This window comes from Helianthus annuus, chromosome 4, assembly GCF_002127325.2.
Source record: "Helianthus annuus cultivar XRQ/B chromosome 4, HanXRQr2.0-SUNRISE, whole genome shotgun sequence".
In the NCBI taxonomy this organism is placed as follows: Eukaryota; Viridiplantae; Streptophyta; class Magnoliopsida; order Asterales; family Asteraceae; genus Helianthus; species Helianthus annuus.
Genome location: NC_035436.2, coordinates 110,326,508 through 110,398,596, shown reverse-complemented (window position 1 = coordinate 110,398,596; position 72,089 = coordinate 110,326,508). Strand labels below are relative to the sequence as shown.

The window sequence follows — 72,089 nt, the reverse complement described above, 5'->3', positions numbered from 1 at the left end:
TTAAGAGCGAGGTTAGTTTCCTCATATCGGGACAGCATTCGCTCAAGGTTATCGAGGCATTGGTCATATGAATCTCCAAAGACAGAAAAGTCGTCCATGAAGACTTCCATAGTCTTTTCTATCATATCATGGAAGATGGCCACCATGCAACATTGAAAAGTTGTGGGGGTATTACATAGATCAAAAGGCATGCGTCGATAGGAAAAAGTTTCGTAGGGATATGTGAAAGTTGTCTTTTCTTGGTCTTCGGGTGCTATCGGTATTTGAAAGTAACCTGAAAAACCATCTAAAAAACAATAAAATTTGTGACCGGATAATCTTTGTAACATTTGATCAATAAAAGGTAAAGGAAAGTGGTCTTTCCTTGTTGCCTCATTTAATCGACGATAATCTATACACACTCTCCATCCTGTGACGGTTCTCGTTGGTATTAATTCATTTTTTTCGTTAGTGAGCACCGTCATACCTCCATTCTTAGGAACTACTTGAACGGGACTTACCAAGGACTATCGGAAATCGGATAGATAAGTCCGGCGTCAAGTAATTTGATGACTTCATTTTTAACCACTTCTTGGACGTTTGAATTTACTCTACGTTGTGGTTGTATTACCGATTTATAGTCATCATTCATTAAAATTTTATGCGTGCACATGGAAGGGCTTATTCATTTGATATCTACAAGCTTCCAAGCGATCGCGTTTTTGTGTTTTTTTCAAAAGTGTAATTAATTTTTCTTTTTCTACACTAGTTAATTTTGACGAAATAATTACAGCTAACTAACCATCCTTGTCAAGAAAAGCATATTCCAAACCTTTTGGGAGTTCTTTGAGCTCGAGTGGTGGGTCTTTAGGAGACTCCTTATTTGGTTGCTCATTATGGTCAAGAACCAAAAAGGTTTGTTCAATGGCGACCACTTCTTCAACAAAGTGGTCGATTTCTTCTTTTGTATCGGGTGGCTCATCTTCATCTTCAATGAGGGGGTCATCATTGCCGATTGGATATTTCATTGATCGCTCAAGATCGACACATTTTTTGAATGCCTCTAATTGAATGGGTAGATTGTTTTGCTTCTGATTTTTCAAAGCTTCGTAGGTTTTCACAAAAGGTCGTCCCAACACTTGTGGAGCGTCATCAAGGATGACGAAGTCAGTTGGGATTACCATTTGATTTGTTTGGACTAACACATCTTCAACTACTCCCATTGATTTTATTGTTTTCCGATTAGATAGAAAAATGGGTATTTGAAGCGGAGAAAAATCACCAATACTTAATTTTTCGAAAATGTAGCTTGGCATTATATAAACACAAAGATCTTTATCAATTGTAATATTACTAATAAAGGAATTTTGAAAGAAACACGGAACCGGTTTAATGCTAATTTCAAATGGATCATCTTTTATTAGCGTAGTTTGATCATTTGTAAACTTAATACTTACTATTTCGTAAATTTTAGTGTTAGTGTTTAACTCTTTTAAAAACTTAGCATGAGTAGGTACTAAACAATGATTTTCGAAAGGTGTTAAAAGATTAGCTTCTTGAAAATTAGACTCTTTTTGAATTTTGTCGGACTCACCTTTTCCGTTGTTTAGTTCATGTGTCGGTTTTTTACTTGTTCTTCCATTTTTACCTCTTTAACTATCGCTTCTTTATTACATGTTATCTCTTCCCTAGCGCGAGATTCCTCTTCCCTTGCGCGGGCTTCTTTTATATAGCACTCGATAGTTTTAAGGTGTTCTATTATCTTTTCGGCTACAGGTGAGATAGTTGATGGTTCATCAAAGCGATCGGAATAAATATCCCCACTGCTTGAGTTCGGAAGTTCGATCCTTGGTTCCTCATAATACTCATATGAAGTAGATGGTTCATACCATTGTTCCTCATTGTAAGTATATGATGGATAAGGGTGGTAACTTGGTTCTTCATAATACTCATATGAGGTGGGTTGTTTACGCCATGGTTCCTCATAGTAAGTATATGAAGGTGATGGCTCATAACTTGGTTCCTCAAGATACGAGTATGAAGGCTCATACATTGGTTCATCAAGATATGAGTATGAGGGAGAAGTTTCATACCTTCGCTCTTCATAGTATGTGTATAAAGTGGTTGGCTCGTACCTGGGCTCCTCATAGTATGTGTACGAAGGGGATGGTTCGAAGAGGTCACAATATTGTACCGAATGAAGATTACCACAAATGGTATAATACTCTTCTTCATAATCATCCTCCTCATAGTGGTAATTGTAACCTCCAGAGTATTGATCCATAAGAATCACTCAGCAGACCACAACAGAGTCTCGGGACAAAAATAAAAATGGAAACAGAGGCTGAGCTGTAACACCTCGTAAAATCACGTCCAATGATGTATTGACACGTGTAATAAACTCTAATGAAGTCAAACATTGAAATTTAGGGACGAATTTTTTCGAAAAATCGAAAACTTTGATTATGAAAGGACTGGAAGTGTTAGCATACCTAAAATAAGTTTCTAAATAACCTCATACGATGTTTATATTCACAAATGAGCCACTTGATGATCGAGTGTAGCCGTTTGCGTGATTAATCGAAAGTTTGCGCAATAAAGGGTTAAAAGCATCAACATGTTAATTCTTAGCTCTAAGTGACCTTTTAAAAAACTGGGAGCTTCATGATATTTGATTATACTCTCGGGAATACCAAATAATGGTCGTCTGAGGTTTTTATGCCTATAAGTAAAGTTACGCGCAACTTTGCAAGTTAGAGGGACTAAAAGTGTCACACCCCGACCACGTAGGACAACAAACCTGGCGGAAACGTCGGGGAGTGTTGCAACAGAAGCTATTGTTTCACAACCATGGATACAAAATAGTTTTGTTTTATTGATAAAATTAAACATTACATTGTCTTACCACATCGAACAAACAAGTTTTATATCGTCTATCATAGTTATTATGTCACTAAGGCCTTGTCCAGAGCCTATGTGACGCATGCATCCTAGAAATCACATCAAGAAACAACACTTGAAACATATGTAAAAACAAAGTCAACAAAGAAATGCTGGCGAGTACATAGGTTTTATAAGAGTATCGGAATCATGGCTCGTTTATATGTTGCAGTACTTTATTAGACTACAAGAGTCAAAATACAAACCTTGTTTTGAAAAGTGTATTGCAACATAATTAACCAACTCAAATCAAGTGGGTTATAGTTTGTAAAATCCCATAGCCATGCTTCTTAACCCAAAAACATTTGTTTTAGAAAACCAACTTGTAAAACATCTTATAGAAAACTCGTTAAAAACTCGTATGGTTTATATCTTTTAGAAAACATCATTGTGTGACATCATTTCAAAATTGTTTACCCAAGTGAACTAAATAACGCTACGGTATGTAATATGTTGAAAACACTTATATATAGGAAGTATCAGCGGCGTATCCACCATGCTTTCATCACATTACACCCGTCCCGTTATCTAAACACTAACCAAAAACCAATCGTTTACCCAAATCGTTTAACTCGTTAAAATTGTTTCAAAATCGTTAACTCGTTTAAAATCGTTTAAATCTTCCTCGTTTTAATTTGTGAAAAACTATATATGGTCGTCTCGCTAACAACATTCAAACCTTTGTGACTCGACCACCTCGCGTCTCGCTTCTCGAGTTAACAAACCACCAAAGGGTAAGTTAACAAACATCAGATTCAGTCGTTACCCACAACCCCCACACATAACCATCGGTGCAGTAAAATAACAGGATTTGTCAGATCCTATGGTACCATAACCTAATACTGGTCGGCTTGATCAGTGCTAATGAATGTCATTCGTTATGTGACTACAAACATCAAGTTTGATCACATTTTTGAAATCGTTATTAGTTTTGTAAAAATCGTTTTAATCGTTTTTGAAATCATCGTTTAAACCTTGAAAACATTTTATACATATGAATCACCCCAAAACATTTGAAAACAGTAAAATAGGGGAACTATGTACTCACATGAAGTGCAAAGTATCCTCAATCAATAGAACTTCTAACAATCTCAAGCAAATCAAAGGAATCAAGTAGCACCTAGTAATCGAACCACTAGTCAAACAATAGATGCCTAAATTGGAAGATCAGATAGAATGAAGTCTTGTAAACCAAATGAGTGTTGGAACTCATATGATATGGTTTAACAAATCTTACATCCTAAATTGAAACCTAACCTAAGTGCTTTCGACCCATCGCGACCTATTAATGTAGCTTACGCTACTTTAACGCGTCGTGCGTGCGAAAACGTGTTCGAGACGTCTAACTAGTCCTATGACAAGTATTATATGCCAAAACATGTTTAAATATGTTACATAATCAGTTACGTGACAAAAGTTTGGGTTACATATGCTTAATTACCAATTACGCATGAAAAGGGTATTTTGGTAATTTACCTATGGCATATAAACTACTTATCATACAACTACCTAAACTCGGTGACCATAAGGTATAACCTTGGAAGGTTATTCCCTATGCTACTATGGTCACTAAACATGTTTGGTCGGATCCTAATGATCGACCAAACGGTCGTGTTCGAAAGTCTAAGCGGGTGTTTAGTCCGCTTGACTTACGACTCTACACAAGCACTAATCTAAAAAGTGACGAGCTAAACATGCTAGAACATGTTTAGTTAAGTTAGAAAACAGGTTTGGTATCAAAACAAACGGTTTTGATACCTAAAAGTAGCTTGGTTACAAAATACGCGAGAAAACGCATTCTGGCCGAAGCGACGACTCGTCACTGAGCCTAGATAACGTGGTAATCAGTAGGTATAGTCACTAGGGACTATAACCATTGTGATTACGCTCACGTTATGAAGTTCAAACGAACTTCCCGTTGACCATAAACTGGTCAAAGCAGAAAGTCAAACGCAGTTTGACTTTAACGATAAAAACGAATGAAAAGAACGAAAGAATACTTACAGATGGTCCCCGCAAGCTCTTGATCCGATTTACTCTCAGGTATGAAGCATAAACTTCAACTTAGAGAGCCAAAATCAGATCAAGTGTGCTTTGGGAGTGAAATGAGGGTGGGTATTTATAGGAAAACAAGAACCGTTAGGATCATTCCTCGTAAACCGTGCCTTGATCTAGACCTTACATGTGGGCACATGGTTTTCAAAACCATGGGAATACTTGAAACCATCAAATGGTATTGCAAAACAAGGGTCAAAACCATCCATGTGTGGCACATTGTTTTGAAATACCATGGGTGCCTCAAAAATGGACCAAGTTCAATGTATCTGCCAGAAATTTCAAAAATGGTCCCTACACTTGTAAAACTTGATTTTTTTGGCACTTTTAAACCCCTTTTACCTCATTTCAAGGCTCTAAAATGATTTTAAAGTATAGGGAACTTAAAATATGCTCAAAGACATCACGGATGTCGGTTCGTTTGGCCGTACCGTTGCGTTATTCGGTTAATTACGACGGAAGTCGTAACAAACGCAAAAACGATCCAAATTACTCGACGAATGGAATTTTTTTATGCCAATCACTAAAATAAAATATTTTAATGATTACATAAATTTTTGGAAGTCCGGATATATTCAGAACGTAAGATATGCGCGAAAATGCAAACTTATGCACTTTTTGACGCTTTTTGTCCCTATTGATCAAATAAGTTTATTTTTGCGCACTAAACACCTCAAAGCCTATTTCTAAGCTATGTAAAGGGTATTTAGGGCATGTTTAACTTATGATCAAGTTCCGGAATGTTCGTTACTATACAAATCGGTATAGTTTCGCAGTTTGACACAAATAGTCCCTACGATCGAACCAGCTTGATTTCAACACACCAAACCATCCAAAACTTATTTCTAAGTTATGTGGAGGTTATTTTAGGTATGTTAAGCCTATTTAACTATTCCGGAGTGTTCGTTGCATTAAACTGGTTATATTCACGCATCGGTGCGTGTATAACCTTCCAGAAAGCGATTTAAAGCTTGAAATCGGAATCGAATCGAATTGAAGAATCCTAAAACATAAATACACACATAATAACACAAAAACACATATAATAACACCAAATCACATTGTTTTGTTAATAATCCACATCGTTTTACATTAAACATCGATTATAGAACACAGTTGTCACAAAAAGTGTCAATATGTTTAATTATACCTCTGAATGACCTTTTAGCGAACCCAAAGCATCGTAATGTTTAATAATACTTCCATGAATGCCTAAATATGGGTTAGATGAGGTTTCAATGCTATTAAATGATGAGATGCGCAAGTTTGCGCAATAGAGGGACCTAAAGTGTCAATTTTTGAATATACGCCTTTCGGTGACCATTTAAGCGATCGGGAGCATAGTAATATTTAAGTATATGCTTGGGAATGATCCATATGGGCCATGGAAGGCTTGGATATCATTAAACGACATTTCGTGCTACATTGCGCAATTAAAGGACTAATTGCGTCAAACTGCTAAAGTATGCCGATTCATAGGGTATCGGACCTTCCGGAATATAACCATGAGATAAACATACCCTATTTATCCTTTATATAGCTTAGAAATAGGCTTAGAGGTGTTTCGCGCGCAAAAATAAACTTTTAAGTCATGCAGGGACTAAAAGTGTCAAAAAGTGCACAAGTTTGCATTTTCGCGCATATCTTACGTTCTGTATATATCCGGACATCCAAAAATTTATGTAACCAATAAAATATTTTATTTTAGTATTTGGCATGATAAAATTCCATTCGTCGCGTAGTTTGGATCGTTTTTAGTGTCCGTTCGTATTTCGTCGTAATTAGACGTACAACGTGATCGTACGGCCAAACGAACCGACATCCGACATGTTTTTGAACATGTTTCATGTCCCCTATGTTTAAAAATCATAGTAGAGCCTTAAAATGAGGATAACGGGCCTTAAACGTGCCTAAAATGACCTTAAAAGCTCACAGGGACCATTTCTGTCATTATTACAAAGTTGTTGTTGAGCTGAGAACCTCAGGCGGCCAATGTAAGTTCCCTTGGAATCTTTCGCGGCCCGTGAGACCCTGCCAGAACTGCAAAAACCAGTTTACAGCCTATTCCAGCTGTTTCCAGGTATTGCAAATGGTTTTTAAGTTTTCTAGGGGCTATTTTGGGTGCCCATGGTTTCCCAAAACAGTGGGTAAAGGTGTACGGTCCAGATTTGATCACGTTTATCGATGAACGATCTTAACGGTCCTCAAAAACCTATAAATACTCTTCCCCACTTCCTTCATAACCCACACTTGATTTCTAAATTCTCTAAGTTGAAGACCTTGCTCTTCATACCTGAGAATTTGGGATCAAACCTCTTTGCTTGGACCCTTTGTAAGTGTCCTTTCGTTTTTAGTTTATTTATTTAGCATTTTAAACCGAAAAGTCAAGCGTTTTCGATAAACGCTTTGACTTTTAAACGGTTGAACCATTGTTCGCAACAAACATGGCTACGTGATCGTAATTAGGTAGGTATTAAACCCTCAAAAGGGCACCTCCTAATTACCACGTTTAGTTAAATTGTCGGGTCAAATGAAAGTCAAACGGGTTAGTTTTAAATAAATTCATAACTATTAATATAAGAAACCATAAAATCAGTTTTCCCACTTTAATAACTTGGTAAATATTAGTTGAACATATCTAAGCATGTTCAACTCGGCAATTCTAAGTATAGGCTCGGTTCGGAACCGAAAGTCGCAAAAGTTGACTTTTGCTTTGACTTTCAGTTCTGACCCGATTTAGCTTAGTTTAGATATGCCTTAGGATTCCATTAGGACCATATTATAGGTTAGTATAACCCTCAGAGGTTATACAACTTGGTTCCATAGAAATCCTAGTTCATGCATGTTTCCGTTAAATGCCTAAATGTTGACCGTTATGCCCTTTTGACCCTAAATTGAGAATTTTGAAAATGTGAGAGGACAATAATCTATATTACTGATTTATAAACTTGTCCCTAAAATTTGACATCAGTTTGAGGTCTAGATTAGGAGTTATGCTCATTAGCGTAAGTGAAAAGCTTTTTATTAATTAAACCGCATAATTAGCGTATAGCCTATCTAAACCCAATTTTTGATACCAAACTTTTTACCTACTGATATAAAATAATATTTTGGGATTTTTGGAGATTTTTATTTATTTTTAGACTGAGCCTAACTTAGAGTTCTAAGCTTGATTCGGTAATTGCCGATTTTGCCCTTTTGGCTTATAAATTGAGTTTTACAAAACATTTTGACCCCAAACCTTTTTCTACTAATTCTATATGATAAATAAGATATTTTAAGCCTTCTGGAATAATAAAAGTATCAGCTTTTCTTATAAAACCAGGAAATCACTTAAACCCGTCTTTTTACGCGTTTTAACCGCATAGTATGAGTTAAAACTATTTTCAATATATAAGACTTGATACCTACTGATATTTTTAGTAAATTAATATATTTTAACAGTAAAGAAAAGTTTTAAACTCAGATTCTCTAATTTTGACCTTTAGGCTTATGTGAAATTACCAAAATACCCTTACGGCGCATAGTTTGGTTATAAATAGTAAATTTCATATATATGCTATACCCTACTGTTATAACTTATTAAATTACGTATTTCTTCTGATTATATCAGACTTTAAACTCAGATTAATATTTAAACTCTCTTATAACCTTTAAAATGACCAAAATACCTCTACGGGGCATAAATTGGTTTTAAATTCGTTTTGGGCATAATGGAAGGTATCCTACTGATATCGCAACATTTTTAAGGCATATTAACTTAGGAAACTTGTTCATGAATCTTTTGGTTACCCGTTATGCACTTTCCGCATTTGGATCGGCTTATGTAACTAGTTTGCATAAATTAACCGAAACGGGTCAAACCTTATCATTTTTATCTCAAAATCCAGAATGTGTTTAGTTTACCCTTATTACACAAGTATACAAGCTTGTCGGGTCTAAACCACATTCTAATCCGGTTCTCACTTAATCATGCGTTTTGAACCGTATCATCCTTTAAAACTAACCGATCTAAGCTTAGGCTTAATTAAGATCCGTTAGGAATGTAATAGGTTATTAAAAACCCTTCGTTCCAGATTTAGGAGCCCAGTAAAAGCTATCTGTACTTGCTTGGTGGTATACGGCTGGGATAATTGTATAAATTTGCTCAGGTAAACACGTTTAACTTATTTTCCCTATACGGGCTTGGGGTACGGTATATAAAAATACCGCTTGGTCGGGCATTGAATCATTAGTCATAATAAGGTTAATGCATTGAGATGTCACGTTTAAATTGTTTTGTTTGCTTAAAACCTTTGGGGGGTTAATGACCATGTCCCGGATATCCTTGGCATCATTCATGAAATGGCCACGATCTAAGCACGGGGTGTAGGCGTACACCTGACAGTGCCTATTTTAAAACTGGTAATCCACTTAGAGGAATCAACCTTGTGGGCATTATACTTGTGGTGTGTCTAGTAATCTTTAACCCGGTATACAGGCCGGGCTACTGAACGTATAAGAAACATGTAATTCTTTTACAAGTATTATATACAAATAATTATCCCAAGTTATAAAAAGTTTTGTGCCATGCGCACTCAAATCAATTTTCTTAAACATTTTCAAAATGAGTCAGTTAAATTGTATTTACCAGTGTAAACTGACGTATTTTCCAAAAAAGGCTAAGTGCAGGTACTAATCGGAATAGGCTGGCTACTCCTAGCATCAATAAAGAGTCTCGCAAGCTTAGATGCCTAAAGTTTGTTGAACAATGTTTTATTTTATTTTGGATCCGCCTGTGGATCCTTTACATTCCGTTTGTAGTACTTTGATATTACTTTATATCGGATTGTAATATATTTATCTTTTGCTTCCGCTGTGCATTCGAATTGTGTTGTTTAACTATGATGATATCAACTACGTCACGATACTCCCCACCGGGCCCACCGGTAACACGTGGAAATATCGGGGTGTGACATGAGCACGGCCCCGTGTTCACTGAGCACGGCCACGTGGTCAGGTTCTGTATCTGGGCGTTTTGAAAAAATGTGACTAGTTTTGTGCAGCACGGGGGCGTGTTCAGTGAGCACGACCCGTGTTTAGACTCTGTATCTAGGAGTTTGTAAATTTTTATGCAGCACGGGGGCGTGTTCAGTGAGCATGGCCCCGTGTTCAGACTACTGTAATGCAAAAACTACCTAAAAATGTAAAAATGTGCGCGCAGTTTTAAAAAGGTTTTGAAAAACGATTAGGCCGTCGATTTTAAGCTTTCTTAAAATCCTTGTGTCCCCGGCAACGGCGCCAAAAACTTGGTTTGTGTAAGGTGTAAATGTTTTTATTAATATTTTACGCCCATTTTACACATTAGTCAAGTTTTAAATTTTTAAAACACGATATTCTACTAACACTAAACACACACAAGGGCAAGTGCACCCATCGTGAGCGTAGTATAGCATTGGTAAGATACAAGGTCCTCCAAGGATACAAGAGCTTTTAGTACCGGTTTATCCTCAACGTCTAATCAAACTAAAATTTTTGGAAAAAGTTTTAAACATGAAAATAAAAACTAAAAATGCTGAAAATAAAAATAAAAATAAAACAGATAGACAAGATGAATCACTTGGATCCGACTCGCCTTTAATGTATCCTTTAATGATTTCCGCACTTTTGCACTATTTAAGAGATTATCTTAGTTATAGTAGTAGGCCCCTCTTTTGAAAGTGACGTTACCCTCAACCCAGTGATTTGAGTCAGCAAGGATACAATCCCAAAGGGTCAGAATATTGAAAGATAATTAATTAATTTATTAATGCGAAAAGTGGTAGGCCCCTCTTTTGAAGGTGACGTTACCCTCGGCTAAGTGGTTTGAGTCAGCAGGGATACAATCCCAAGGAGGTCCTAGTAAGCTTGACCCAGGTCCTTGCAGGATCTATACACTGAACAAGGCTAGAACCTTACTAAACCATTCCCTTAACCCCCGACCAGGTAGCCAACATATCTCTATATAGACCGTAGAGATATGAATGGTGAAAATCTTTTACTTTATATAGACAGTAAAGTAGTGCCAAAACACCACGGACAAATGATAAAGAAGTTTCACCTTCAACATAAGAAACTAGTTATTAAAGTCATTAATAAAAAACCAAATAAAAAGTGCGAAAAGATTAAAAATCAAAAGTAATACATTAAATGCTTGTCTTCACCAAGTGATGTAAGAGACTTAGCCAAACATGGGCCTTTGATTGACAAGAACTCTTACGATCAATCTTGGATTCCGAGACTACTACAAACACTCTACGGTGGATGATGGATGATGGTGGTGGATGTGGGTGTTGTACTGGGGGTGGAGTGGTGGCAAAGTGGGAGAGAGGTGGTTTGCCAAGGGATGCCTTTAAAGTGAGCCAAGCACCCCTATTAATAGCCTGAACAGAAGCCCGGCCACGGCCCCGTGTCCGCTGGACACGCCCCCGTGGCTATCTCCTTTCTCTTCCTTCATTAATTGCAATTGTCTGCATTAGGCTCCACATGGCCCCGTGTTCGCTGGGCACGACCCCGTGTGCAGAAGCGTATCTGTACTATCAAGATTTGCAAGATTCTGCAAATCTTAGCGTTGACCACGCCCCGTGCTGAGCTGGGCACGCCCCCGTGGTGGGTATAGAAGCTTCTACAGCTTTGTCCATTTCTGCAGACATCTGACCACGCCCCCGTGTCCAGTGGGCACAGGCCGTGGTCGGCCTTCTGTTTCTTGTTTTTGCTTGTGGAGATGCTGTCGAGGGATCGGGCATGCCACGTTTATTCTTTTTCTTTGTATTTATGTTAGTTTTTGCTGCATATTTGTTCCTTTTGTTCGTTTAAGCTCATTTGGTCCTGAAAATACAAAAGGATGACAAAAACACACTTTTTCCAACATTAGTAGTAAAAAAGGGTTAGTTTTACGCCTCATTTGATGTAATTTATATGTTGCATTTTACACACATCAAATGACCACTTGTAACGCCTCGCTTTTTGGAACTTTCCTTATTTAGAAAGATTACTAAATTTCTATTTTTGGAAACTTGTACTTATATCATATTCATATTCCAATTCTAGTTTCGTAATTTGAGACCTTGATCGTAACAAAATTCATATTGTATACAACTAGTTATTCGTTCAATCGATCGTCTAAATACCTGCTTACATGCAAACCGACACTTGTTATACATACTAATACTCATACATACATTCACGACACTCAAATTATACTTGCATACATTCATACTGTACTTTATTACACTTCGAATACCTAAAAACGAGTTAAAATGCAAGTTTATGACATAAAATAACCTAATTACAAAGTTCAGGGGCCAAAATTGGAAATTTGCTGACATGACTCCCAAGCGACACGCGGGAAGATCCTGGTCTTCTTCCACGTGTCTCCTGAGGTACCGATCCGCAGCCAGCCCCTTTCAGCTCGTGGGTTGGCTAGTTTTTCACCTACATTTCTCACCCAATTGCCTTTAAACCTCATTTAACACCCAATCTAACTCACCCACTATATATACCACATCCCTAACCCTCATTTTCACTTTTAAAACATCAAATCCACTCTCAAATCCTCTAAAAACTCGCAAGAAATTCTGATTTTGGGTAGAATGTGTTGGGTCAAAATGGAGAATGATGTTATCAATTACGCCGACGTTATTTAGCGTATTTATTGTTTATATTATGTGGCGTTTTTATTTGTAATAGTCGGATATTTTAGTGAGTTTAGTAGGTTTTCCAAGCAAGAGGCGGCTTGCTTGGAGGACAAGGCTCAGTGGCTATATATAGAGTACTAGACCTCATTTGTGATTTGTGCATTTGGGAGCCACCACCCTGGGGGAGCTCACTCGGGGTGGTTGTTTATCTTTTATGTTTTTTTTTATCCAAATCGATCAAAATATATTTGTTCAAATATTTGTTCTTATCTTTCTATTGTTTGTTTATGGTTCTCAAATCATCCATCTCATCATCATTTACCGAACCGAGACTGAAATTGTATCTTTACGGGACTATCATTTGGTATCAGAGCCACGGTGGCTTGTTTCATTTTCGGTTTGGTCGGATATACACCGGAAAACCTCCGGAGACATTAAACGCGTAGAGGTCTGAAGAAGAAAGACAGCTGATTAAGAAAAGAGAGAAGTTTGATGGAAATGTATCAGGGTTTCACAAAGGGGTGGCTACAACCGCAAACACACACAGAACCGAAACCTGTAACTCTCCGCACAAAACATCCCGCAACGGAGATAACCACCGACGTGTTATCGGCGTCCTGCCGTTCATCGGAGAAGATCAGCCTTCCAACTTTCCAATCCGAAATGAAATGCGATCCAAAAGGCTATGAAACCGAGCTCACTCTCGTTTACAACCAATTCAAGTCCCCCCGTACAGTTATTTCAACAACAAGCGGCATTGAATTTCACCTACGCCGTGAGTGGCAGCGTCGGAAGTGATCCTACCATTGCGAAAGACCTCGGTGATCGCGCTATGTTTCTCGCTCATGTTACTCCATTTTATCCTGTGCAGTTGTTGAATTATCCGAAGGAGCTTGTGGAGTTTTTGAGCTCATCTTCTTCTCGTGTGCTTCCGTCTTTGCTTCGTGTTACTGCTACATAAGCTTTGATTCTTCTTCTTAATCCGAAGATTGTTACTATTAGGAAACTCTTCCATTATTCATGGAACTTCAGGTTTTGAGGGACCAGCCCTTAAAGGAAGTGGAAGCAGCCGAAAACACAGAGGGTGGTTAACGTTTGAAGAGAGAGAGAACATGGCTGGCAGCTGACTTTATTGTTTCAGCTAGGGTTTGCAAAGTTTGGGTGTGCATAGGCTTAGGCCCCACTAAATAATTGGATCATAATTATTTTTTGGGTCTTGCACTTGCTTTGTCAGGTAATAATTAGTGGAGCAGTTAGAAGATTGGATTATTAATTTGCATCAACCTAGGTTATTTATTTCTATTGTCTTTGACCGATGATCGGGCTACGATTGCCTTGGAGTTCTAGGTATTTTTTTTTATCAGGCTTGAACCAGTCATGTTGGTTTGAGTTGAGCTTTGTTTCATTAATGGGCCTGATTGCATATGGAGTATAGTTGGTCCACTTTTAGAGTATATTATTTTGGAAGTTTGGTATAATTTTGAAGGGTTATTGAATGAGTAATGTACATATGGGCTAGGTTGATGTAATGGGTTCCATTGTTATATTGCATTTAATCATCCCTGACCTCCACAAGTTTGGAATGATTATTCTTGGGTCCATCATCGTGATTTCCAAGGGTTATGACTTCATTTGGATTATATGGTTTGAAATTGGACTCATGTATTTGGGCCGCAATCTGATTATACATGAAGTGTTTAATTGGACGTTGGCTATGGATAATTTTTGTGAGCCTAGTTTTAGTAGAGCTTAATGGTAAAATTTCCGGCCGGCGATTTTATGATATATTTTGGGCCGTTGTTTTTTATGGTATTGGGTGACTTTAGCGATAGATCAGGAGCTCAATGCAATCTGACAAAATTGAAGATCCTCACAAGGAAACTAATTATTTAATTTTTTTCATTGAAGTTTAAACCCTATCACATGCCTATTACAATTTTATCTTTAATAAGATACAGAGCTTTGATTGACAAGATATAGGAGGGTCTACATTTGCGGGGGAAAACGACAATGAAGATTTTGGGTATTTAGCCGATTTGTGAAGATTCGAAGACGACGTCAAATTTATTTTTGGAGATCATTTGAAGAATTGATAACATCATTCTCGAGGGAATATTGTTGGGTCAAAATGGAGAATGATGTTATTAATTACACCGATGTTATTTAGCGTATTTATTTTTTATATTATGTGGCGTTTTTATTTGTAATATTAGGATATTTTAGTGAGTTTAGTAGGTTTTCCAAGCAAGAGGCGGCTTGCTTGGAGGACAAGGCTCAGTGGCTATATATAGAGTACTAGACCTCATTTTTGATGTGTGCATTTGGGAGCCACCAGCCTGGGGGAGCTCACCCGGGGTGGATGTTTATCTTGTATGTTTTATCCAAATCAATCAGTATATCTTTGTTCAAATCTTTGTTCTTATCTTTCTATTGTTTGTTTATGGTTCTCGAATCACCCGTCTCATCATCATTTACCAAACCGAGACTGAAATCGGATCTTTACGGACTACCACTTCCTATTCTGTTATCTTTTTCATTTTGTTTTCGTGAAGATAAATCAAAACTTTTTGGGTCTCCCTCTTGAACTTGTTCAGCTGTTAGTACGTCTTCATTTTCAGTAACCAAATTATCTTTTTCATTCATATCACTTGGCTCCAACTCATCTTTCATGTATCCTTTAATGATTTCTGCACTTTGGGTTTTTTAAGAGATTATTTTAGTTATAGTGGCATGTCCCTCTTTTGAAGGCAACGCTACTCTCAGCCATATTGGTCTGAGTTCGCATGGATACAGTCCAGCAAGGCCAGAATATTGAAAGATAATTAAGTAAGTTATTAATGCAAAATGTGGCATGTCCCTCTTTTGGAGGTAACGCTACTCTCGACCATATTGGTCTGAGTCAGCAGGGATACAATCCCGTAAGGCCGGTTTAAAGTTTTAATAGTAATTTATTTATAAATGATTCAAACCGTTTTTAGTTCCCCGGATTTGATGCTATCTGCCTCAAAGGAAGTTCTAATTAGCTTGAATCAAGTCCTCGTAGGATCTATACACTGAACGAGGCAAGAACTTTACCAATACCACCCTTCTAACCCCCTTCCAGACAGTTAAGGCGCTTTATATAGACCGTAAAGACACGAATCAGTGAATCAACAAAACATGAAGAGATGATAGAATAAAGTTTACTTTCAATATAAAAAACTAGTTATTAAAGTCATTAAGACATACGCAATAAAAAGTTATCCAAAGATTGGAAATCATAAGTAATACATAAATGACTTGTCTTCACCAAGTGATGTAAGAGATTAGCCAAGTATGGCCTTTGTTTAACAAAAAATCTTACGATCATTGTGGTGATCATTCTTGGATTCCGAGACTACTACACACACTCTAGAGGTGGATGATGGATAAATGTGGTGGATGATGGTGGTCTTGTGGTGGTGAAGTTGTGGCAGGTGTGAGAGAAGTGGTTTGCCAAGGGATGAATTGCAATTGAACCAAGCACCCCTATTTATAAAAGAAAAGAGACAGTTTACACGGCCCGTGCCTGGTAGGCACGGCCCCGTGCCCTCCTTCTTCTCTGTCTTCGTTAAATGAGCTTGTCGGTCCATATGCTCATACGGCCCCGTGTGTCAACAGCACGGCCTCGTGGCCATTATACTTGTTGTACTATCCAAGATTTGCATATCTGGGGGTTGACCATGGCCCGTGTCTATGAGACACGGCCCCGTGTTCTTGTCTCCTTTTGTTTGTCTTCTTCTTCCTGTAATCCTTTTGTTCTTGTCTCCTTTTCTTTGTCTTCTTCTTCCTGTAGTTTGTCTTCTGATTCGTTATTTTTGGTCTTGGGGTGAAGTTCGTAGGGTTGGTATATTGTATCAACTTCTCTTCTTTTGTATTTATGTTGGTTTTTGCCGTTAATTTGTTACTTTTCTATATTTAAGATCTTTTAATCTTGAAAATCAAAAGTATACAAAGAAACACAATTTTTCAATATTAGTACTAAAAAAGTGTTGTTTTTATACCTTATTTGATATAATTTATATGTTTTATTTGGCGCATATCATATGTATACTTGTATCTTGTTGTAGAACACGATCATCGAAGACGAAGGTAGAGCGATTTGTGAGTACGACGAAAATGCACCTACCGGGAACTCTGTTATGGTAAGTCTAGAACAACAACATTTAAACGGGTTCTCCTTACGTAACAAGTACACACATCAAAACCTTTAAGTGGACTTGGTGGAATACATTTGGAACAACGCACAAAATGAACCCAATGACAACGTGGTCCATCCTTGGAGGGGCATCCTGCTTGGGTGGTGACATGGAGGACCATTCTCAAAGAATGGGACTCCTCCACACCCCATAGTCTAATGAAACCGCATATATTTATGAAGTAGTGACTAGTTATGGTAAGTATGATGGGTAAAGATGCTAGGGTTATTTTGCTAACTTATTAAACATTCTGGTGATTTTATTATGGTTGGGTAGCCACATTATATAGATATTAAAATTTGGACGTTTTGAATAGTAAAGGGGCATCTTTGTAAATTTACTTGCCTGTCATCTTAAAAAAACAGAACGTGGTCATAAGGTTAGAGAGAGAGAGAGTGTGTGTGTGACAGAAGGGGGTGGAGACGGTGGTTCCATTGCATCTGCTCCGCCACTGCGTCGTGTAAACCAGCTGTACTAGGGGCTTTTAAGGGATTTTACCTCTACCTCCCCCACTTCACTTTTTCTTTTGTATAGCCCGGAAGACACAGAAGAAACAAGAGCAACAGATTACAGAGATGGAGAGAGGAGCGGCGGTGGAGGAACCAGGCATGGTCTCTGGTCGGCCACCTTCTTGGACTTCGGGTCAGACCGGTGGTTATGGCGTTGTGTGGTGGCCTTCAGTCAGGCGAAAGTGACTGCTGGGGTTTTAGGGTTCCGGTGGCGACGAGTGTTGGTGACTCATCGGACGATTTAGATATTTTCCGGCGAGATTTCTTGTATGCTTTTCTGTCTGCATGTCTCCATTTTTTATAGATCGACTCATATACTAATGATCGGAAGTGTTTTGGTTGTATACCTTTCCAATGATGTTCCGGTAACTCGGTTGAGCTCCGGCAACTGAATCAAAATAAATAAATCTGGGACTCATGTTACCTGACAATGTTCTTGAAGCAGACTTCAATATGCTAATACGCTGTAAGAAATCAACAATTTTTCTCGATTATGATTATCATCGATGTTTTTTAGTTATCTTTCACGATATTAATGTTCTGTTCATGAATCATTCAATTTAGGTTATGGTCGTTTAATCGGATGAATCTATGGTTTTTTTTTGTATGGATTCACAAGTTAATTATCAACTCGAATTTAGTAGGATATATACATGTATATGGTTTCCGTATTGACTTTAAGGTATTGGCGTTCAGCTCTGCTCTGAATTTTGGATTTCAAAACTCTCAATTTTACACCCAATTTTGGATTTGAAAGGTTTTATGCTATTTTGTTTTATTTCATGTTGATCACTTATAACCTATATTGAATAACAATGATTCTAAACACGTGCGTAAATCCTATGTTGGCCAATTTAGGGGTATTAATTACTATTGAGTAGAGTGTATGTATGTATATGGATTATATTATTATTGGGAAATGTCCATCTTCATGCATCGTATACAGAATCAATGACAGAGTTTTAAAACATACCAGTAGGTATACATTTATAACATTATATAGTAGTTAAAATAGAATACTTGGTCTTGGCTCTTAACATGGGTTTTTGACTTGGCTCTTGGGTGTGGATCAGCGGGTACCAAAGCACCAGTTTTCTAATGATGATCTTGCAAAGATTGTTGATACCAGTGATGAATGGATGTCGATTCGTACAGGAATCCATCATCGGCACATTCTTACAGGTGAAATTTTATTTCCATTTTATTTCTCATAAAAAACAGTCAAGGATCATCGTCCTTAATTTTTTTCTAACTTATGATATAATAACTATGGCGAATCCATAGTCATTTTAAAAAGTATTATTTCTCATGTTAAAGAGTATGATAATGACTACGGCGAATCCATGGTCCGAATTTTGTGAAGTTCCATTTAGTAATAGTGCATTTTTGAGTTTGATTCAGTTGTGTTTCAACAACAAATGTGAATTTAGAATATGTGGTTTAGTTTTGTTAAAACTCGAATTTTAGGGAAAAACGTTATTAATTTGGAATGTTTTTTGTTTCTTCCATTTCTTATGGGCTCTAACCCCAATTTTAAATACGAAATGTGGAGGTTTTCTGAAGGCGGCGATTAGGTTCCAGCGAGTAAAGTATAACATGTGATGAATCAAATGGAGTAGACATCTGTTCAAGTTCAATTCATACAGGTAATCTGTTATCAGTCTATTAGTAAAATTGAACATGTGATATTTATCACGTAATGTGCATCCCCTACTGGAAGTGTTGTTGGTCAGTTGTTTTTACAAGTAGCTGTGGCAGGTTGGGTTCTAAGGTGTACTCCATATGAGTATGTATATCAGACATATCTGGCACTAACTACCATCAGCAACAAGCGAGTCAAACAAACCCATCCTCAAGACTCCAAATTCTTCCAGCAAGTTCAATTCATATATTCACAAGTTGGTGAAAAAAAAAACAACTACTTCACAGTCAATTATTAAAGGAACATGGAATTGTATTTGGTTTATTATATTATATCTTTCTTTAGAATTTTGATGCATACTGTTAATGTGAGTGTTATTACATATAAGCTTATGATTGGATCATCATATTTCAAGTCATTGTGTGACTATGGCACTTTATTATAATTTATAGTTGTGATTAATTTGATAGGCAATTTAAATAAATCAACTAGCTAAATGTGTGTGTTGACTTCATTTGGATTTCCAGTAGGCTCGATGCACGCTATCAATTTTGCGACGAGTTTTGGGGTTGACATGTTTTTAGAGAAGAGAGCGGTGGTCATCGGCTACTTCAGAGACGCCATGGAGATGAAAAGAAGATGAGTTAACCATGGCACAGGTGGATGGAAGTTGAGTATGGTATTGGTGATATTGAGAATGAGAATTGAGGGAAGACAATCTCAAAGTGTTATTGGATTGAAGGTGGCAGGTATTAAATTGGAACTGTTGTGTGTGCTTTTTTGCTCAACGGCGCAAGTTCATCCCTCACCGCAATAGTATCTCGGGGGATTTTTTCTATTTTTTTTGGAGTTACTATGAATCTAGAAGAAAGGGATCAGAGATCTAAAAGTGGCGAGTTGCATGTATGTTCATACTCCTAAACTTCTTATGTTCTTCTTACCATTTTTGGAGTTTTGCTAATTTGGGCAGTTCATTGCTAATAGTATAACTTTATCATGTAAAGATTTATGGGTTTTCGGTTGGTTCTATCTGTTAAGCTTTTGTTGCTCCAGGTGGGAATTTTAGGGGTTTTGGGATTTCTATGTACAGAATTAAAAAGGCGACCTGCCGCGCCGGGCTATAAGAGAAGATACAGTGTAGAACTTGACTTGTAAGAAAGAGCTTCCGTAAATGTAAACCTTTTTTTGCTGACTATTTTAGTGGTTATATCTTTGATTTCAAATTGAAGCATCGCAAATCTTGGTTGATTTCTTGGGTTTGGTTTTCATTAACTTCTTCACTCTAATATGTTAGATTATATTACTTTTCTTGAGATATGATTGTTTGTCTAATGTCAATCAATCCTGTAAGATGTTACGCCTGCACGAAGGTTGAATTCCAACCACGCCAACTCAAAAAAATCAGCTAATTCTTTTTGTTATGTAAGTTTATTTGCTAACTAAGCCTAAAAAAGCACATTTAACATGTTAGTGGTTGTTTTTGATTTGCGAGACTCAGATCGACCATCTAAGAGGCCTGGCAAAGGCACTCTCATAGACTAAAGCTGCTTAACAGAGGTCGTTTGTTTTGTCCACCCAAAACAACAAACACGGGTGGGATGGCAGTCAGGAGAAAGGAACAATCACCTAATTCTTTTTGTTCAAATGATGCTGACCGTCTACTAATTACAAGCAGCGCAACACATCAGCCATGTAAAACATGTAATTAATGGTTGAATGTTAATGACACTAATATGTATACCTAGACATACCATTTCTTAATGGTTGCGTATGTTAAAGCACCATGATAACTTAATGGTTCTCAGTTAGCATAACGAATTCTCGCCAAAGTGAGACCAACATCTAATGTCGCACAACGCGCGAACGGTGGAATACCCCTACTTTACATATAACAATGGTAGAATTAGGGTTTGGGGATGAAGAAATGAAGAAGACGAAGATGGATCACAGGTGGGTTATTTTGTTATAGAGTTTTTTTTTTTTTGTTAAAGAGCTTATAATTGTTAGGTGAATTGACATAAATGCCCCTCATGTGAGGGGCACATGACCAATTTATTACCAAATAAATGGATGGGGTTAGTGATGAGGTCAAAAGGGTTAGAAAACATGACGTTGGGGGCTCAGATGTCAAAAAATTTCTTTTTTAGCTGAAAGGGTTAAAGTGACTCAACCACAGAGGCGAAAATCGTAATTTACTCTAGATATTTAACAAACAAAACTTTAGAGAGAGAGAGAGAGAGAGAGAGTGAAAGAGCATTTTTAAAAACATGAAATATTAAGGGTTTTAAAGTTTAAGCTATTTTTAAATAAAACCAAACATCAGGGATTGAAAGAGTATTTTTTTAACTCTAAACTTTATCTTCTTCTTTAAAACAAAACCTATAACTTCTTTTCCATTAAGGTTTTTTATTTTAATTTGAAAACCCAACCTAAGTTCCCAGCCAACCTACTCCCCAACGCCTGTCTCTATGTGTTAATGTTGGCAATGTGTTAATGATGGGCACCATTAGCGTGACCCATTAACGTCGTGGCGCGGTGTTTTGGCCATTAACGAGGCGATGAGGAACATTAACAAGTCCTTCGTCAACCGAGAACGCATAGTCTCAATCTTCCAGGGTCAAAGGGATGGAAAAAGTCCTTGATGTTGTCTTGTGTAATATGATATGGAGGGTTTGGAAACCAATAAACGAGAAAAAAGAAAGATATAATACGAATTAGTGAAATAAAACAAGTGAGAAAAAAGAATTTTAATTGTTTATCTATCAAGTGTAGAATCAAAATTGTCTTCTTAGGGGGACGGGACGAGACATTATCGGGTAAAAGAATCTAGCGTACTTACCCATGCCAGCACACTGCCGCCACCCCCAAGGGTAAGGCAAACGGGTTGGTGAAGCTAGCACAGGTACCTAGGGGTGTTGAAGATCAAATTATCCGGTTTTCGGATATCTGAAAATTTCGGCTACCGATTCGAATGTCCAAACAGATATCCGAATTTACAAAAAAAATAAAAATAATTCCATTTTGTGCATAGATTAAAACTAAACTTATATTCGATTTTCCAAATTTCCAACATTGAAAACTAAAAACATTCATAAATCCACATCCGAATCCGATTATTTACTATTTTTTACTATATTTCAAACTAAATATAATGCTCATATGCTATATATATTTATAAAAAAAATTAGTTTTCGGATATCGGATAACCGGATTATCCGAAATTTTTGAAATTCATATCCAAATCCGAAATTTCGCATATTTCGGATACGGATTTTCGGGTATTTCAGATTCGGTTTCGGATACGGATTTTTTTGAACACCCCTACAGGTACCCGCATGAGACATGTTCAAGGTGGCTTGTGATCGGATAGAGTATTTGATTATATTAGTATTAAAATATATATATATAGTTTGTAGGATCGTTCGCACGACCAAATGAGTCGTTCAGAAGAGTTCTCGATCAATACGAAAGGCGGAAACAGACGTATCGATTTTGAATCAGCTTGATATACATATTAATTGTCTAGTTTATTGATCTGAAAAGCATTTTACAGGCTAGAGACACTTCGGCAGCACTTCGGCGTCCGGAATCAAAAGTTACAAATGAAAGACTCAAGCACCCTATATATAGACATATGATTTCGTACGTAATGGGTATGTGTTATTTCATGCGAAATGGACACTTGTCCATTTCGTGCGAAATGATCTTTCTCATTTTGTGCGAAATGACTACATCACACATGTTTTCTCATTTTCTCGTATATCGTGCCTTGATCTTTCAATCCTAAATATAAGACGAACGAAGACGAAGTCGACAAACATATGTACCAACAGACTCCCCCTTGGATGTTGACGAAGTCTTCGGTACGAGTCTTCAGCATGTCAACTCTTCAGTCTTGATCAGTTTTCTCATACTTTCCAAAATGTTCTCCATTGTAAGAATCCTCAATCTCTATCTTCTCTTTATCAATCATCAATACTCCCCCTTGAATGTTGATTTCATAAAACTTTCAGTATCAACAACTTTTCTTTCTTGAATGATGTTCCACGATCTATCTCTAGCTCTAACCTCGTCAGACTCCCCCTTTCATCAAGCTGGGATCGCCGTCTGGAATTAGCTATTGACTTGAGATCGAAACCTGGCTTAAACTCAGTTCAGGCTTTCACAGGATCTGAAAACATCTCCTGGCTTTCCGTAGCAATAGGATCAGAAATCTGACTTTAACCTGCACAATCTCTTTTCAGAACATAAGTTTTTTATATATAATAAGTTTAGCTTTTGACTAACCACTTTTTCAAAATATTCAAGTTTGGTTTCAACTTAATAAACCATTAGATCTTTTCAAAATCAAATCTCATTACATGCAAACTTTCCTAGACTTTGTTCATCATGTTTAGCACTTGGAATTTTGAAAATCAGCTTTTCAACATCAGTTGTCGAAAATCTTTTTGTAATTTTTTCAGAATTTTATGCCAAAACACAATCTTTTTGGGTTTTTGTCTTTAATGAAATGCAGTAAAGAAATATATACAAACAATATTTTTTGTGAGTTTGTATTAGGGAATCATATCAGCTATTAACAAGTTACAAGTACCGTTAAGCTTTGATTTCATATTCAGAATTAAACAATTCACTTAGATTGCCGATATACTGATCCTCTTAAGTTTTCACACAAATTTCAATCTATTAAGGATACGAATTTAGTGATTTAAGATCTTAACTTATACGAGTGTACCACCTCAGTCTTACACGTGAGTGCACACTAATGATATCTGTAAGGGGTAAATGCGAGGCCATGAGAGCTCAGGTTAGAATTTCCGTTCGTACAGAGAGATGATGGCTCGACTTTAGGTGGGTCCCCTTTGGAGATCTTTTTTACAACAGCACATGATTAGCATTTTTCAATGTTTCATCATTTTTTATGCTGAGGGTGAGCTTTAAAGAATAAAGCAGTGCAAAGTATTATACGAGGACTAGGCTATTGCTTCCGCAAAATCAGAAGTCCTGGTATAATACCCCAGATATCATCACGTACAAAGACCTAGTATGTCAGAAATAGAGTTTTTCAAACAGGATTTCAGGGGTTACCTATATATTCGAGAGATGTTCCCCACATAATAAGAAAGTGATGATTTAGGTTTATATCCTGAACAAACTTACTAAATGTGTAAAAACCTATCAGCATATCATCAGCGAGACTGATTAATGCTTTAACACTTTACATTTCTTTAGCATACTGAAACTGTCTAGCCAATGTACTATCATTTTCCCTTCTTACACAAGCTCTTTTTCAGTTTTACAATGTTTTTGAATTTTTCAAATTTTTTTTAATTTTTCTAAAATTTTACTCCCCCTAAAATCAAAATATGTTTCAATTTTGATTTTCTGAGAAAATTTGAAAACAAACTGTACAAATAACATGACAACATGATGTGAACTACTTCAATTCGCCATCCACTAGGCATAAACAATCAGAACTCCCCCTTACAACAAACTAGTTTCCCATTATGATTTCAAAACACTTAAGTTTGCTTTAATCAAATGGTTTTTCCGGAAGAATTAGTTTTGTTGTTACCACTTGTAGGTTAGGGGATTAATCCATCACATTGTTTTTTCAATCACTTTGTTCGAAAGTTAAATCAAGTACAATTTAATGTCCTTGATAAAACATTTCTCGAGAATGATGCCGATTCCTACTCCCCAATTACCAACCTGGGAGTTCCAGCAAGTCAGGATTTTACCTCAATTTGTGGCTCCTCTGTCTTTGACGAGTCAGATTCATTCCCGTGCGTGGCTCCTTTGACTTTGACAAGTCAAATTCATTGCCAAAACGTGGCTCTTTTGTTTCCGAAGAAACAAATTCATTGCCAGAAGATGGCTCTTTTGTTTTCAAGAAAACAAAACATCGCCATTCTTTATTAGAACCCAATCCTTACACGATTTAGGTTTTCCAAATTTATCAACCTGTGACATGAATGATCTTTCACAGTTTCTTTTATACTCAAAAACTTTGGTAAAGACTTTTTCTGAAAAATTAACTTTCTTTGATTTTTTATCAATTTGATTAGTTAATCTTTCTTTCTTTATCCTCTCTTTTGTCCTCAGATTTGTATCTGATGAATGCGTTTTGCTTGACTGACCATCTTTTGTTGAGCAACTCGATTCATCAGACCTTTTATCTGAATTACCAATTGTACCCGAGGACAAAATCTTCTCAAGATACTCTCGTGCTTTCTTCCTTTTCTTTCTCAGTCTGTCTTTCTGCCCTTGAGAAAATTTTACTTTCGGTTCTTTCACTTTCTGTTCTTTGGGCACTTCTTTAACTTTGACTGATTTCTTCATTTTTCAATGAGATTCAGCCCTCGATCTTCCCGTTGATCTCATTGGGCAATCTCTTGCAATATGACCTCTGATATGACATTCAAAGTATCTTCTTGTCTCAAAACTCTGACTCTGGCAGTTAACAGCAATGTGTCCTTGATAACCACATCTGTAACACACTCTGTTATCGTACCATTCTCCACTTTCAAACCACACACTTAAATCATGACATTGTTTGGCCTTGTGGTAATCATGACTTCTCCTTTTTCCATTATCATACTGATTTGTCTTTGAAGCACTGTGGTCAAACCTCCACCACTTATTACCAACTTTTTGTGAGTTTTGATTTTTAACTTTTTGTGGATTTTGATTGGATGATTGAACTGATGATCTTTTATTTTTACTTTGAAAATTTTTCGAATTTTTAACATTTTGTTTTTGTTCTACATTCTTCTTAGAAGGTTTTTGCGTTAAGCATTCACCTTTTTCAGTAGACTGTAAAACAGTTTCTTGAAATTTTTCTTTTAAATTCAAATATATTTTCTTTTTCTCATCTTCATCATCAGTTTTATCATCACAATCCTCAATTATGAATTTGTCATAATTTGTGACATCGTCACTTATTGGAATTTCAATGATCGGTTTTGGACATAAATGATCTAGAAATACTGATGAGGTCACAAAACCTTTCAATTCCTTTTCTAATTCACCAATTTTATTTTTAGAACTCTCAACCTCTTTTTCAAGGTGAGAGATTTTTTCATGATGAGAATTTATTGCTTTTTCATTTTCAATTTTTTTTTCTTCAAGAACAAATTTTTTATTTTCTAAAACTTTTATTTGACTTTGAAATTGTGTTTCTTTTTCTTTTAAATTTTTGTTTTCTAATTTTATCCAAAAATCATCATTTTCTGAAGATTTTATTTTGTTTTGAAGTTCTTTTTCATTTTCTTTTAACTTTTTGTTTTCCAATGTCAAACTCTCCACATCTTTCAAGAGTTTGGCATCTTTCAAAAGCTTCATTTTTCTCGGATTCTTCATTTTTCGACACTACCTCTGTCTCTGTCTTGTATGTGCCTGCCCAAAAAATTTTAACAAAATCAAGAGGATTCATATTTTCATCAATATAACAACCCCTCTTAATGTCATATTTCATAACATTTTTTGCTGCAAGACATACATAGACTCTTTTTCTTATTTCAACCATCACATCCAAATTTATTTTTTTCTAAATTCTTTTCTATATCATTTGTCAAAAACTTCTTCTTCTTATCATTTTCATACTTGTGCGTTTTAAGCTCATTAACAAACTCTTTTGGATAAAGATTTGAAAATCTAGAATCCTTTTTTTGATTTATCAAAAAATTCATTCCACTCTACCGGTAATGCGTCTGCAAATTTTGATATCTTATCAGCATTTGACATTCTAATCTCATACCCTTTTAAATGATCAATTAAAACTTCAAAACGGTTTTCCAATTCATCCAACTTTTCATCTTTCTTACACAAAAAACATTCAAATCTATTAACCCACTCATTCTTTTTCACATTATTATACCTACTATCCAAAAACCCCCTATACCAATTATTTAAACTTTCAAGATGATCGTTTTCTTTTTCGTCAAACATTTTAACTACACTTCAAACCACCCGATGTGATATTTACCCAAACCGTACAACCTGAAATAATTTTCAAGCGAACTGACAAATTTCACACGAAATGAAACTATCAAACAACCTGGATTCGCACGAAATGAAGATTTTCAAACGAAATGGTCACTGTTCAAGCGAAATGATCCCTTTATACCTAATTCGTGCGAAATGGTATGTATGTTTCACACGAAATGATCTTTTCAAACGAAATGAACACTTAGTGGGAAATTTAAAATTCAATTTGTGCGAAATGAAAACACTTTCAAACGAAATGAATTTTGGTGCGAAATGAAATCCCGTTTCGTGCGAAATGGAGGTATTTCGTGCGAAATGAGATCAAACAAATCCAATTCGTGTGAAATGAGATGCTGTTTCACACGAAATGGCTCATTTCGTACGAAATGCTGCTGAGTCACCTGTTCGATCTGTTTTGACAAAATTGATCAAGTTCTAAGTCGATTTTAGGTCTGATTCTTTCAAGGATTTGTTAAAACTGTGTTTCGCACGTTATATATGAAAATCAGTCCATTTTAACAATAAACCTTGATTAATTTTGAAAAATATGTAGAAGAATGAGTAGAAATCAGAATTTTCGATGCAATCGAGCTGAATCGGTAAGAACTCTTCCTCCTGAGCTCTGATACCACATGTAGGATCGTTCGCACGACCAAATGAGTCGTTCAGAAGAGTTCTCGATCAATACGAAAGGCGGAAACAGACGTATCGATGTTGAATCAGCTTGATATACACATTAATTGTCTAGTTTATTGATCTGAAAGCATTTTACAGGCTAGAGACACTTCGGTAGCACTTCGGCGTCCAGAATCAAAAGTTACAAATGAAAGAATCAAGCACCCTATATATAGACATATGATTTCGTACGAAATGGGTATGTGTTATTTCGTGCGAAATGGAGTGTCCATTTCGTGCGAAATGGAGTGTCCATTTCGTGCGAAATGACTTTTCTCATTTCGTGCGAAATGACTACATCACACATGTTTTCTCATTTTCTCGTATATCGTGTCTTGATCTTTCAATCCTAAATACAAGACTCGAATGAAGACGAAGTCGACAGACATATGTACCAACATAGTTTATGGCTTGGGTAGGGTGGTCTCACTACTTACTAGCTAATGGGTATTTTGTATGAAATTTGACATGACGAGTGTCAATTGGCTTAGGATAGGATAAGTACCCTTGAGTGCCCATTCCTTCCTTTGAGAACCTTAATTAGATTTATGATTAATAAGTATGGTAGATGTTATAAAATACAATGATGATGATGATAATGTACGTCTAGTTGTTTCAAAGATAATTATGAATGTGGTGGGGAATGGAAACAAGGATTAATATTTGTTGGCATGGTCTCGTTATGATTAATTGCATGCCTCAAGTCATGATTATAACTTTTTATTATATTTATTTTAGAAAAAAAAAGTTGATTTAACAATAAACTTAATGTTTTATTAAATTCATCAAACAACCGCAAAAAATACTTATGTTACAATGTTGATATATTCTCATGTATTTTTTTGGAAACTTGTTAAAACCGAGTAGTTTTTAGAAGCAAACAGATTTTACAAAGTTAGTTGGATGTGAAATAATCAAGTGTAGAGCAAAAGTACGAAGAAAAAAGTTAATATGGCATATTCACCGGTCGAAACAAGCCGAGTTAGGATCAACTTAAGTTTGGCTTGGTAGGAAATACTAAAACGAAGTTAAAACTTGTGCTTAAATATGCTCGTTTACAAACCAAGCCTGCTCATGACTCAACGAGTCAACTTGTTTTTTAAGAAAAGGAAGGTCAACATGTGGTTGGCAATCGCTATGGTTGGTGGTGGTTGGCAGTCTCAGGTGGTAAGTGAGAAAAAAGGTTGAGGGAGATGTGTAGCTATGGAAACCGAATTGATGTGCTCGTGGCACAGATCAAAGAAGCAGACCTAAGATTGTTTTTAAAACCAATCGAAAACAACCAGTGGAAGGGTCGCAAGCAGGGTCGAAGTGAACATGGTGTGGTTGTATGTTATTCATATCTCCACATGACTTGAAAAGGCAGAGTGCAACACTTCTTTGTGAATTGGGAGATCTAGTTTTTTTAAATGGTGCTCTAGGAGATCGTAACACCTTTGCACTATGGGTTATGTGGGCTTAAATTAGGTGGGGTGTACTTTATGATTGGTAAGTGTATATTATATATTTACGTTGAATAGATGTTCCATTCGAGTGAGTCTAATTTACCTCGACTTTGGCTTAAGCTTGACTTGAATTTAAAACAAGCTAATTCATCTTGCTTGAAAATTATTCGAGCCGATTTTGAGTGATTTTTTTTTTTATTTTCAAGCAATTTTCAAGTCACTTGCTATATGAAAATTCCTACTCACTCATCAATTAGTCCTCCACTTTGTTGTCACTATACTTGGTTACCACCAACGCTATCGCTATTGCTATTGCTAGTCACCAAACAGTCCACTGCCACGAATCTGTCTTCATCTAATCATCTTCTCATGTTCTCCTATCTAAGCATTCATTTAGGGCTGTTTTTGTGGGGTTTTTCTGGGCTTTAGTTTTATTTTATGTGGGCCATCGTTGGAGAGATCTTCTCCTCTTCTGGTTTGTTTGTGTTTGTCTCCAAAATGAAATTAATTCCATGTGTGTATGTTGAAGTTGGACCTAATCGATTAAAAATCATAACAATTTCTACTGCATATAGGAAGGTATCATATTTTCATACTTCTTAGACAGGCAATTAGCATTCTCAGTGCTTGAATTAAACTTTTAACTCATATGTAATACAACTAAAACAGGGGTTTGTTACAACTAAATATTATTATGGTTATTAACTCCATATATAGATGTATCTTGTTTACAAAGTTTCCCTCTCATATATATATTCCTTGTATTTTATTGTAAACACAGACCTATGAATAATATAAAAATCTTTCTCCCTACATCTCTTTCTTATATTGTTTAGTTATTAGGCTTGTTGTTTCACAACAGGGTTAATACTGTTTTAACCATGGATTTTTTTTAACTTTTGTTTTATCTATATATATCTATATATATAATATATGAACAAGATGTGGGACACGTGTCAAGTGATGGTGCAACCAGAATGGATTTTTGGCGGGAAAAATGTGAGAATCTTTATGTTTTCACACGGGATCCGAATAACAACAACCATACCCGTATAGTTTTGACCCGGGTATATAATGAACAAAAAAAACCCTAATAATTCTAATCCTCATTTTCACACCGTCGTCCCAAATTGAGTACACCATACATTCAGAGCTGCTAAAATACTAAATCTCCCATTCCTTTCATTCTCTCCCTGCGCTTCCGTCACAAACCCTAATGGCGAAATCCTACACCTCCATCACAAACCAGTTTCTTCACTGCGATTTGGATGAAACGCTCCAGATTCACAATGACTAGGGTTTCCTTTTGTCTGGTTTGATTGGATGAGCACACAACAATTAAGGTATTTTGATTTCGAATTTTTGTTTTGTTCTTCACATTATATTTAGGTTTCCGTCTTAGATCTGCAATATCACTTCATCTATTAATTGTTCTTAGATCTGCAATATCACTCCATCTATTAATTGTTCGATCGATTTAGATATATACTATTTTACGTCTGATTGTTAATGTTTTGTTTTAGATTTGTGTTATCATTTGATATGTTAGTATGTCATCGCTTTAGACTAAAACTTTTGATCGGTAGGTTGCTTTTTGTATACACAATTTTACGTGGTCTTGGATCTGATGATTACATAATGATAAAGGTGTTTTGATCTTTATTTTTAACAATTTTTATCTAGATTAAGCAATTTTGTGGATTGGAACTCTTAGTAAACCTATTTTTTACTAACCTATTTTGAAGGAGAAAGATAAAAGAAAGGTACACTAAAATAATTTTGATTTTCAGGTATATGTATAGGCTTATGAAGAGACGGGTGCATTCCCTGCATGTTGATACTGGTTCATGGCCAAGTTATAAAGTGAAAAGGATGGAAGTTGAATTACTTGGTTTATGGGCTATGTGTAAGGGTGAGCAAACCTTACCTGTTAAACCATTGTTTCATGCTAGATGTAAAATAGCTAACTTTATCAGGTTGTTTTCATTTTAATTGATGGTTGTATTGCAGTATTGAGAGCTCTGAAGGAGTATATGATATGCTGAAAGAGGTAATTTCTTCGACTGTTTGATTTTATTTTATCATATTGAATCTTTTTAAAATGTATATATATCTTGAACAGCTATTTCAGCAGCAAAGAAGGCCGGTCTTAAGGCAAAAATATCCACCCTTCAGGTCAGATGATGTAATTCTTTATAGTTACAGTGTGTTCTTTCACACACTTGTAATTGAATGTGATCAATAAAAGATGATGAGGGCCTGTGGTACTTACCTAGAATCAAGTAATATAAGCAAAGAAGAAGATTAACAATTAGGTCTTTCTCTCTCATCTTTCTAATTGGATTTCACAAAAAAAGTGGTCTTAGTTCTTGGTGGGTTTTAAATCTTTAAAATTCCTATGTGTAGTTAGATACATTTTAGGGGTGGCTAGGCCATGACCTGTATAGCCATAACCTGTTTTAACAAGTTTCTAAACCCATATATACTGCCACCTCATCAAAATTGGGAAAAAAGGATTTTGTACTTGAATTGATAAGAACAATGCAATCTGTTTAACCATTATGTTGATTTGTGTTGTATATTAGGTATTCTCATGAGGTAGAAAACATGGTAAGAAAGTTGCAGTCCATACATTGACTTTCGCATATCAAGAAGGAGTATGTTTTTGTAATGGAGCTGAAAAGACAACAACTTTGTTTATGTTAACAGGTACAATATAATTGTGGCTTTGATTTTGGTCAACACGGTCCTAAAAATTTCGTCTCTATTGAGAGATAAATTTATATATTTATATATTTGACTTATGGTCAACTTATCTCATTGAAATGATTAACTTTCATAAAGTTATAAAATTTATTTGCAGGATAAGTATATCTAACTGATGGGACTGCATTCATTTTTGGTCAAGATATGCGATTAAACCCAAGGCTGCTCGCCAGCTTGTACGCCATTCTTTTCTTTATATATCATATTACATGCATAATGTGTGGAGGCTTCTCTTGGTATACACGGACTGATTTTTTTCGCCGTTTACTAACAAATTACTAAAAACAACAATCTTAACGTGTTACTTAAACGATTTTGTGACAACTCGTAATTAAAACCCACTTTGTGTAACGTTACGTGCTCACGTGAACTATGTTGGTTGAATGTTATGATTATTTTATGTGAATGTATGTTTATACAAGTGACCCGACCGCACAAGACTCTCGAACGCACAACACTTACTTGAACGCACAAGGCCATTTGGGCCGTATTCCTTGTAACCGGAACCAATGGGCAGCCCATTAGGGGTTTCGGCCCACTTCTCTTATACGTACATACACACAACCTTAGGAGGTTGTTTCTCATTTGTTACACAAAAACACAAGTCGCAAACCCTAGCTCTCCTCTCTCCCTCTCTTTCGCGAACCGAAGGCAGCCAAGCAATCCCCCATCATCTCGGGTCTTTCTTGTTCGGATCAAACCTTATTCTTTCTCTTAACCGGTTAGTATTTCATGTTATGTGCTTTGTTTGAATGATATATTGATATATTGATGAGATGTGATCAGATTTGAATATGAACTATGAATCGTATGATGGATGATTTTATGAGTGCCATGAATTATGAAGAATGATAATTATGTGCTAGGATCTAGAACCAATTGGATCATAGTCGGCTGTAATATGTTCTTGTTTGAATGATTGTGGGGTTGGTAAGATGCATGCTAGAACTCAGATTCATGAGCCGTGTGATGTCTATGGTCGAGGGTAATGCTAGAATATGATTAATGTGCATATTATGATGCTACTAGGGTTCATGTGGATTAATGATAGATTGTCTTGTTTGATCGAAATGTTATAAAACAAGAAACTGTTAGTGGATATGGTAATTTTGGAAATTGTTAAATGTGTAACCAACTAAACATGATTTCCAGAATTATGAAACTAATCGCACAACACAAGTCGGTCGCACATCACGGCTGGATCACACAAGCTTTCAGACCGCACAAGATGGCCCACTCGCAGAAGACCCTTTGGATCGCACAAGTGTCAGGTTTGTTAACTGTTGGGCCGTGCATGTCATACTGGACTGGGCCAGCTTAAATCGCACAACCCAGCCCAATCGCACAAGGTGTCCTGATCGTACAATATTAGCTGGACCGCACAAGATCGTTACTTAGATTGTTTTGTTGTTTGGGCCAGATCGAACAAGCCCATCTGGATCGCACAAGTCATCTAATAATTGGGCCGAGTATGCTATTTGACTGCTTAGCTATTTGGGCCGGGCTTATTGGACCGCACAACATGTTGTGGATCGCACAAGGCTGTGCCGATCGCACAACATGTTGGGCCGGATATTATTGGGCTGATTTGTTTATTCGCACAAGTTGAATGGGTATTTATGACTGTTACTTGGTTGCCTAGATCAATACGTGTTAGTTAACTTGTATGATTTATACGTGCATTACGTGAACCGAACCTGACTTGTATGATAAACGTGCTAGGACGTGGTTGATCACATTGTAGCTTAACTGAACTTTTTGTGTATCAAACCGAGCAACCCCAGGTGAGTTCAATGCATTTTCTCAAGCATGCGTCCCGGTGGTTTGGGACAACTGGTAAACATTTGGAAGGGAAACATTGGGTAAACAACTTAATCGGTTTTGGTTATTGCCTGGAGGGCAATGGGGATAATTAGTTGATAGCGCTATTAGGTGGGAAACCTCACACCGGGCCGTAAGGACGAGGTGAACTAATTATCTGGGTTTCACTATGGTTGTTAAGAGGCACACTCCTCGGTTACGTAAGGGCGTTTTCCCTAGGGTAACTAGCGTGAACAACATAGTGGGTTGCTAAGAGGCACACTCCTCGGTTACGTAAGGGCGTACTCCCTAGGGTAACTAACATGAGCAACATCGGAACACAACATTGAATCGCATTAACATATATCTGGTAATACAACACGTTAACGAAACCTTGAACTCACCAGCGTAGTCTGACACACTTGTTTGCATGCTTGTAGGTCGTTAACCTTGGAACATGGACTTGCTAACTGGGAGTGCTGGAGTGGTCATGGATCGAAGCTATTGGATTACTTATAATTGATACATTGGTTTTGAGTTTTATTATGAAACAACTGCTAAACGACTTATCATATGCTTCCGCTATATAACTCTTTGTGAAATGATATTATGTTTGACATTTAATCTTGGCAATTAATGACATGTTTTATTTAAATATTTATCGTTGGTTCAATGTGATTGGTGGCTCAGACTCTGATGTGTAACACGCCTCGCGGGGTTTCCGCAGGTGGTATTTTGGGGGTGTTACAGTTTGGTATCAGAGCCACTGGTTATAGTGAACTAGGTTTTAAAACGTTTTGTAAAACCAGACTATAACCAAACAACTCCGAAGATCGATCATGACACTCAGCTCCAGATTGCAAGGTTCGTCTCTCCCTTTATACATTACTAGCTTAGCAGTCACACACTCACAACGTATATGAACTGAAACATTTAACACTATAGTGACTTGATAGTGTGACACTACCCTTCGACTCATGTGAACCATAGACCTGTGATATCATCTGTTGTGTTGTTTGAACGGGGGGAAACTTCGAGCGCAAGCTAAGAGGCACTGAGATAAGCATGCAAGTTGCCTTATTATTATGGGTGCACACTTAATAATAACGCGGGGTGCATGCAAGTCCCAGTGAGGCTTATCGAGCGTGAGAAGGGTTCTGCCTTACTATGCGTGAACTTGGTAGTACGTAAATATCAGTATGATACTTGACTCCCATCTCGTTTCGATTTTTAAATCGGTTTATTCCCAACTATAGAAATATGAGTGGACGAGGACACGGACGTGGCAACATCAACATGACTCAGGCCGAGTTGACTGACCTAACCAATACCCGTGTGGCAGAGGCTTTAGCAGCCTATCAAGCTGGTACAGAATGTACCAAGTACTCTTACTCTCATATCGCGTACACGTCTTTTTCACTTCTATAACGTGTTTCCTTCCATCATTTAGGTCAGCAAGCGCAACCCCAACCTAACCAACCTGCGTGTACGTTCAAAATGTTCATGGACTGCAAGCCACAGACCTTCACCGGGACTGAAGGGGCTGTGGGACTTCTGAGATGGTTCGAGAAAGCAGAGTCCGTGTTTGCTATCTGTAACTGCCCCGCTGGGGACAGGGTGAAATATGCTGCGGGTACCTTGGCAGATGGTGCCCTAACGTGGTGGAATGCCCAAGTCCAACTGTTGGGCATCGAGGCAGCAAATGCTACAGCTTGGGATGACTTTAAAGAGCTGATTCGGGAAGAGTATTGTCCTCGGGACGAGGTCCAGAAGTTGGAAAACGAGTACTACGACTTGAAGATGGTAGGATCAGAAGTCGAAGCGTATGTGAAGCGATCGTATGAATTGGCCGACATGTGCCCGAACTTGTCCCGGCCTATGTCTCGGAGGATTGAGTTATTCATCAAAGGGTTGCCTCCGCGTGTGAAGAGTTTGGTCACTGCAGCCCATCTCAATGATTTAACACAGATTGTTCGACTGACTCATAAGATTGTGGACCAAGAGGTCGAGAGCAATTCGTTACCCCCGCGCATTTCAGCCACTGCTGCTGCGGCACCCACTGCTACTACATCTGCTAATGATAACAAACGGAAGTGGAGCGACTACGACAAAGCACCCAGTGCTGGTCAGACTCAGAAAAGGCCAGACAACAACAATAACCGCAGCATCAGCCAGTCGTCTTCTGTCAATCAAGGCCAGGGAAGTGGCCACAGCCAGGGTTCGTATGCAGGTAGGAAGCCACGGTGTAACAGGTGTGGCTATCATCATTTTGGGCCGTGTGGTCGGATGTGTAACAAGTGTGGTAAGTCGGGCCATGAGGCCAGGGATTGTAGGACCTTGCAACCCAAACACCAGCAGCAACAAAACCAGCAAAACCAGAGACAACAGGGACAACCACCCCAGCAGAACCAGGGTTTCAGGAAAGGGTGCTATCAGTGTGGTGACGAGGGCCACTTTAAGCGGGATTGCCCTCAGCTAAACCAGAACGCTAACGACAACAACCGCCCAAATAATAACAATGCTGGAAACAACAACAACAACAACGACAACAATGGGGGAAATGGTGCTCGAGGCAGAGTGTTCCAGCTTGGAGCAGGGGATGCCAGGAATGACGGCAACGTTGTAACTGGTACGTTTCCTGTTAACAATCGTATTACTTCTGTATTATTTGATTCGGGTGCCGATTGGAGTTATGTGTCCCTAGAGTTTAGTCAACGATTAGGGATAACCCCAACACCTTTAGAAGTTAAACAAGTAGTAGAACTAGCAGATGGTAAAACGATAGAAGCCTCGAATGTCCTTTTTGGATGCAAACTAGATCTCGTGGGTCAAGCGTTTGATATTGACCTCCTTCCCGTTACGCTCGGTAGTTTTGACATAGTGGTAGGCATGGATTGGTTGTCTAAGCACCAAGCAGAAATTTTGTGTAAAGAGAAGATCGTGCGTATCCCTCTCCCTGATGGGGAGACATTATTAGTTCAAGGGCATCGTAGTGGGACGATGGTTGGTATTATCTCGGCCATGCGTGCACAGCAATATCTGCAAAAAGGGTATCCTGCAATGTTAGCGTTAGTTACCAACGCTTAGTCTGAGGAGAGAAAGATCGAAGACTTGCGAGTAGTGCGAGACTTCACCGATGTATTCCCAGAGGAGCTGCCAGGGTTACCTCCTCACCGTCAAGTAGAATTTCAGATTGATCTTGCGCCGGGAGCGGCTCCGATTGCCCGAGCCCCATACCGGTTAGCACCTGGAGAGTTGCAAGAGCTGTCTAATCAACTGCAAGAGTTGTTGGACAGGGGCTTTATCCGACCCAGTTCGTCGCCTTGGGGAGCCCCAGTTCTGTTCGTAAAGAAGAAAGACGGGTCATTCCGTATGTGTATCGACTATCGAGAGCTCAACAAGGTGACCATTAAGAACCGCTATCCGTTACCACGCATCGACGACTTGTTTGACCAGCTGCAAGGGTCAAGTTTCTATTCCAAGATCGACTTAAGATCGGGGTACCACCAGGTAAGGGTTAGGGAAGAGGATGTTCCCAAGACGGCTTTTCGAACGCGCTACGGACACTACGAGTTTTTGGTTATGCCGTTTGGATTGACTAATGCACCAGCGGTTTTCATGGATCTCATGAACCACGTATGTAAGCCATATCTTGACGAGTTTGTTATAGTGTTTATTGAAGACATCTTAGTCTATTCCAAGAACAAGGAAGATCACGAGCGCCACCTACGTCTCATCTTGGAACTCTTGAGAAGAGAACAGCTGTATGCGAAATTTTCAAAGTGCGACTTTTGGATTCGAGAAGTGCATTTCCTTGGGCACGTTGTTAACGAGAAAGGGATACATGTGGATCCTGCGAAGGTGGATGCAGTTAAGAATTGGGCGGCACCAAAGACTCCATCTGAGGTGCGACAATTTCTTGGTCTCGCAGGATATTATCGGAGGTTTATTAGAGATTTCTCAAAAATCGCACAGCCTCTCACCTCGCTAACACAGAAGAACACGGCATACTCTTGGGGAACGAAGCAGGAAGAGGCCTTCCAGTTGTTAAAGCAGAAACTTTGCAGTGCACCGATCTTGTCGTTACCAGAGGGTACCGAAGATTTTGTGGTTTATTGTGACGCTTCGATTCAGGGTCTCGATTGCGTGTTGATGCAACGCGAGAAGGTGATAGCCTATGCTTCTCGTCAGCTGAAGGTGCACGAGAAGAACTACACGACACACGACTTGGAGTTAGGAGCGGTGGTATTTGCGTTGAAGATTTGGAGGCACTATCTGTACGGTACCAAATGCACCATCTACACCGACCATAGGAGTCTCCAGCACATCTTCGACCAGAAAGAGTTGAATATGCGACAACGACGATGGGTGGAATTATTGAACGATTATGAATGCGCCATCAAGTATCATCCGGGCAAGGCAAACGTCGTAGCCGACGACCTCAGCAGGAAAGATAATGCACCTAGGCGTGTGCGAGCATTGCAACTCACAATCCAGTCCAACCTTCCTTCCCAGATACGAGACGCTCAGTTAGAAGCGTTGAAACCAGAGAACGTTCGAGCTGAAGCTCTACGAGGCTCGAGGCAATGACTAGAACGAAAGGGAGACGGTGCTTACTACGTAACTGGACGCATTTGGGTCCCATTCTTTGGTAACTTACGGGAACTTGTAATGGAAGAGGCACATAAGTCACGTTACTCCGTACATCCTGGATCAGATAAGATGTACCATGACTTAAAAACTACATACTGGTGGCCCAGCATGAAGGCTCATATAGCAACCTATGTCAGCAAATGTTTGACTTGTGCTAAAGTCAAAGCGGAACATCAAAAGCCCTCAGGTCTACTGCAGCAACCAGAGATACCCACGTGGAAGTGGGAACAGATCGCCATGGATTTCGTGACAGGATTACCAAGAACTCAGGCTGGGAATGACACCATTTGGGTGATTGTTGATCGCCTTACGAAATCAGCACACTTCCTAGCAATCAAGGAAACAGACAAATTTTCTCAGCTGGCAGCAGTGTATCTTAAGGAGGTGGTTTCTAGGCATGGGGTGCCTACTTCTATCATTTCAGACCGAGATCCGCGTTTCACTTCAGAGTTATGGCAGTCAATGCATAAGTCGTTCGGTTCCCAACTCGACATGAGCACCGCTTATCACCCGCAGACGGATGGTCAAAGCGAGCGCACCATCCAAACACTTGAAGATATGCTTCAGGCATGCGTACTCGATTTTGGAAAAGGGTGGGAGAAACACTTGCCGTTGATAGAGTTCTCCTACAACAACAGTTACCACACAAGTATTAAGGCAGCTCCGTTCGAAGCACTGTACGGACGGAAATGTCGTTCACCTCTCTGTTGGCATGAGGTGGGGGATAGTCAGATCACAGGCCCTGAGTTTGTTCTTGAGGCATCAGAAAGCATTGTGCAGATCCGAAACCGTATGGCCGCAGCTCGCGACCGCCAGAAAAGCTACGCTGACAAGCGCAGTAAACCGCTGGAATTTGAAGTTAATGACCGCGTTATGTTAAAGGTTTCACCCTGGAAGGGTGTGGTGCGTTTTGGGAAGCGCGGCAAACTAAACCCTCGTTACGTAGGACCATTCAAAATTTTAGAACGGATTGGAAAGGTGGCCTACAGGTTGGAATTACCCGCTGAGTTGGGTAATATCCACGATGTGTTCCACGTATCGCAGTTAAAGAAGTGTTTGGTTGATGAAACACTCGTAGTACCATTTCAAGAGCTGAAGATAGATGACAAATTGCAGTTTGTCGAAGAACCAATTGAAATCATGGATCGGGAAGTTAAAGTTCGTAAGCACAGCCGCATACCGATTGTCAGAGTTCGTTGGAACTCAAGACGTGGTCCAGAGTTCACGTGGGAACGCGAGGACCAGATGAAACTTAAGTATCCACATTTGTTCCCCGAAGACCAGTCAAAACCTAGCGAACCTAGTGTTGATGCAACTAGCGAATTTCGGGACGAAATTCCCATTCAAGTTGGGGAGGATGTGACACCCCAGGAAAACCAGCAACCTACCTAACTTTAACTCATCTAGCTGCTTTAACTTATCTAGCTTTCTCAGTGAGTGCGTACCAAATTTCGGGACGAAATTTCTTTTTAGTTGGGGATACTGTGACAACTCGTAATTTAAACCCACTTTGTGTAACGTTACGTGCTCACGTGAACTATGTTGGTTGAATGTTATGATTATTTTATGTGAATGTATGTTTATACAAGTGACCCGACCGCACAAGACTCTCGAAGCACAACACTTACTTGAACGCACAAGGCCATTTGGGCCGTATTCCTTGTAACCGGAACCAATGGGCAGCCCATTAGGGGTTTCGGCCCACTTCTCTTATACGTACATACACATAACCTTAGGAGGTTGTTTCTCATTTGTTACACAAAAACACAAGTCGCAGACCCTAGCTCTCCTCTCTCCCTCTCTTTCGCGAACCGAAGGCAGCCAAGCAATCCCCCATCATCTCGGGTCTTTCTTGTTCGGATCAAACCTTATTCTTTCTCTTAACCGGTTAGTATTTCATGTTATGTGCTTTGTTTGAATGATATATTGATATATTGATGAGATGTGATCGGATTTGAATATGAACTGTGAATCGTATGATGGATGATTTTATGAGTGCCATGAATTATGAAGAATGATAATTATGTGCTAGGATCTAGAACAGATTGGATCATAGTCGGCTGTAATATGTTCTTGTTTGAATGATTGTGGGGTTGGTAAGATGCATGCTAGAACTCAGATTCATGAGCCGTGTGATGTCTATGGTCGAGGGTAATGCTAGAATATGATTAATGTGCATATTATGATGCTACTAGGGTTCATGTGGATTAATGATAGATTGTCTTGTTTGATCGAAATGTTATAAAACAAGAAACTGTTAGTGGATATGGTAATTTTGGAAATTGTTAAATGTGTAACCAACTAAACATGATTTCCGGAATTATGAAACTAATCGCACAACACAAGTCGGTCGCACATCACGGCTGGATCACACAAGCTTTCAGACCGCACAAGATGGCCCACTCGCACAAGATCCTTTGGATCGCACAAGTGTCAGGTTTGTTAACTGTTGGGCCGTGCATGTCATACTGGACTGGGCCAGCTTAAATCGCACAACCCAGCCCAATCGCACAAGGTGTCCTGATCATACAATATTAGCTGGACCGCACAAGATCGCTACTTAGATTGTTTTGTTGTTTGGGCCGGATCGAACAAGCCCATCTGGATCGCACAAGTCATCTATTAATTGGGCCGAGTATGCTATTTGACTGCTTAGCTATTTGGGCCGGGCTTATTGGACCGCACAACATGTTGTGGATCGCACAAGGCTGTGCCGATCGCACAACATGTTGGGCCGGATATTATTGGGCTGATTTGTTTATTCGCACAAGTTGAATGGGTTGTTATGACTGTTACTTGGTTGCCTAGATCAATACGTGTTAGTTAACTTGTATGATTTATACGTGCATTACGTGAACCGAACCTGACTTGTATGATAAACGTGCTAGGACGTGGTTGATCACATTGTAGCTTAACTGAACTTTTTGTGTATCAAACCGAGCAACCCCAGGTGAGTTCAATGCATTTTCTCAAGCATGCGTCCCGGTGGTTTGGGACAACTGGTAAACATTTGGAAGGGAAACATTGGGTAAACAACTTAATCGGTTTTGGTTATTGCCTGGAGGGCAATGGGGATAATTAGTTGATAGCGCTATTAGGTGGGAAACCTCACACCGGGCCGTAAGGACGAGGTGAACTAATTATCTGGGTTTCACTATGGTTGTTAAGAGGCACACTCCTCGGTTACGTAAGGGCGTTTTCCCTAGGGTAACTAGCGTGAACAACATAGTGGGTTGCTAAGAGGCACACTCCTCGGTTACGTAAGGGCGTACTCCCTAGGGTAACTAACATGAGCAACATCGGAACACAACATTGAATCGCATTAACATATATCTGGTAATACAACACGTTAACGAAACCTTGAACTCACCAGCGTAGTCTGACACACTTGTTTGCATGCTTGTAGGTCGTTAACCTTGGAACATGGACTTGCTATCTGGGAGTGCTGGAGTGGTCATGGATCGAAGCTATTGGATTACTTATAATTGATACATTGGTTTTGAGTTTTATTATGAAACAACTGCTAAACGACTTATCATATGCTTCCGCTATATAACTCTTTGTGAAATGATATTATGTTTGACATTTAATCTTGGCAATTAATGACATGTTTTATTTAAATATTTATCGTTGGTTCAATGTGATTGGTGGCTCAGACTCTGATGTGTAACACGCCTCGCGGGGTTTCCGCAGGTGGTATTTTGGGGGTGTTACAGATTTATTTCGACCCGTTCGCTAAAATAGATAAGTTTCATCCACTTACTAAAACCAATGAGTTTGATCCGTCTATTAAAGTAGGCCACTTTGCCCTTATCTTAAAAATGGTAGCTTAGACCAGTTTATTAAAATTGAAAATTTTGACCCGTTTATTAAAGTAGCTCATTCTTACCCTTTACTGATTATTTTAGATTATTATATTTATGTTATAGTTTTCTACATGTCTAAATCTTGTTTTGTAATGTAGAACCACATGCTTTATTAATATATGCTCTCTGTATGATTTCATGTTTTAGTAATGATTGCTAATGTGTTATTGTTTGTTTTTGGTTATATACTATCATTTTCTTTTATACGTAAAACATCATCTGATATTGTATGATTCTTCAACAATGTGATTTTGTATGTATTTTTAATGTGATCGTATACTTTGGATTTTAGCTGACATATTGATATTGATATTTCCATAAAAAATCAATAGGTTGAATCACCAAAATACAAACAGGCTTTTAAAGGATTTAGATGGGTAAGACTGCGCTTCATTAATTTTTTTTTTTGAAAGGCAAACTATATATTAAACGACACACCCGGTTAGCAAACAACTAACCCAAAACAAACCTATATTTTGTCTGTATGTTATGTTTTGTTCTTGCAAAAGTCTTTATATCATGCCAAATTTTAATGCTTGATCATATGAGGAAATTGGTGAGGCATTGTACTTTGCAATACTAAAAGGTTATTTTTATTTTTTATTTTTTTTATTTTAATCTAGACCTCACTTCTTAATTGTTTTGAATTTTCTTGTGTATGTTTGAAGTCACGGTTATTATTTTATGGTTTACCTATATGTGACTTTAGAAAAACTTTGCTTTCATCTTAGTACTCACAAAAGATGGAAATGAAAAGTAATCATATTAAATTATAATTATTAAATTATAATGGGAGTTTATTAAAGGAGGTATCTTTGTCTTCTTATTTATTTTATTTATTATACTTTTTAATTGTGAAGCCCAAAAAGAAAATTTAGTACTAAAGGTGATTATAATATTAAATTATAATGGGAGTTTTGAATGGCTAATTTGAAGGTTGGTTAATGAGATTATGTTTATTTGGGTCGATGCCAAAACACTTGTGTTTCCATATAGTGTTTTGAAATATTTACAAAATTATTTTTATGTTTACACCAATTTGTTTTTCTTGAAGAACATGATTTAGGAGTTTGGGTTGCTACATTAAAAGATATGCAACTTCTGGTTGTACTATTAGCTTATATGGTTGTGCATATAGCCAAGTCGTAGGTAAGTAAATGTGACAACTCGTACTTTACCGTCTCTTACATTACGTGTAACTGTTGAACTATTTGTGATTACGTGATTACGCTGATTGATTGAATGTTACGTGCTATACGGTTTCATTAGAATGTGTATGTTACTACTTGAACCAAATAAGTAATTCAACCTCACAACCTTTTCGGCCCACATGTCCGACTCGAGACCACTAGGTGGCCCATGTGGGGTTTCGGCCCACATCCTTTTCCACACGTATATGATCACACACATCTCTTAGGGTTTAGTTTTCACAACTTTGGCAATCAAGCACATACTCTCTCTCTCGATCGGAACGAAAGGCAGCCGACCCTCCCAATTCTCGAAGCCCCTTGTAATCGGATCATCCCTCGTTACACACTCTAATCCGGTTAGTGTTTATGGTTGGTTGTTTATACATGATGATATGATCGGTTAATGTGTTTATGGTTGTGTTCATGCTTGATTAATGTTATGTTTCACATGTATTATTGCTCATGCTCATGCTAATCGGATTGTTCTTGATGTATGTAATCTGAATGATTTGAATCGGCCATACGTGTTCATATGAATCGGTTGAAGCTAGATGTAATCAGTTGTTATGTTATAAGATTCGGATTGTAACTTGTTTATGTGCTAAGTGAATCGAGGTATGTTGATAGTCTCGGCTACATGTTCATAAGAATTGGTAAATATGTTCATAAGGATTCATATGGATTAGATGTTTGATTTCACTGTTTGATCGATATTATGCAAACTGATTAGTTGGAAACTTGTTAATTGATAAGTGTAAAAAGGAAACTGATTAATTGAGTGTAACCGATCTGCATGAAATCAGGAAATCTGTTACAATTTGATAGTCTCGACACGGTTGCGAGTCGAGACCGTGTGATCTTGACCTAAGCATGATAACCCGAGACCGGCATTGCGAGTCCAGTTGCGACTCGAGACCGAACAGTCTCGACTGGACCATGACAAACCGAGACCCGCTCTGTTGCGACTCGAGAACACCCCTGTTGCGACTCGAGATCTCATTCGTTGCGACTCGAGATCTCGACACCAGCATAACTCGAGACCGATAGTCTCGACTCGAGACTGACTATGTTGCTATTGGACCTTTACTGTTACAAGCCCAACTGTTTGGGCCGAATACTTGGAAATTGTTATCTGATCTTTATTGGACTGTTTAATCTTTTTGGGCCGAGAAGAATATTGGATTGTTTTGGGCCGGGTACAATTGGGCTTAGATTTTAGAACGCACAAGTATGATTATGTTATGCTCTTGACTGTTAACGTGCAATACGTGTTTGCTATGATTTAATACGTGCATTACTTGAAGTCAAAACCTGACTTGTGTGGTAACCCTGTTAGGACGTGGTTGACCACTCATAGTTCAAGAAACCCTTTTTGTGTATCTGCTGAGCAAACCAAGGTGAGTTCACACAGGCAAGGCATGGGATTCCCGGGTTGGGAATTGGGTTGGATTATTTGGAATGGATGATTACTCGTACTTACGCTATTGCTAGACTATAGACCATCGTCCTCAGGATAGTCAGGACACTTACGTAAAACCTACGTAAACTAGTATCTACCATTGTCTCCCGGGTCGGGAGGACACTTACGTAAATCCTACGTAACCTAATACCCACTACTGTCTTCCGGGTCAGAAGGACACTTACGTAAATCCTACGTAAATCCCTCGCGTACCACTGTCCTCGGGGAAGGGCACTCACGTAAATCCTACGTGACCTAGTACGTATTCCTGTTCTCGGATTAAGAAGAACACATGGTTGCAAATAGTCTAGTAAGTACCATAATGGGAAACCCCCATTAGTAAAGATAAACGTGGGAATCCCCCACTAGTAATATATATATACAAGGCAATGGGAAACCCCCACCATTAGTACATATATGCATGGGAAGCCCCCAACTAGATGAACATACTCATTACTATTACGAACTTATTTTCTGTGAACTCGCTCAACTAGTTGTTGATTATCTACTGCATGCCTTGCAGGACCTTAGGTACTTTATGGAGCTTGCACAGGGAGGAGCAGGTCGTTGTGGGATACGGATTGTGAACGATATTTGAACTTATAACTTATTTTGGGTTTTCATTATTATGCTTCCGCTACTTAAACAATGTTTGGTTATGAACATCAGTCATGTCACGATGAAATACATTTTCTACTTTTATACTTAAATGCTATGTTTGATATGATTGATGGCTTGATCCTGGTCATGTCACGCCTCCTAGCGGTGGTACTCCGCGTGTGGATTTTGGGGGTGTGTCAGATTGGTATCAGAGCCATTGGTTATAGAGAACTCGGTTTTAATATGGGAAAACGTTTTTATTAAAACCAGACTATAACCAGAACAGTGCTCTTAACGATCCACAACGACGCTTCGCTCCACGTGCAAGACTCGACATTCTAGGTAATAAGGTTTATGTTTATTACCTGCTTGCTAGAACTATATAGAACTTTGCTCGTATTACGCTTAGATACACATGACTTTATTACATGAGAACACCTACGTGCTTACGCTTTTCTGTCATCGCCCTACTCGCGAACCATTCTCACTTACGCTACTTTTACAATGAAGATCATGTCTGGACGAATTAACATGACTCAAGCCCAGCTAGAGGCTCTCGTTCAAGCTCAAGTTGCTGCGGCACTTGCAGCTGCACAAGCAGGTAGTATACCCTGCAGTATAGATTCACACTAGGATCCTTAGATCCTGCGTTAACTCTCGTATTTAATCTCATCCTATTCATACACAATAGGTCAACCAGCGCAGCAGCCTGTCTGCACTTTCAAGAACTTCATGGACTGTCGTCCAAGCACTTTCAGTGGCACCGAAGGAGCAGTGGGACTACTCCATTGGTTTGAGAAGCTCGAGTCAGTGTTCGAGATGTGTGAATGCCCTGGGGCTCGCAGGGTCAAATACGCCACTGGTACTTTGGAAGGAATCGCGCTAACCTGGTGGAACGCGCAAGTTCAGATTCTCGGGTTGGCAGCTGCTAACGCCACCCCATGGAACGATTTTAAGGAACTCATCAAGCGAGAATACTGCACGCGTGACGACATTCACAAGCTGGAAGATGAGTTTTATCATCTGAAAATGACGGGGTCAGAGATTGAAGCTTATACGAAGCGATCGAACGAACTGGCTATCTTGTGTCCAACCATGGTGGACCCTCCAATTAAGCGCATCGAGTTGTACCTCAAGGGTCTAGCCTCAGAAATTCAGAGCCATGTTACATCGGCTAACCTCGACAACATTCAAGATATTCAGCGTCTTGCTCATCGCCTCACGGATCAGGCGGTGGAACAAAACAAGTTGCCCAAACGCATCAGTGCTACCACTTCAGCCGCTACTCCCACTACACCCAGTGACAACAAAAGAAAGTGGGATGGGGATTCTAGCAAAGGTTCAGCAACAGTTCAATCTCAAGCTCAGCAGCAGAAGACTGACCACTACCAGAGTCCTAGTCAGCAATCCTCTGGTGGTCATAGACAGAGAAGGTATCAAGGGTTTCACCCCAAGTGTCACAACTGCAACAGACATCACAGCGGCCAGTGCAACAAGGGTCGTTGTCAAAGATGTCTCAAGATGGGTCACGAGGCCAAAGACTGTAGGAGCCCACGGCCTGCAAATCAGAACCAGCAACCGCAACAACCAGCTCCACAGAACCCACAGCAGCAGCAGCCACAACATGGAAACCGGGGATGTTTCCAGTGTGGGGCTGAAGGTCATTTCAAACGCGATTGTCCTCAACTGAACCAGAACCAGAATCGCAACAACAACAACCAGGGCAACGGGAACAACAACAACAATGGCAACGAGGCAAGGGGTCGAGCTTTCGTGTTAGGACGAGGAGACGCAATGAACGATCCCAATGTGGTTATGGGTAAGTTTCTCCTCGACGATATTTATGTTACTGTTTAGTTTGATTCGGGTGCTGATACAAGTTATATATCGCTAAAAGTCAGTAAGTTGTTAAAACGTGCACCAACATCCCTAAACACCAAGCATGTAGTAGAACTAGCTAATGGTAAGAGTTTAGAAGCCACGCAAGTAGTCAGGGGTTGTAGTATTGTCTTAGCCGGTCAGGCTTTCTCCATCGACCTTATTCCCATAGTCTTGGGAAGTTTCGATATCGTCATAGGGATGGATTGGTTATCCCAACATCAGGCAGAGATCTTATGCAGTGAGAAGATTATTCGCATTCCACGTTCTGGTCAAGAACCCCTCGAAGTCCAAGGCGACAAGAGTGGTGTTGTGGTTGGCATCATCTCTTTCTTGAAGGCTCAGAAATGTTTACGAAAGGGGCACACTGCCATTCTGGCACTCGTTACAGACGCATCAGCGAAGGAAAATAAACTTGAGGATATTCCAGTTGTACGCGACTACCCATCAGGTGTTTCCTGAAGATTTACCTGGATTATCGCCTCATCGTCAGGTCGAATTTCAAATCGAGCTCGATCCTAGAGCAGCACCCATAGCTCGCGCACCATATCGTCTAGCTCCATCAGAATTGGAGGAACTGTCAAAGCAGCTACAAGAGCTCTTGGAAAAGGGCTTCATTCGTCCAAGCTCTTCGCCTTGGGGAGCTCCAGTGTTATTCGTGAGAAAGAAAGACGGTACGTTCAGAATGTGCATCGACTACCGTGAACTGAACAAGGTGACGGTGAAGAACCGTTATCCTCTTCCACGCATAGACGGCTTATTCGACCAGTTGCAAGGGTCGTGTTACTATTCCAAGATAGACTTGAGGTCTAGTTATCATCAGCTGAGAGTCCGGGAGAAGGACGTCTCCAAGACAGCATTCAGAACTCGTTATGGCCACTACGAGTTTCTTGTCATGCCGTTCGGGTTAACGAACACGCCTGCCGTATTTATGGACCTTCTGAACAGGGTGTGCAAACCCTATCTTGACAAGTTCGTCATTGTCTTCATCGACGACATCCTGATCTACTCCAAGAGTCAGGAAGAACACGAGCAGCACCTACGCCTTATTTTGGAACTCCTACGGAAGGAACAGCTGTACGCTAAGTTTTCGAAATGCGACTTCTGGCTTCGTGAAGTCCACTTTCTAGGCCACGTAGTGAACAAGGATGGGATCCATGTCGATCCATCCAAGGTAGATTCGATCAGGAACTGGCCTGCACCGCGTACGCCAACGGAAATACGCCAATTCTTGGGTTTGGCGGGTTACTACAGACGGTTTATTAAAGACTTTTCAAAGATTGCTCAGCCGCTTACACTACTGACACAGAAAGGTGTCACCTACCGTTGGGGCAACACGCAGGAAACTGCTTTTCAGCACTTTAAGGATAGACTTTGCAGTGCACCTATCCTCTCATTGCCAGAGGGCACGGACGATTTTGTGGTCTATTGTGATGCATCCATCCAGGGTCTTGGATGTGTGTTAATGCAGCGCGACAAGGTCATTGCTTACGCTTCGCGCCAACTTAAGATACATGAACGAAATTACACGACGCACGATTTAGAGCTGGGAGCTGTTGTTTTCGCGCTCAAGATATGGCGACACTACCTGTACGGGACCAAGTGCACAATTTACACCGATCACCGGAGTCTCGAGCATATCTTCAGGCAGAAGGAATTGAACATGCGTCAACGACGATGGGTTGAACTACTTAACGATTACGAATGCGCCATCAAGTACCATCCAGGCAAAGCCAATGTTGTGGCTGACGCCCTCAGTCGGAAAGACACTTTACCTCGGCGCGTGCGAGCGCTACAGATACGAGATGCTCAGGTAGAAGCATTGAAACCAGAAAACGTCAGGGCTGAAGCCCTACGCGGCTCACGACAGCGGTTAGAACAGAAGGCAGATGGCGCCTACTATGTAACGGGGCGTATTTGGGTCCCACTTTATGGCGGTCTACGCGAACTTGTGATGGACGAAGCACACAAGTCTCGCTACTCGGTACATCCAGGGTCGGACAAAATGTACCACGACATCAGAACTACTTATTGGTGGCCTAGCATGAAGGCCCACATCGCTACCTATGTCAGCAAATGCTTGACCTGTGCGAGAGTCAAGGTTGAATACCAGAAACCAGCGGGCCTACTTCAACAACCTAAGATACCGCAATGGAAATGGGAAGAAATTTCCATGGATTTCGTTACAGGCCTACCTAGATCCCAGCGTGGGAATGATACCATATGGGTGATCGTGGATCGACTCACCAAGTCTGCACACTTCCTAGCTATAAAGGAAACGTATAAGTTCTCCACTCTCGCAGACATCTACCTTAAAGAAGTTGTTTCGAGGCACGGGGTGCCCACTTCCATCATTTCGGATCGGGATGCACGATTCACGTCAGAGCTATGGCAAGCGATGCACAAATCTTTCGGCTCACGATTAGACATGAGCACAGCATATCATCCTCAGACGGATGGGCAGTCTGAGCGAACGATCCATACTCTTGAAGACATGCTTAGGGCATGCGTTATTGATTTCGGCAACGGCTGGGAAAAGCACCTCCCTTTGGTGGAGTTTTCATACAATAACAGCTATCACACTAGCATACAAGCCGCTCCATTCGAGGCATTGTACGGACGTAAATGCCGGTCACCTCTCTGTTGGGCAGAGGTGGGGGATAGTCAGATTACGGGTCCAGAGATTGTAGTGGACGCCACAGAAAAGATTGCACAGATACGACAACGCATGGCGGCAGCACGCGTCCGTCAGAAAGCCTACGCGGACAAGCGTAGGAAGCCTTTGGAATTTCAGGTCGGGGACCGGGTTTTATTAAAAGTCTCACCCTGGAAGGGTGTGGTTCGTTTTGGAAAACGGGGCAAACGAAATCCGCGGTATGTCGGACCGTTCGAGATTATTGAGAAAATAGGCAAAGTGGCCTACAAGCTAAACCTACCAGCTGAACTCGGTGCAGTTCACAATGTTTTTTCACGTGTCGAATCTGAAGAAGTGCCTGTCAGATGAGACCCTCATAATTCCTTTTAAGGAACTCACTATCGATGAGCGGTTGCAGTTCGTCGAGGAACCAGTTGAAATCACGGGCAGGGATGTTAAGGTCCTCAAAAACAAGAGAATCCCTCTTGTCCGAGTTCGTTGGAACTCCAAACGTGGCCCAAAGTACACCTGGGAACGCGAAGACAGGATGACAGAAAAGTACCCCCAGTTATTCAGAACCAATGCAACCACTACTAAGGCTGAAGCTACTACTGCGGAATTTCGGGACGAAATTCCAGATCAACGGGGGGAGGATGTGACACCCCAGGAAAGTCAGCGAATGGTACAACTTACCTAGCTTCCTCAGTGAGTGCGTACCAAATTTCGGGACGAAATTTCTTTTATGTTGGGGATAATGTGACAACTCGTACTTTACCGTCTCTTACATTACGTGTAACTGTTGAACTATTTGTGATTACGTGATTACGCTGATTGATTGAATGTTACGTGCTATACGGTTTCATGAGAATGTGTATGTTACTACTTGAACCAAATAAGTAATTCAACCTCACAACCTTTTCGGCCCACATGTCCGACTCGAGACCACTAGGTGGCCCATGTGGGGTTTCGGCCCACATCCTTTTCCACACGTATATGATCACACACATCTCTTAGGGTTTAGTTTTCACAACTTTGGCAATCAAGCACATACTCTCTCTCTCGATCGGAACCAAAGGCAGCCGACCCTCCCAATTCTCGAAGCCCCTTGTAATCGGATCATCCCTCGTTACACACTCTAATCCGGTTAGTGTTTATGGTTGGTTGTTTATACATGATGATATGATCGGTTAATGTGTTTATGGTTGTGTTCATGCTTGATTAATGTTATGTTTCACATGTATTATTGCTCATGCTCATGCTAATCGGATTGTTCTTGATGTATGTAATCTGAATGATTTGAATCGGCCATACGTGTTCATATGAATCGGTTGAAGCTAGATGTAATCAGTTGTTATGTTATAAGATTCGGATTGTAACTTGTTTATGTGCTAAGTGAATCGAGGTATGTTGATAGTCTCGGCTACATGTTCATAAGAATTGGTAAATATGTGCATAAGGATTCATATGGATTAGATGTTTGATTTCACTGTTTGATCGATATTATGCAAACTGATTAGTTGGAAACTTGTTAATTGATAAGTGTAAAAAGGAAACTGATTAATTGAGTGTAACCGATCTGCATGAAATCAGGAAATCTGTTACAATTTGATAGTCTCGACACGGTTGCGAATCGAGACCGTGTGATCTTGACCTAAGCATGATAACCCGAGACCGGCATTGCGAGTCCAGTTGCGACTCGAGACCGAACAGTCTCGACTGGACCATGACAAACCGAGACCCGCTCTGTTGCGACTCGAGAACACCCCTGTTGCGACTCGAGATCTCATTCGTTGCGACTCGAGATCTCGACACCAGCATAACTCGAGACCGATAGTCTCGACTCGAGACTGACTATGTTGCTATTGGACCTTTACTGTTACAAGCCCAACTGTTTGGGCCGAATACTTGGAAATTGTTATCTGATCTTTATTGGACTGTTTAATCTTTTTGGGCCGAGAAGAATATTAGATTGTTTTGGGCCGGGTACAATTGGGCTTAGATTTTAGAACGCACAAGTATGATTATGTTATGCTCTTGACTGTTAACGTGCAATACGTGTTTGCTATGATTTAATACGTGCATTACTTGAAGTCAAAACCTGACATGTGTGGTAACCCTGTTAGGACGTGGTTGACTACCCATAGTTCAAGAAACCCTTTTTGTGTATCTGCCGAGCAAACCAAGGTGAGTTCACACAGCCAAGGCATGGGATTCCCGGGTTGGGAATTGGGTTGGATTATTTGGAATGGATGATTACTCGTACTTACGCTATTACTAGACTATAGACCATCGTCCTCAGGATAGTCAGGACACTTACGTAAAACCTACGTAAACTAGTATCTACCATTGTCTCCCGGGTCGGGAGGACACTTACGTAAATCCTACGTAACCTAATACCCACTACTGTCTTCCGGGTCGGAAGGACACTTACGTAAATCCTACGTAAATCCCTCGCGTACCACTGTCCTCGGGGAAGGGCACTCACGTAAATCCTACGTGACCTAGTGCGTATTCCTGTTCTCGGATTAAGAAGAACACATGGTTGCAAATAGTCTAGTAAGTACCATAATGGGAAACCCCCATTAGTAAAGATAAACGTGGGAATCCCCCACTAGTAATATATATATATACAAGGCAATGGGAAACCCCCACCATTAGTACATACATGCATGGGAAGCCCCCAACTAGATGAACATACTCATTACTATTACGAACTTATTTTCTGTGAACTCGCTCAACTAGTTGTTGATTATCTGCTGCATGCCATGCAGGACCTTAGGTACATTATGGAGCTTGCACAGGGAGGAGCAGGTCGTTGTGGGATACGGATCGTGAACGATGTTTGAACTTATAACTTACTTTGGGTTTACATTATTATGCTTCCGCTACTTAAATAATGTTTTGTTGTGAACATCAGTCATGTCACGATGAAATACATTTTCTACTTTTACACTTAAATGCTATGTTTGATATGATTGATGGCTTGATCCTGGTCATGTCACGCCTCCTAGCGGTGGTACTCCGCGTGTGGATTTTGGGGGTGTGACAGTAAAGCTTATGTCTCGTGTCTCTGTCTCTGCTTTCAGGACCTAAATGCCTTGGAGCGCCTCTCGGTTTTTAAAGCCAAGCTTAATTACAAAAGGAAATGTCAATGTTTGGTCATCTTATCTTTGAAATTTGACCAACAATAAATGTTATATTGCAGGTTTGTAGTTGTTTTAAAATACATCAATATTTTGGTGATCAACATTGTATCTATTGATTCTCCAGATATGCTAACGATAATATACTAACGAGGCTTATTTGGAATATATCATCACTGGTGTGAATCATACGGCACATATGCAAGGTCTTATGATTTCTTTACGTGGACCATCTATTCTCCAACAAACAAGTGAGCATTCCTATTAACCAATTTACTGCATTAAATTAATATAATTTATACCTTTAAGTGGATGAAGATCTTTTATTTTTATATCACTAAAGAGTCAAATGGGTAAAATCAAGAGAAGTTAGCTAACAAGGAAGCATGACTGATAAATAGGTCTATTTTTTCTGCATTATATTAACTAATTGATGATCCTTTTGGCGAAACCGTTGTGCGACAATGTACTGCAACTAGCTCTTAATAGTGAAGCAACGCATGCCAGACAAGTGGTGAAGTTTTATATAACGAGGGAAAGATTGTTCGTATGCTAAGCCTCACCTTCTATGGTAGGAAGACAGAACTTTGGTAGTTTAGTTTTATTGCTATTGACAATACATGTTGGAAATTTTACAATATTTATTTTGACCAGCTTAGAAGCGGTGCTAAGTCGGGTTTAGAAGGTGATGATGTGGCATCCCCTAAAGAATGAGTAGTTATTTACATCTTAGATTGACATCTCTTCTTGAAGAAGTGAGTATTCCCCCTTTTTTTCTTTTAAACTTTTTATAGCCCTTTTATTGAAATTATAGGCACAAAAGTCATATACGTCTTGGTTAGTGATATCTGAAACTGTAGTTGCAGTGCTTTAGTATGTGCCCATAGTTTTAGATGGTATCAAAATTTTAAAAAGTATGATTTTTTATTTTGTTATTACTGTCCTTATAAAAAGTATTTAAGTTGTGTCATGTTGTATATAGGCCAAGACGATTTGAGCTACAAGCGTTCCTATGGTTGTTACATGGATGCTCAAAATGGCCCGTCATTGGGTAGTAAGCATCTTACTTTGTGTTTTTCCTTTTAAAGAACAAGAAAAAAATATTCTTATTTGCTGTTATGTATCCTTGATTGGATTTTGTAAACCTCTAAAGATGGGAATTTGCTATGTGTATATTGATAAAGGGTGTGCACAATTTGGTTTGAATTTTGGATTAATTTTCTGTTTTGATTTTCGCTTATTTGTATAAAACACTTGTGTTAGTCAACCGTTGGGCCTTTAATTTTATGACCCGACTTAATCACCACTGAACCGGTATAGTCGGTTACTAGAGATATTTTCAATTTTCAGTTTTTCCATCAAACTACCTGGCATGATAGATAATAGTTAGTTTTGTGGTATTATATTAAATCATGTGTTGTTTTATACACGGGGACAAGTTTTTTACACCTTAGTTTATCGAACTCCCGTACTATTGATATAGTGAACTATTAGACGAACTACAATTTAGAACTGCCCCACATTCTCTATGATTAATTCAGTTATATTCTCTATGATTAATTTAGTCTTACTAAAATTCAATACATATTAACTTACTTTGACACAACTATTTTTCTTTCTCACTTATGTTTATATATGTACTTTAGATTTGGAACACGAGGACCATGAACAGAACTGGACAACTGACTGCTTGTCTTTGGCTGGTTTAGAAGCCAAGTTTTTAAGAAAGGGTGAATTTCTCAAATATAATCTTTGGGTTACACCTTATGCACTTAATGAAAACTTTCTTGGAGGTAAATTCTGAAACCAAAATCCATGTGTCGATTAAGGGCTTGCCTCATGGGTCAAACAAAATTGTTCTCTTGAGGTCGGTAAACTTTTTTCTTCTACTTATTTTCTTAAAAGTAATTAAGCACACACATGTGTGTTAGTTGGGATATAGGATCATTAGCGAAAAAGTGTTGGAAAATGAAGATGAGTAGATACCATATAGATAAGAGGTCAAATTAATTGGATAGGGAAAGTAATATTTTAGATACTATCAACTGAGAGTATATTCTGAGTGCTCATTTTTTTTTCTTTTGCCTTGGTGTTTAGTGTGATTTGTATGAGAAACCGCATCAAAGAACGTTTTGAGATATGATTTTAGGTGACATAATGTGAAATTCTCGACCGATTTATTCACTGGTTTCTTATTTTCAATTTACTCAAAATGTAAAAGCTCATGGACAAGTTGATCCTATAAATAATTTTCCATTGGAATGCGCTATCAGAAGAGTTTTTAGAAGTTCATAAGTAGAAGTTCATAAGGAGATGAATGTATGCTACTATGCCCCATTGATACATAAGTCAAGTTGCAACTGAACATAAAAATAGTTGAATTTTTTGTTGTAATATGTTTTAGATGATTCTTTATTTAGTTATTTGTAAGTCCCACTTGCGGTATGCACATATAATGTATAAATGTGTGGACGCTCAGGGGCAAAAGTGAAAGCGCACTAATTTTAACGTTATTTTACTGTTTTGGTGAAAATAACGTTAAAAGAGTGGAATGGTTAATCATGCTTCATCCATCATGTGGTGGCGGAGTGGTAGCTACACTGCGTAAGGTGTGTTTATCCAATTTATAAAAGTAATATCTCATATATAATACCATTATTACATATATCCGTTTCAATTTCTAAAAGTAATATCTAATATAGAAGACCATTATTATGGCTGAGACCTGTGATGATAGCTATTGATTCGTGCAGGTGGTGAAAAGGGTTTTGGACGTCAAATAAATTCCATTGTTGGGAGTAAACGTACTCTGCTAGAGATAGACTAGGAGATACTTTGGAGCTTAGTAATAAAATGTTTGCTATTTTCTCTATTTGTTACCCCTTTACTCTTTATGACAATTTACAATACCAATATCTCGCTTAATTGAGCTCTCTACCAATGGCAAAGATGAGTATATATGTCTGGAGAACTATTTAGGATTTCGATTTATATGGTACAAGTTATGGATTGATGCATAACCTTTTCAACTTAAACTATGAAAGGTGTCTGTCTAGCTTATGATGTCTGCTATATCTTTTTACACAATGCATCTAACTGATAAGTTAGTAGAATATCATTACTAAAATTCATGGTTAGTTGTTGTTACTTGAGCATCAAGTTAGGGGGATTTTGTGAACCAACATTAGTGTTAATAGATACTTTATAGTGATTATTATTGTGCAAGAGTTATTGTAGCTTGCTAATTATAAGTTACCATTTACATGAGTAGAAATTGTTATGACATTAATTATATAATCATTTGGTATTTAAAGAATCAATTGTCACAATTGCATGATTTACAAGTGTTCCAAAATAAGTAGGAAATAAATATTTTTTTAATAAGCCAATTTGCAAATGGTGTTCACAACAGGTTGAAGAAATGCATCACATGTTGTACCAATCTGAGCTTTCTTCTATCGTATGGCAAAGGTTACTCATTTCATGTGACAGACTTTACTAGAAAGAGTTCGATAAGAGAGATGTTGGAGTTGTGCAAGGGGATAAGCGCTAACAAAGAAAATAAATAATTTTATGCCATCGATCATTTATTATGTTGAATTGACCCGGTGGAAAGCGAGAAATGAGTTGGTATTCAACAAGCTATTAAAGTCCGCAGATCCAATCAGTGAAGAAATTCAAGCTCAATAAGGTGCTTTTGAGTAACTATATCACGAAGCAAACACTAGGTGAACCCCTTTGATTGGCGTTTAATCGTATTACACGTTATTTAATTTATTATTATACACTAGGTGAACCCCTTTGATTGGCGTCTAATCGTATTACTGTTTTAGAAGAGGTGGCTTTTTCTTAATTGTATTACACCTTATTTAATTTATTATTATACACTTATGTTGCTTAGTTATATCTAAAATATTGTCTATAACTTCTACCGAGAGGAATTTGAACAAAAGGTGTCACCCAAAAGTGTTATCTGATTAATATCAAGTCTTGGATAAGATATGTGATAAATAGACATGCCAAATTTGATTAAGAGCAATTTTTTTAGAAAAAGAGCTAGGCAGTGGATCAACTTATTACTATAGGGATTTTTTAGTGGGCTTTGGGTTATTCGGGTAAAGTTGAATCCAAAAAGTAACATTTGATTGCCAAACTAAAGATGGGTATTCGGGTTCGGATATTAATGATAACTAGGTTCGGTTTCCTCGGATTTTTTCTTTCAGGTAAGATTTGATTACCAATCTGAAGTTGGAATCTTGATGGAAAGTAAAAGTGAGAGGAAGCCATTGTTGGAGGTAAAGAAAGAGAATTTTAAAGAAACTAAGAAGCAAAGCAAATTGTATGCTTTAGTATTACTGCCAATGTTATTTGATCATGCATGTAGTCATCTGAGTCTTTGAGTTTGTTTTCCTTATTGTAAGATTTTGTTCCCGGTTCTTTATAATTGCGTTAAAAACAGTGGGCTTCCATTATGGTTACACTTCATACCTGGAATTGAGTTTCAGACTTATAATGAGCCTTTTAAGGTTAATTAGTATCTTTTAATAAACATCCAAAGCTTCCTTATTTGGTCTACTGTTTCTTGCCTAGATCACATAAATTTTAGGCTGAAATGAAACGGTTTACAACCAAGATAGTCAACATGATGAAGAGAAGTTATATGTGTCTCAAGGTGGACCAATAATCCTATCTCAGGTTAGACAATCATATATACCAGTTCAGGCCTTTATGGTAGTCTATTATTATTTTTAGATGAATATGAAGTGTAATTTGTGCTTCGTTGATGCACATTAAGAATGAATACATATGAAGTATATATGTTACTCCTTTAAAGATACCCTAGACACAACGCAGTTAACCACCCCTGTTCATAGGTAATGGGAATGTAGAAAATATAAATGCAATTGCTTTCATCATCCTAATAAATATTAATGTCTGTCAAATTTGCATATTGAAAACATTCCACTAGCTTCTTTTTATATTAAAATGGTTTCAAAGGTATGGCTTATCATAACTTAAAAATGTAGTTTAGTTTAACAACTAGAAATTCTACAAGTTCTTTTACATATGATGCTCATTTAACAGCTTAGTTTTATAATTTTGTGATTATGATAAAGTTTGAGTTCATATATAGTTATTTATTTCAGATGATGATGTGAAATATGTTGTTGAGTTAAACAATTGGTGTGATCCAAAAAAATTATGGGTAATAGGCCCCTTTGGCTATTCATCCACCATGGCGTGTCTTCTTAGGCGTTTGGTAGAGGCGTCTTTGAGAATTCACGCACCCTGTTCGAGCTTGAAGAAACGTGCTATTCCGTAATGTTTTATTATTTTTTTTAAATCAAATTATTATCGGGCATAATAAACATGATGCCAAGTGGGCTAAATTCTAAACCATGATAAACGATTTCTAAATGGACCTATATTGGAATTGTTATGTGTTTACTGTTTTAAAAAAATATTAACATATACATATATCAGATTTTTTTTTTACAAATCATGTGCCCCTTGAAATCATGAACCTTGTGTGGAGGTCCTCCCCTCACACCATCAAAGCCACCACTGGCGTATAGGTTGCAAAAACATTTTTATACAGAGATCTCATTATGAATTAAAAAGGAATTAGTTTTACATGAAAACTTTGAATACATATGGAGGCAAAGTTGGAATACTGATGAAACCGAACAAAAAGTTTGTGGTGGGTAGGGAAACAAGAAACTTAAGAGGTTCAAAATGTTATTTATGTACCTTTATTATTGAAAACTAAATTTTCCTAACCCGGGATGTTCCCGGGTGATAGCCTAGTAATCATTTATATGTTTATACTTTATGGTATTCTTGTTATAATCATCATTGGACCACCACTCACGCTTGACCCACCATCCACCACAACCCTTCTCCATTCACCTTGACCACAATCAACTCTGCTTTTCAAAACAAAACTCAAATCTAACTCCCAATTTCAACCAAATTCATATCCACCTCACACCACCTCTAGCCTTTTCCAGTCGTGACCACAATCTAAACCTTCTCCTAGCCATGAAACCTCTAAACCTTCTACTAGCCATTAAACCTAATCTCAAACTAAGCAACCGTTGAATAACACCAATAAAAAAATTACAAACTAATAGTATGTAGATATATATAGGGTAGGGTTCATGCGAGAACCACCTTTATTGTGTGAACCGCGAGAACCAATGTGAACAAGGGGCATTACTGTAAATACATAATAAAATTCAAATCAGCTGCCACTCCTCCTCTTTATGGACTTCAAACAACAATTAAATCCTCTTTTTTATTCAGTTCACATCCAGATCCATCAGTTTCTACACAATTCATCATCTCAGTTCAGGTCACACTCCAAATCCCCCAAAATTCGTGATATCATCTTATAATTCACACTCCAAATCCCCCAAAATTCGTCATAACGATCGTATAATTCATCATGTATCCATCATATATTCAAATTAGGGCTATAAGAAAAGAATCATCCATCATATATTCATCATATATCTGAAATTAGGGCAATAATAACAGAATCATTGAAGATTTCAACACAAATAAGGAGAAACTGAAGAACAAACGTCAAATGGATTCAGTGTAACATGATGCTACACAGTTTTGTGAATGTGTAAGTTTATACAATTTGTTTTTGCACTTTCATATGTTAACATGATGATTAATTGTCGATTCAGATCCTTTATATTTTAATATGACGATTAAATCATAGTTTCATATCTGCATTAGCGAAAATGTTATGATGTATACGATGTTTGAGGGATTCGGGGTAATTGCTGTGATACACCAACTTGTAATGTGGTAGGTATGTGTGTTTTTTTGTATGTAGGTTTTGTTACTAAATAATTTTAAATATATTTGGTGGTAATACAGAAGTTGAGTTGGCAATGGTTAGGTTATTCTTTTGAAGCAAACATTACCTGTTGATACTGTCGGTCATGTTAATGCACATGTGCAGATAGGTATGCACATGTGCATAGTTAATATGGTGATGATAAAGTTAATGCATAGATTGTTAACAAGGTCGTTTATGTTGATGCACATGTGCATAGTTAATGTAGTGATGATAAAGTTGATGCATATGTTGTTAACAAGGTCGTTTATGTTTATGCACATGTGCATAGTGTATATGGTGATGATAAAGTTAACGTTAATGCACATATTTATTGATATATTATGTTTATTGATCTTATTTTTTATTATTTCATTATTTTTTTGTACATTATTGTATATCAACAATAGGAAAAATTCGAAGAAAGTAACTGTTTTTTTGAAGTCAATGGATGAAGGGTCAAAAAATGTCGGATGCAATGGAAGATGATTATGCGACATGCAATGGAAGATGATTACGTGGCAGTTAAACAAAGAGGTAAAAAATCGAGAAAATAACTTTTGTTTGCATATTATTTTTTATTGAAGCAAACCTGTTGATAAGCTCAATCATGTTAATGCACATGTGCATAGTTATACACAAATGCATATTTTGCCAGATTGTTTCAATTTGGTCAGTCATATTGATGCAAACGTGCAGTTAGGCACATGTGCATAATTTGTCAAAATATGTTAATAAGGTCATTCATGTTGTTGTACATGTGCATAGTTATGCACTTGTGCATAGTTTGCCAGACTATGTTAACAATGTAATTTTTGTTGATGCACATGTGCATAGTGTATATAGTAATGATAAAGTTAATGTTAATGCACATATTCATTGAGATTGTATATTTGTTAATCCTATGTTTTTTTGTTTTATTTATTATCGTAGATCGATAACGGAAAAAATTCAAAGAAGGTAACTTACGTTTTGAAATCAAGGGATGAAGGGTCAAAAAATGATCGGATGCAATGGAAGATGATTACGCAACGGTTAAACAAAGAGGTAAAAAAGGTTGATTAATATTCAATGATTCAGTTGGGAGTTTATGCACATGTGCATCCCTTTATTACTTTCACGTTAAATGATATCATTTATGTAAACACATTAAATATATCACATGTAGATGCACAAGAAGAAAAAAAAGCATATAGAGGAGGACAAGTGAGCGAAATTACGATGAAAAAATTTAACAAGTAACCGAAATCCATTTATTACTTCACAGTTTGCGGGTATTCGCTGTGCGACATATGAAAATGTATAATAGGAGTGGTGAGACGTTTGATTGCATATTCAGCAAAGATAAAGAAATTCAAGACTTGCAACTTAAGAACATGAGGATGAAGATAGCAACAAAATTGCCAGTATCAGAGGCAAATGATCATGTTTGTTAATATATGGTGTATTATGTTGTTTGGTAGAGGGAATGTTGGTACTGAACGTGTGCATAGTTTGAAATAGCATACATATTGGAATTGTATAATGCGTTACAGATGGTTATATTTGTTAATTTAGGATGTAATATGTTGTTTGGTATAGTATATGTTGGTGGTGCAGATGTGCAATAATGATGTTGATCGGATTATGTGATTCTTATGATGAGGGTGTAATATTTAATTGTTGTAACACAAAAGTTGTGTGATAATGTGTTAATGTTGGTAATGCCCATGTGGAGTGAAACAATAAACATGTATGCACATGTGCATTGTTCTAAACAGTAACCATGTTGATAGTATTTGTTAGGTGGTCAATAATGAAATTACATATGATTATGTCTAATAAGTAATTGATAACAAAGTATCATGATCGTAATCACAATCTTTGAATATGAAAACAGATAGTACAAAAATGATTGTAAACAAAAAATCATAAACAAGACGAATAATTCTTAGAAATTGTTTGACATCGTATATAGGCTAATAGAGGATCGTCGGTTGATTTACGACGCCTGGATGATCGTCTAAGAGATTGCTCATATTCATATATATATATATATATATATATATATATATATATATATATATATATGTGTGTGTGTGTGTGTGTGTGTGTGTGTGGGGGGGGTCTTCTGGATCATCATCAACATTCAACATGTTCATCAGTGTCATTGGAATCAACATCATCGGAACAAGAATTAGGTTCATCATCAAGGGGGATCGGGAGTCCAACAACATATTGTCATTAAATGTATACATAATGTAATTGTCAATATAATGCGTGCATAATGTAATTGTCAACATAATGCACACGAGCATTATCATTTTATATATAATGACAGTTTTTTTAACATAACAAGATGCCATATATTCAAACCATAACTCTAGCCAGGAACTAGATAAGTACGTTTACAATAAAGATATAAACTCCTAATTTTCTATTACATTCACACCACTGGTGTCCCACTCTTCAGTCACTAAATTCTCCATTAAATACTCCATTTTGGCTATGACGTTCATCCACAACATAGTACACTCATTGACTTGTTCCAGTATTATAGCATTTGAAAACTGCACGGCTTTGAATACCTTCTCATTTTTGCCCGACCATATGTTCCATAATATGGCCATCACTATGCAGTTGACTGCCTTTTTCTTCTTCTTAGAAATATACAGCTTCGAGGAAAAAGAAATAATATCTGCCATATCTGCCACTGATGAGCAAGAATGTAAATCTTTTTCTCCCAACCATGATCCGACCATCCACCATAGCGTTTTCGACATCAAACACATAAGGAGGATGTGTTGCTGATATGAATTCCCCTTTTTTCCAGCTCCGTCTTTGTCAGTAACCTGCCTTCGATGCCTTTCCGTGCTAACATGTTGGCTTTAGGTGTAGCCAAGCAATTCCAGGTTATTACAAAAGGTCATTACAAAGCCGCTCGACGGGTCCCCGCTTGTGACACACAAGTCCTCTCTAACAGTTTTAACATTGAAAGTTGACTTATTTTTCCGAGTGCCAACCCCACCCATCTTGACATGTCTTCATTCTGGTGTATCTCAGTAGCGCCAAAAGCCGCATAAACTCCACACATGCCTCCCCGGTTGTCGGTTTGTTCTTCCATTGCCAATCCCACACAGTCACCTCCCCTTTTTTGTTGTAATTGTCTGCCACCCAAGACCCTTTGTTTGCTGCCATTCTGTACATAATTGGATAATCATACATAAGGAAATTGTTCAGAATCCATACATCAACGACATAGTCTAATTTTCAATATAATGCACATGTGCATATAATTTAATACAATATCATTTACAATCAACGTAATGCACATGTGTATATAATTTAATACTACATTATTTCGAGTAAATATAATGCACATGTTCATATCATTTAATATAATATCATTTACAAAGTATATACATCATTTATAGTCAACATAATACCTTTAGTCACGAATCGAATGAACCGCAACTCTTGATGTTCTGTATTTGTAGGTGTATTGTGACTGTCAACTGTGATATCAGCAGATGGGCCAACAATGTCAGCATCAGATGTATGAGGAGGATTATCAGAGAATGTATGATGAGGAATATCATATGTGTGAGAATCGACACATGATGAATCAGAGGATGCCAATGACGCATCAGAGGATGCCAGTAGAAGGTTTGAATCAGAGGATGCCAGTGACGAAGCAGAGGATGCCAGTAGAATGTTTGAATCAGAGGATGCCAGTGACGAATCAGAGGGTTGTCATTGTGAATGTCACGGGAAACACCGTGACCGGATTCCACCACCGTGAACTCCGGTGAGTTACTTGAACGCCGTCGGCCGCCGTCGTAAATGTATACAATATTCTGAACCAATGAATGAAACATGAATAAAACCCTAATAAGTAAAACTGTGAACAGATTTGTGAAACATGGGTCGTGTGTTTATAATAAATATCACATAATTACAATTTTGCCATGTGTTCACACTAGTTCTCATGGTTCTCGCAATAAAGAGTGGTTACTAACGGATCCTTATCCTATATATATATATATATATATATATATATATATGTATACATACTTACACACATTAGGATCTCTCTCACATTGATTTCTTAGACCATTTATAATGCAAGGTCCATGACGCATAAGTGAAAGTCATGAACAGATAAACTAAGGACCACCTACTCTGGAGTGGGTTTTGGGTGGTTTTTGAGTCCAAAGTTTGTTGCCAAGGATTTCCCTAAAACCTCAATGGTGATCGCATTAGTTTTATATTTATCATTGTTTAAGTTATGTTTAACACGTATACAACTTAAGTAGAACACATTAACCTTTTTGACTCTTTTAAATAAATTGGTTAAAGGACAGTGTTCGCATTACACTCTTAAAGGTGTGCGGATAAGTCTTGTTAATTTTATATAGATAAATAATTGAATCATGTTTGAGTTGCGCAATTCCATGCGACTAACTGAAACCTATTAACCCTCCAACATGGCAAAGAAGTTTCTATTGTTTAATTTATCATAAAATTTATTTATGTAAATTTTAATTCATTGTATTTCTTAATTTTAAATTTTCGCCTCAATTATATAATCTTTAAATATATTATACATATTTACTTATACTAAATAATATTTTTATTCTTATTTTTATATTTGTATATATGATATCAAGTACTAAATTGGTTATTCAAATAAATAAAGTAAATTATTGTGATAAATAAATGTAAATGTATTTATAATATATACAAATGGGGGAAGATTCACTAAAAATTGAATTTTCCTAAATAGACTAAGAAAAATTATGGATGAAAGAGTGTTTTCGTCATAAAACACAAACTCTCACTTTTTTGTTTTGTCAAACATACAACACAGCAAATCTAGTACAAAAAACTCTAGCAAAAAAGAATAGTACAAAAAATATGGTAAAAAAATTCAGGTAGAAAAAAATGCAATACAAAAAAATCCAGCATAAAAATGTTATAAAATATAGAAATATAACACAAATTTTGGGTTTTTTAGTTGTTACATTATATAGAACAATATGTTACTCAAATTAAAGATAAAAACATGCTTGAATTTATGATGTATTTTTTTTTTAAATAATGTGTATAAAATGTTATGGAGGTTTAAATTAATCCCATGTGTGTATGTTGAAGTTGGACCTAATCGATTAAAAATCATAACAATTTCTACTTCATATAGGAAGGTATCATGTTTTCATAATTCTTATATAGGCCATTAGCATTCTCAATGCTTGAATTAAACTTTTAACTCATATGTAATACAACTAAAAGAGGGTTTTGTTATAAATAAATATCATTATTATGGTTATCAACTCCATATATAGATGTATCTTGTTTATCAAGTTTCCCTCTCCTATATATATTCCTTGTATTTTATTGTAAACACAGACCTATGAATAATATAAAGATCTTTCCCCCTACATCTCTTTCTCATATTGTTTAGCTATTAGGCTTGTTGTTTCACAACACGTTATCAGCACGAAAGTGCTCTTATCAAAACATTAATTGTTTGATTCCGTACCATATAACCGTTGTCGTCTCCCCCTACATCTCTTTCTCAAAGTGTTTAGCTATTAGGCTTGTTGTTTCACAACACGTTATCAGCACGAAAGTGCTCTTATCAAAACATTAATTGTTTGATTCCGTACCAACATCACTGATACCAAAATCAAAATCTTAGTCTATGTTAATAAATTGCTAACATAATGAAACAATCACAATTCTTTTCATCATACTATTTGGCTTCCCTTACACACAAGACTCGCAAAACGCTGGTGTGGGTTGCAACCGGTGTTTCACAGAGTTCGGGCGACTTGTTCTTAATGTGCAACTCAGGTATCAACTAAACAATCTCTTCTATTTTATTTGAGTCGTAGATTACATATATATTTTGTGAAAACGACTTCGTTTAGATTTTGTTATAAACCCAATAACTATGTTTGTTACTCGGAAAATAACAAAGAGACTGAGGTGAAGAAGGAAAGATAGTAAACTGTTAACATGCTTGAATTCCTCCTCGAGCTCGTATGTATGTCGAAGTGGTAACCGCTCTGCTGCTTGGCAGTAAAGATGCGGGCATCAAAACCTGGGAAAGGTGTATTAGCAGCAGGTGAGAGCGCAAAAGGAATCTTGATGAAAGTATACTGGCAATAGACAGGGTGGAGGACGTGTTGTCAGCCCAAGCTCCAAAAACTCTACGGCTTATATCCTCAAACTGTAGCTGATGTTACAGGAGCTCTCATTCTGTGTGTAGCCTCCATAATGTGAGGGATGGTAAGGGTCTAAAATTAGTATAGTGTATGATAGGAACCATCGAACCGGTTCGTCCAGCGATGTAAAGATGAATGCATCAGACGGTGCGGCCTGTGAAGTCATAAAAAATGCTGTTGTAGCAAAAGGGATCGTTGCGCGGGTGCTGTCCTGGACTACCTTCCCGGGGTGCGGGCATGATTTGAAAGAAAGCGATAGGCACGTAGGCGCAATGGACGTCGGTCTTCATAAGAGCAACATCAGCGGGTCAAGGTGCAGGTACAAACGTCTCAACTGATAGGAAGATCATTAGGTGCAGGTACTGGGTCGGGTATAAGGGATGTATTGTCTGGTAAATCAGAAGAAACAGGGTCATGATCAAGTAAGGGTGTAGGATCAGCAGGTACAACATCAGGCTGACCCCAAAAGAAACAAGGCTGTCTCAGAAGCAGGTTCTGGGTCGTGTGACAGTGTGGTGCCTCGAGCAGGTGATATTTTCAGCAGTTGTAACGGCGTCGTCATCTGCGACAGTAGTAGGAAGCTGTAATCTGGCTGTCTGTAAGGCTGCGGATGTCACATGCTCAAAGGAGTCTGAAATCGAATGTATGCTAGAATCAGAGGATAGCTTGTTAACAGGGGTCTCAAAAAGTGAACTTAGTAACAATCGTGCTCGTCAAACTTTCCATCATCATAGGTGTTATCAGAAGGGTCATCAATAATATGCCAATGTCATCATCAATTATTCGTTGAGTAGCCAACCTTCGGAAGGAATGTCTACAGGAGGCGCATTGTCGAGGTTTGGAGTCAAGAGGTGCTTTCCACCGAAGTGTCCAAATGGTAAGGCGGTCGTGGACCGAATCAAGAATGACAGGAAGATTCTCGTCAAGGAACCATCAGCAAGGTTTATTCTTCACCAAAGTCTCGCAGCGCGGACGGTTAGAAGTCGTCTTCGTCCTTGGTCAGCATGTCAGGGTTGCTCTCAGTGTCTGTCGTAAATATCTCCGGCGCAGGTACAGTCTCATCATCTGTGGTGGTGGTCGTAGGGTCATCATTATCTGACAATTCGTTCCCTGAGGAAGGTGATGTGTCTGTCGATACATAGTAGTCATAGCACGCATATCCATAATAATCATTAGCAATCAGCATATACAAATAAGAGTAATTTATCACATAGTCATGTATTCACATTATCTCTCCTAGTCTCTCAGACAATTCTCCCAGTCTCTCAGACTAAACCACCCAGTCTCTCAGACTAACACATCCCGTCTCTCAGACTAAACCTCCCCAGTCTCTAAGACTGAACTCCCTAGTCTTTAAGACTAACTCTCTGGCCTCTAAGACCAAACCTTCCCAGTCTCTAAGACTAATTATCCCTGGTCTCTAAGACCAACTCCCAGTCTCTAAGACTAATTCCCTGGTCTCTAAGACCAACTCCCTGGCCTCTAAGACCAATCCTCCCAGTCTCTAAGACTAATTATCCTCAGCCTCTAAGACTGATCCTCCCTCAGTCTCTAAGACTGATCCTCCCTCAGTCTCTATGACTGAATTATAAATATGAATTTTGAAATGTGTATTTGTGCCTTTTGTTTGTAAAAATGTTTTGTTTTGTTGGTAAAAATGTTTTGTACCCTGGATTTGGACGTTTAGTTTATGCAACGTAAAAAGGTTTGAAAATATTTTCGTGAGATCCTTGATGATCATAGTCTAGACTCGAGAAAGAGTCCTAGTTCGCTATGATCGAGGCTCTGATACCAAGCTGTCACACCCTGGATTTTGCGGAAGCGTGGGTTTATTTGGTGTGACTTCTTAATACCATAGCAATTAATCATAACAATGCTATATGATAAAAACAAGAGTTGTTCATCCATTAATAAGGTTTAGAAATAATACCACAACATCATTTCTAAAATGTCAACTCATAAAACAAGATACAACCATAACATAATTTAAAACGTGTTCATACGACACAATAAAATACTTGAATAAAAACATGGTTTAAGGACATGTAACCCGTCCAGGTAAGGGTTACACCTCCTGAACCTACTACCCTGGATGACGTCTTTATTTAGTACGCAGCTTGACACAAATGCAGACACTTGCCAGATCCCTTAGTTTTCCTGAAATATATGTAATTTGAAAAATCAACAAAAGTCGAGCGAGTTCATGTGTAAGTGAGTATGTATAAACCTTTATAATGTGATTGTATGTATTAAAATCCCTGGTATGTAACAATTAAGGAAAAATAAAAGAGATCACCATTGGGTTGCAAAGCCAATGATATGTGTGAAGTGATGCAGGAAGACTCAAAAATAGCAGATTTTAGCATCGGGCTCATAGTCACCTCATGGTCCACTCAGCGGACTCAGGAGTGGGGCTCGCTACACACGAATAGATCTATCACTCATGACCCTCGGTCCTACAACGAGGATTAATGGCCTTAAGTTCTACCTACCCACTCACAAGATCTAAGTAGTATAAACCCTCCTTAAGCTAATCATACCATGTAAGTAATGTCTATAATAATTATAACATGTAGTTCACCCCCCAAGTATAAAACTGAAAACAGTAAAGAGAAAAGGGGGACATGAACTCACAGTATTGCGTCTTTGGTACTTGTAACTCAAATCTCCTCAGCAAACACGACTACCTACAATGTTCTAACGTCTATTAACGGGCCATGCCTTGCTTCTGTATTTATATCTTTGAGTTACGTTTCTTATGTTCCCAATATTATTCCAAGTTATAATTATTTGTTAAAATAATAATTATTTTAACTTAAATTATATTTAGTTTTGGAATAATTGTTTAAATAAACAAGTATATTAACTTCATATTTTCCTTCCCAAGGATGGGGGTATCTCATACATGTATTTTTCGTATTTGCATTTGTATATCTTGCCAAGTAATGGCGTCATATTTCGGTGTATTGTTCTAAATAAAAATATATTAATATATTCCCAATATATATTTCCAAAACCATATATTTCAAGTCTCACTTATATATACATAAACTTATTTTGTCCAATCATGTATTATCCCAGAAAATATATATTTTTCTCAAAAATATTATATTTTACCTCATACATTTTCCAAAATAATACTTTATCAAAATATACGTATGAGAGTATTTTCCGAAATATACATAAGTTACGTTTTAGCGTGTCGTAAAGCAACAATACTTGTGTAACTTAAATATTTATTTTGTGGGAGCGTTGGTATTATTTTGGAGTAGAAATTTCATGGTATTTTTATATTATTTTTACCCTAAAATAATATTTCTAGTGCACAGAATAACAAACAATCACACAAGCGTTTTAGTATAAAATATATATTCTAAATATATATTTATCAAATCTTATTTACGAAAATCCACCTCCGGTACTTGGTAATTTTGAAATAAAAATGATGGTGAAGTTTATTTAGAAAAATAAAGTTAAAAATATATTTGCAAACTCTTGTTAGAAAAATATTTCTAAGTGTTGAACTTGAACTTGAAGAATTTATAAAAACAAGTAGTAACTTACTAGCATAATTAGTGAGTCTTGTTACCTTTAAAAATGTGATTAGTTTCTTAAAAACTTTATTTTTAAACGATTTGAACATTTACAACTTCTAGTCATGATTTCCAAAAATATTTCTTTGCAAAATTTCTTTTTACACAAGTGTTTATACACTTGTTTACTTACTAAAAATATGATTAATTTATGTAAGATCCCATTTTTAACAAAACTCGTGCTTTTCACTTGGTTCTTCCGAAAAACCACTCATAGATCTTTAGATCTACAAGTTTACAACCCACTTTGATCTTTATTTTTCAAGAAACATGTATGTAATCAAGTTCATAGCTTATGTGTGGATGATTTCATCATCCACAACATTTTTAACCTTCACATCTTGCTATTTCATGTCTTTAAACATGATCTAACAAGTCTATGTGACGAACCATATCATTCTATCTAACATACAACATTCAACAAGCATAACAACACAAGATCAACATGATTTCAACATCACTTTAACAATACATCTTCTCTAGTTAGTTTATACTTCAAGACTTGTTTATACCAAAATTATGAACAAGATGAAGATCTAAGGCACTTACTACTGGCACAAGGCTAAGGGAGTTTCAAAGCGTAAAAGTGATGGATAAAAGAAAACGAGAGCGGTCCTTGAGCTTCCGAATGCACCAAGCTTAGTTGTAGGGTCTCTTGCACCTTTGGGTATGTAAAGTTTGATTGAATGAAGCTTGATGATGGTGGTATGGTGGTGTGGTGGTGGCGGCCGATCCAAGAGGAGAAGGAAGGAGAGAGATGAGCTTGTTTGATGTTTGTGAAATGAGAAGGCATATCCCATGTGTTTATTTATAAACCAAGTTACACCTTTAACCAACATGTAATGTGCTTCTAAATGTCCAACATTAGCAAATAAAATAATGAAAATAATGGTGGGGATGTCCCCACATCCTCATGACCGTCGAAGGGGGGGGGGGGTATGGGGTTGGGTTGTAATGTTTCAAGTTACTAACTAGTTAAGTTTTAATGATATAGTTAGTGTGTTTTTGTGTGTGTTATAATATAAAGTGGGTTAGGGTATTCGGGGAACCTAACTAGCTCAGAAAAGTAAAAACAATGTGTTTGGCAATATTTTTGTGTTTCGGGTAAAGTCCGGTTGTTCGGTTGGGTGTTGATCCGTTAAAGTGTTAAATTAATCCACAAAGTGTCTTTTATATTATTTTTAGTGTCACATTAAATTCCCAACACTTTGGAAAGCATCTAAGACTATTTTGCCAAATTTTTGCACTTTACTAGCATTGTTAAATGTTGAATTTTGGTTATTAGTGCAGAATTCTGCACTTAAAGTATGTTTTAGGCACTTCCGGGCACTATAACTATCACCTAGTGACGTAGTTTTATGGCCTCACCTCCCTACACACCTTACTAGTGTAGTACTCTATTTTTGGCTCATAATGGCCTCTAAAACATTGTCTGTCTAGGTGCTGGCATTGTCAGCATCTCTCTGGGTTATCCGCTCACTGTGCTAACTGTGATTTGTGCATCAAGTTTGTCACTAATGTTTGTGTGTAAATAATAGAGTGACAGTATAAAGTGTGATGCATGAGTATGTATTTATCAGAAAACAGAAAGCAGTTTAATCATCAGTTGTAATTAAGCACAGTCATTAAGCACAAATTTAATATTAATTAATTGTACAGAAGCATGCAAATTTGACAGTGGTCACAGAAAGTCCCGAAGGATTAAATTATGTAAGTCATGTAAAGTAAGTTCTCCAGAACAATGTCATCATTTATGCATATTCGGATTTGAATAGGTTATGATTATTTTACATGTTGGATATAATTGGAACTTTTGATGAGTTTCTAAAGCAATTGAGTGCTAAAAAGGTTAATTGAAACATCTTAACGATGTAATACTCGTGCACCAAGAAACATACAAAACTTGTACCCGGTGATTGTGATATCTCAATAAATAGTGTACACACATGGTACAATATGGATTTTGGAGATAAAAGCAAGTGTTCATGACATTTTTGCATATGATATAGATATCTATGTGTTAAATGGGCAAATTTATGTAGCAAAACTTCTAAAGAGTGAAAGCACATGCATATTTGGATAAGATGGAAAGAATTCCCTCATGGATTGATAATGCTAGAAGCATTAATGATGTCAAAAACTCAAGAACGTATTATATGAAGTTGACAAAATACGTATGGACTAAATAGTCGAGACAAGTGTTGTACAACTTGAGATATTTAGGTAAAGAGGGATTTAAGTTTGATTAAACTAGCCATGTTCTATCAACATTCTACTTTTGAAAGTTCACTATAATCGCAATTTACAGTAGTGATATCTAGGCATCATCGAGAGAAAT

At 37.9% G+C, this 72,089-nt stretch overlaps 2 long non-coding RNA genes across 9 annotated transcripts; one reads left to right on the top strand and one right to left on the bottom strand.

Annotated features, from left to right (window-relative positions):
- The first annotated feature begins 30,096 nt into the window (after positions 1 to 30,096).
- Positions 30,097 to 57,623, top strand: LOC110936710. Of its 8 annotated transcripts, none has more exons than XR_002590218.2 (13): positions 30,097 to 30,449; positions 30,897 to 31,018; positions 31,117 to 31,156; positions 31,229 to 31,281; positions 31,692 to 31,815; positions 31,970 to 32,048; positions 42,524 to 42,568; positions 53,040 to 53,347; positions 53,576 to 53,667; positions 53,751 to 53,851; positions 54,079 to 54,150; positions 54,743 to 56,824; positions 57,320 to 57,622. It is a non-coding gene; the product is annotated as an uncharacterized LOC110936710 (long non-coding RNA). The 8 variants fall into 8 exon arrangements; XR_002590219.2 differs by lacking the exon at positions 42,524 to 42,568 and having other exon boundaries at positions 30,098 to 30,449; positions 53,040 to 53,158; positions 53,224 to 53,347; XR_002590220.2 differs by lacking the exon at positions 42,524 to 42,568 and having other exon boundaries at positions 30,098 to 30,449; positions 54,743 to 55,705; positions 55,850 to 56,824.
- Positions 57,624 to 62,766: 5,143 nt separating this feature from the next.
- On the bottom strand, positions 62,767 to 63,924 carry LOC118491733. The gene is made up of 2 exons (XR_004892174.1): positions 63,375 to 63,924; positions 62,767 to 63,127 (listed from the first exon to the last, which is right to left on the bottom strand). It is a non-coding gene; the product is annotated as an uncharacterized LOC118491733 (long non-coding RNA).
- Positions 63,925 to 72,089: the final 8,165 nt, after the last annotated feature.